General features: G+C 50.4%; 4 protein-coding genes and 1 long non-coding RNA gene across 20 annotated transcripts; 1 reads left to right on the top strand and 4 right to left on the bottom strand.

The window, feature by feature from the left end:
- Positions 1 to 1,880: 1,880 nt before the first annotated feature.
- Positions 1,881 to 10,660, bottom strand: atg16l2 (autophagy related 16 like 2). Of its 2 annotated transcripts, XM_023962014.1 has the most exons (19): positions 10,340 to 10,660; positions 9,911 to 9,968; positions 9,762 to 9,834; positions 8,833 to 8,906; positions 8,425 to 8,676; positions 8,175 to 8,321; positions 7,987 to 8,079; positions 7,806 to 7,886; positions 7,019 to 7,066; positions 6,839 to 6,941; positions 5,970 to 6,075; positions 5,833 to 5,903; positions 4,386 to 4,457; positions 4,136 to 4,256; positions 3,957 to 4,062; positions 3,279 to 3,431; positions 3,161 to 3,208; positions 2,991 to 3,092; positions 1,881 to 2,920 (listed from the first exon to the last, which is right to left on the bottom strand). In XM_023962014.1, the coding sequence occupies exons 1-19, from the start codon at positions 10,533 to 10,535 to the stop codon at positions 2,827 to 2,829; spliced, it is 1,998 nt and encodes a 665-aa protein (XP_023817782.1). In that variant the 5' UTR covers positions 10,536 to 10,660; the 3' UTR covers positions 1,881 to 2,826. The 2 variants fall into 2 exon arrangements, with proteins under 2 accessions (XP_023817782.1, XP_023817783.1); XM_023962015.1 differs by lacking the exon at positions 8,175 to 8,321 and having other exon boundaries at positions 10,340 to 10,658.
- A 4,146-nt stretch (positions 10,661 to 14,806) lies between these two features.
- LOC101162822 (WD repeat-containing protein 62) lies at positions 14,807 to 36,195 on the bottom strand. Of its 4 annotated transcripts, none has more exons than XM_011473251.3 (32): positions 35,881 to 36,191; positions 24,593 to 24,684; positions 24,403 to 24,523; positions 24,175 to 24,342; positions 23,618 to 23,755; positions 23,360 to 23,542; positions 22,754 to 22,896; positions 22,500 to 22,686; positions 21,638 to 21,760; positions 21,436 to 21,569; positions 21,275 to 21,366; positions 21,033 to 21,158; positions 20,885 to 20,955; positions 20,444 to 20,559; positions 20,307 to 20,382; positions 20,133 to 20,244; positions 20,003 to 20,066; positions 19,851 to 19,937; positions 19,678 to 19,781; positions 19,554 to 19,606; positions 19,264 to 19,464; positions 19,126 to 19,190; positions 18,935 to 19,059; positions 17,743 to 17,829; positions 17,556 to 17,667; positions 17,383 to 17,476; positions 17,208 to 17,301; positions 16,071 to 16,251; positions 15,680 to 15,870; positions 15,402 to 15,506; positions 15,173 to 15,312; positions 14,807 to 15,096 (listed from the first exon to the last, which is right to left on the bottom strand). In XM_011473251.3, exons 1-32 carry the CDS (start codon positions 36,115 to 36,117, stop codon positions 14,971 to 14,973), a joined length of 3,948 nt encoding a protein of 1,315 aa, XP_011471553.2. In that variant the 5' UTR covers positions 36,118 to 36,191; the 3' UTR covers positions 14,807 to 14,970. The 4 variants fall into 4 exon arrangements, 2 of the variants coding, with proteins under 2 accessions (XP_011471553.2, XP_011471554.2); XM_011473252.3 differs by having other exon boundaries at positions 15,707 to 15,870; positions 35,881 to 36,188; XR_002289785.2 differs by lacking the exons at positions 14,807 to 15,096; positions 15,173 to 15,312 and having other exon boundaries at positions 15,707 to 15,863; positions 35,881 to 36,195.
- Positions 29,027 to 35,474, top strand: LOC110014795. Its single transcript, XR_002289787.2, has 3 exons — positions 29,027 to 34,531; positions 34,747 to 34,840; positions 34,928 to 35,474. It is a non-coding gene; the product is annotated as an uncharacterized LOC110014795 (long non-coding RNA).
- A 1,142-nt stretch (positions 36,196 to 37,337) lies between the features above and the next one.
- On the bottom strand, positions 37,338 to 44,877 carry rffl (ring finger and FYVE like domain containing E3 ubiquitin protein ligase). 9 transcript variants are annotated; one of them, XM_020701819.2, is made up of 9 exons: positions 44,285 to 44,517; positions 44,121 to 44,186; positions 42,289 to 42,451; positions 41,353 to 41,550; positions 39,963 to 40,202; positions 39,686 to 39,890; positions 38,895 to 38,918; positions 38,642 to 38,823; positions 37,338 to 38,258 (listed from the first exon to the last, which is right to left on the bottom strand). In XM_020701819.2, exons 3-8 carry the CDS (start codon positions 42,448 to 42,450, stop codon positions 38,648 to 38,650), a joined length of 1,005 nt encoding a protein of 334 aa, XP_020557478.1. In that variant the 5' UTR covers position 42,451; positions 44,121 to 44,186; positions 44,285 to 44,517; the 3' UTR covers positions 37,338 to 38,258; positions 38,642 to 38,647. The 9 variants fall into 9 exon arrangements, with proteins under 9 accessions (XP_020557478.1, XP_020557477.1, XP_011471548.1 ...); XM_020701818.2 differs by lacking the exons at positions 44,121 to 44,186; positions 44,285 to 44,517 and adding an exon at positions 44,715 to 44,877; XM_011473246.3 differs by lacking the exons at positions 44,121 to 44,186; positions 44,285 to 44,517 and adding an exon at positions 44,532 to 44,704.
- Positions 44,878 to 49,278: 4,401 nt separating this feature from the next.
- On the bottom strand, positions 49,279 to 60,389 carry eif4h (eukaryotic translation initiation factor 4H). Of its 4 annotated transcripts, none has more exons than XM_023961677.1 (8): positions 60,257 to 60,389; positions 59,123 to 59,316; positions 53,878 to 53,942; positions 53,698 to 53,794; positions 53,148 to 53,228; positions 50,990 to 51,142; positions 50,726 to 50,841; positions 49,279 to 49,668 (listed from the first exon to the last, which is right to left on the bottom strand). In XM_023961677.1, the coding sequence occupies exons 1-8, from the start codon at positions 60,319 to 60,321 to the stop codon at positions 49,663 to 49,665; spliced, it is 777 nt and encodes a 258-aa protein (XP_023817445.1). In that variant the 5' UTR covers positions 60,322 to 60,389; the 3' UTR covers positions 49,279 to 49,662. The 4 variants fall into 4 exon arrangements, with proteins under 4 accessions (XP_023817445.1, XP_023817444.1, XP_023817447.1 ...); XM_023961676.1 differs by having other exon boundaries at positions 49,279 to 49,659; XM_023961679.1 differs by lacking the exon at positions 53,148 to 53,228.
- Positions 60,390 to 62,324: the final 1,935 nt, after the last annotated feature.

Here is a 62,324-nt window from a genome sequence, read left to right as displayed (position 1 = left end):
CCAGAACCAGAACCAGAACCAGAACCTTTGCCTCGGCCAAAGGTCTGGAGGTCACTTTGAGGCTGCAGCTGCTCCTCCTTTGTTGTTGGTGTGAAGCGCTGCAGGACAAAACTCCTCCTCATTATCACCTCCTGCTTGCAGAACCTGACAAGACGTCAGCACTCTGTCAGGGAGAGGAGGAGGAGGGTCCACATGCAGCAGCAGGAGGAGAACCCCGGGGAACGGAGAACCAAAGGGAGGAGAACCAAAGATAAAAGGAGAACCAAAAGGAGGAGAACCACAGAGAGGAGGAGAACCAAAGGTAAGAGGAGAACCAAAAGGAGGAGGAGAACCTAAAATAGGTGGAAAACCAAAGGGAGGAGAACCAAAGGGAGGAGAATCAAAGGGAGGAGAACCAAAGGTAAGAGGAGAACCAAAAGGAGGAAGAGAACCTAAAATAGGTGGAAAACCAAAAGGAGGAGAACCAAAGGGAGGAGAACTAAAGGGAGGAGGAGAACCTAAAATAGGTGGAAAACCAAAGGGAGGAGAACCAAAGGGAGGAGAATCAAAGGGAGGAGAACCAAAGATAAAAGGAGAACCAAAAGGAGGAGAACCACAGAGAGGAGGAGAACCAAAGGTAAGAGGAGAACCAAAAGGAGGAAGAGAACCTAAAATAGGTGGAAAACCAAAAGGAGGAGAACCACAGGAAAAGGAGAACTAAAGGGGGAGAAACCAAAGGTAAGAGGAGAAACAAAGGGAGGAGGAGAACCAAAGGGAGGAGGAGAACCTAAAATAGGTGGAAAACCAAAGGGAGGAGAACCAAAGGGAGGAGAACGCATGATAAAAGGAGAACCACAGTGGAGGAGCAGAGCCAGCTGGCAGCGCCTCCTCATGAGCAGCTCCTGGAACTCCTGCTTCTCACAGTTTGGTCCACTTCTGGTTCTGGTTTCTCCTGGAGTCGCATGTGAAACCAGACCTGATGGAAAGGAGGTTCCAGCGGAACCATCGGACCGGAACTCCTTCAGAGCATCAGGAGACCCGACTGGACGGGTCTGAGCCCCTTCTCCAAAGCTTTGATGAAGACCATCGTCAGGCCCCACGATGAAGATTCTCTGCATCTAACCATGTTTGCAGGGAGGGGAGGAGCCTCCACTGACCAATCACCTGAAGATGAACAAACACCCCCAGAGGAACAGCAGAAGATCCAAAACTTTATTACAAACTCTGCTGGAACAGAAACTGGAGGCGGAGCAAACTGCTGGTTCCGTTAGACCAGGGGTCGGTAACCCATGGCAACCCATCCCTCTGTTGTGGCTCCCTGTGACTTTGGAAAATAATGAGTATTTTAAAAAAAATTAATTTGATTTTAGTCTGTTCATATTTCATGGCATTTCAAAGGCGCTGCTGGCTCCATACGAAGCGCGTGGCACATAAAAAACAGCTTCCTTAATGAATGAGCTCGTCTTTATCGGTGAGAACCGCAGAGCTGACAGCAGGAGGAGACTTCAATAATCACTCCGGGTCCGGAGTGGTCTTCTGCCGGGAACTTGACGTGCCGCAGGGCAGAAAGCAACTTTCTGATGACAGACAGTTTGCGCTCAGAGTTTTTAAACACGCATGTGCAGTGACGTATGTTTCAGAGCAGGGCTGCTCATTACGTCCATCGCCATCGACGGTCGATCTTCACGGACATGAGGGTAGATTGCGGGACAGAGAAGATTACAAAAAAAGGACTTTTCAAAAATCCACCAGCCAATCAAAATCCTCACCGAAAAGGACGGGACTTGATTGACATGTAGAACGGCCAATCGGACATCCTGTGACACATACGTCACTGCAGACGCGTGTTTAAATTCACTGAGCTCAAACTCTCTGTCATCAGAAAGTTTTTTTCTGCCCCGGGGCACGTCAAGTCCCCGGCAGAAGACCAACAACCGGAGTGTTTATTGAAGACGCCCCGCGTGTCTCCTCCTGCTATCAGCTCTGCAGCTCATCAAGGAAGCTGCGAGGCACGCGCTGCGAGGCACGCGCTGCGAGGCACGCGCTGCGTGCGAGGGCACGCGCTGCGAACGGAGCCTCATAATATGCCACGATGCTCCCCCATTGCACGCTTTAACAGAGCATGACATACGATGGTCGACGCTTTCTTTGTAATGAAACGCTTCATCTGTTAATACAAAAGGATCTTTGTGTACTCTCACTGTGTAGTTTTTAATCATCAGTACATAAACAATAATGTTCAAATAAACATGTAACTAATAAACATGACGATGGAAAGAAAGAAGTCCTGTTTCTGGACCGCGATCTACACTCAAGATCAACCGGTCGATCGTGATCGACGTGATGAGCAGCCTTGATATAATATAAACGTGCATAAACGGCTTGTGGCTCCGGGTGCTTTCTTCTCATTAGGGGCGGTCCCAAACGGCTCTTTGAGTAAAAAAGGTTGCCGACCCCCGCCTTAGACTCCAGTTCTGATCCGATAAACCAGAAAAACAGAAGATGTCCGTTCTTGACCTTTATCCTCTTCATCACCATCAGGTTCCACACAGGACACCGCCTCCCTTTCACCCTCGGAACCTCTGCTTAAAGAGATCAGCCTGGGAGTCCAACCACCAACCAGCTGATTGGCGGGCGGCTCCTCAGTCCAGCTGAGGCAGTCGTGGTTAAGAGCGCCACACCCACAAGCCCCGCCTCTTTCCTCTGGAGCAAGCTGCCCCCCGCTGGAAGAAGCGCGGCGGTCCAGCAGGCATTAGTGTTCTCCTCAGAGGATTACCTGGATCAGGTCTTCAGCCAATCAGAGCATGAAGCCCCTCCCCCACAGGTAAATGTGCAGGATCCTGCAGCTCAGAAGTCGCTCCAGAGGACGGCCCTCCGGCTCTTGTCCACGCTGACCACGTACTCTCCGGACAGAGACCAGGACACGGCGTTGACGGGCGAGCTGAAGGGGACAGGAAGCAGTGACTCATGATGCACGCCACATCCTGGCAGCTGAGGACACGCCCACTCACCGGTGCTCCTCGAGGAGGCGGGTCTCCAGGTTTGCGGTGGAGACTCTCCAAACGTACACGCTGCCGTCTGCTGACCCGGCCGCCACATAGCTGCTGTCCGGGCTGCACAGAGAGAACCGCGTCACGCCAACGCCGCTCTACAGGAAGCGGGGGAGTGGGCGGAGCCTTACCTGATCACCGCTTTTGTGCTGTCGCTGCCACATTTGAAGCCCTCCGCTCTGAGGCACAAAGACAGCGTGAGCTCCGTGGGCCTGCTCGCCATGATCGCAGAGCTGGCTCCACCCCTACCTGAAGACCACGCGGTCGCGGCTCCACCTCCTCAGGTCCACCAGCTGCAGGCTGTCGTCACGGCAACAGCTGAGCACTTGTCTATGGTCGTAACTCAGGTCCAGAGAGGTGACTCTGCCCTGAGACGGCAGCTCCTGAACACAGCCCCCCAACCTGAAGGAGGGAGAACATGTGAGAGGAGGAAGCTTCTGCTCCTCCTCCTCATCTTCATCAGATCGCAGAGCGAAATGACGTCAATGTTGTGACGTTCTCAAAGTTCCTAAACATTTGTTTTCTGAATAAGGGGCGGAGTCAGACAGGATTTCGCCGCACGCACTCAGAGACGGCGTCTTTTCTGCTCTCATGACGGCTACCGCTTTGGCAGCCATTTTGGATCATGACATCACAAGCTCTGATTGGACAGAAGCCCTCTGAAGTTTTGTCGACACGCCGTCAACCAATCAGGGAAGGCAAAGACGATGATGTCATCGCTGCGTTCTGTCTCTGATCGTTTCTGTCGATATTTTCTGCAGCAGCCGCAGGAATTATGGAGGACGGAGGTGACTGGACAGCAGGCTTGTCAGTCATCTGCTGCCTAAGGATGCAGGCAGTGCTGTTGCTAGGTAACAGAGGCAGACAGGGTTGCCATAGAAACAGACGGCACAGAGTGGAGAGAGGAGTCGGCTGAGGAGGAGTGACCTGCCGTCCCAGACTCTGATCTTGGAGTCGAAGTGTCCGCTGATGATGCAGTTCCCGGAGCAGACCAGGTCGCTGCAGGAAGACGGCGTCTCCACCTGCTGCACACCTGAACACACACACACACACACTTGATCACCTGGAGCTGCTCTCCAACCAGCACTGAGCACGTGCAGACTCACAGGCCGCTCTCTGCAGGTCCCACAGTCGGATGGTCCGGTCGGCGCTTCCCGTCACCACCTGATGGGGCGCTGAGGTGAACCTGGCCGCCGTCACCTTCCTGCTGTGACCTGTCAGAGTCACCTGACACACACGCACAGACTTCTGGGTAACGGAGGTTTTATGACCCACATTCCTCCCCTTCAGATTTCTGTTACCGAGAACGGATCCTCTCTGACAGACACAAACGTTTAGTGGGTCAGACTCTGGTACCTTAGGATTGGAGTCGCCGAGGCGCCACAACAAGGCCGACCGATCGAAAGAGGCTGCCAGGACCCGGCGACCCTGCAGACACAGACGCGCACAGGCGTGAACGGCCGGCCCGCTACGGCGAGCCGAAGAGGAGGAAGAGGTCCAGCCATCAAACAGCTTCAGTGTTTAGTGTTTCTGTTCAGCTTCATCCACACAAAAGAGAAAAAACAACAAAAACATTTTGATGTGAGAAAACATCAAATGGTGACGGCTCTGACCTTTGACCTTTGACCATTTCATCCAGCCACGCAAACTGGTTGAAGGTGAGATGACACCAGGGCTCAGAGTGGTTCTGTTCTGCTGGATGATGGGATGTAAAAAGGAGGGAGCGTTCCAAGACCCCCCAACAACCACAGAGAAAGAACAACTGCGCCCCCCGGGACAGCAGGACCGCCACAGGGGCCCCCAAAGCCAGACAGCAGGGAGGTTTCAGGGGGACAGAGAGTGCAAGCCCCACCCAAACCAGAGGAGCAGCCCCCCGCTGCGCTGGAAGGGCCCTACGCGGGCCCCGCCCCCGTAGAGCCCCCCACCACCGCCCGAGAGTTCTGAGCATCCCCCGACCCCAGGCCCCCCCACGCTCCAGGGAGCCACCCAACTGGCCCACGGCTGGTCCAGGACACAGCGGGGCAGGGGCCCCCGCCCATGAGGAGGACGCCAGGGCAAGAGGGGGTCCACCATGATTGTTGTAGACATGGGGGCCCGGCTCGCCCACAGATGGAATTTGGAGAAGGCCGGCCTCGAGGTTAAAGGACCAGAACCCCCACCGCAGGGACACGGACACCCCCAGGCTCAGGTGTGATGTGATCCCCGATTCCACGTCGTATAAGAGAACTCAGAGATCCCTCCCTCCCTACGTGGAGAGAGGGGGGCCCCAGGAAGCCAGCAGCCAGGGGACACGCCGTCGCCCAGGGCCCAGCACCCCCCTCCAGGGATGGGGTAGGGGACAGACGGTCCCACCTTCCTTGTATAATGTGTGTGTGTGTTGGAGTGGATATTGTTGTGTACTAAAGGGTGCGGTTAAAATTGGTGGGCGGGGCTCTGGGACATCTCCGTCACGACATTTTTGGCGTATACTTATATAGCGCCTTTCTTCCTACAAGGACAAAGCGCTTTACAGTCACACACACATTCACTCACACATTCACACACTGATGGCGGCTCCGCTGCCAAACACAGGCGCCCGCCTACCCCCAGAGGCAAGGTGGGGTTCAGTGTCTTGCCCAAGGACACTTCGACTCATGGGCGTGCAAGGCGGGAATCGAACCTGCAATCTTACGATCATGGGTCGACCGCCCTACCGCTGCACCACGGCCACCCACATTTTTAAACCAAACTCAGATTTGTCTGCTGGATAAATTTGGTCGTGTTGGCTTGCCGTAGCGCTCAGCAACACTGACTCCTCCCTTACCGTGTGATCAAACTCCACGCAGGTGACGCCCTCTGTGCTCCCATCCAGAGTCGCTCTGTGCGTCAGCGTGCCTGGTGACATCATCAGTGAGGTCACAACCACAAACGCCCGTTAAGCAGCCCTGCGTGCAGCAGTACCTGCTCGCAGCTCCCACAGCTTGACGACCCGGTCCGTCCCGCCGGTGGCCAGCAGGTCCGAGCTGCAGCTGAACCGCACTGCATTGATGCCTTGCTCGTGGGCCTCCTGGAAGGAGAAGAACAGCCGTTACTATGGATACGAAGAGCTCGGGGCATGTCAATGCTGACACAGTGAGGGATTGTGGGAAGGAAGACCAGCACAGAGAAGCTCTTTGTGTGCACTTGTCCGTGCACGTGTGCATGCTAGTGCAGGGGGTTCTGATGAGTGAGCAGCAGTGCACGTGCACGTGCACATAAAGTCAGGAGTGTAAATGACGTGAAGACAAACGGGATTTTGGTGAAAGTGTTTGTGTAGTTTATAGCTTCACCACTAGGGGGAGACAAACTCTGATCCAGACCTTCTTACTGAGAACAGGCTGATTGGTTTGAGTCTTTGATTGGCTGATGCAGCTGCACCGGTTCAGTTCTGGTTCTGAGTTCTGGTTCAGACCCACATCCTCCTACAGAAACTAAGATTCTGCTCTGCTTCTGTCTGTGTGTGTGTGTGTGTGTGTGTTGCTGTGTGTGTGTGTGTGTGTTGCTGTGTGTGTGTGTGTTGCTGTGTGTGTGTGTGTTGCTGTGTGTGTGTGTGTGTGTTGCTGTGTGTGTGTGTGTGTGTGTTGCTGTGTGTGTGTGTGTGTGTTGCTGTGTGTGTGTGTGTGTGTTGCTGTGTGTGTGTGTGTGTGTGTTGCTGTGTGTGTGTGTGTTGCTGTGTGTGTGTGTGTGTGTGTTGCTGTGTGTGTGTGTGTGTGTTGCTGTGTGTGTGTGTGTGTGTTGCTGTGTGTGTGTGTGTGTGTTGCTGTGTGTGTGTGTGTGTGTGTGTGTGGTACCAGAACTTGCAGCGCTCGGGCAGGAACCCTGGCGTACATGCAGATCCTTACAGGACGGGGGAAGTCCTCCTCTAAACTACAGACGGAGAGGCCACGCCTCTTCCTGATGACATCACACACAGTTATTCACACATTCAAGAACACCTGAGCAATCCAAGCCAAACCTGGAGTGAGACTCACTGAAAGAAGCCTCTGAAGGAGTGGAAGATCCTGGAAGTGGAGGCCGACCTGTGACACAAGCAAACGCTGATGAAGCGGACACGGAAAGCCACGGCGACCGAGAGAACACGCGTGTTCTCAGCATGGTGAGACTGACCTGAACGTCACAACATCATTGATCAATTCTGAACGAGCTCTGAGGCCTTTAGTGGTGAACTGGATTGGTTTAGTCTAAACTATGGTCTGCATAGAGGTCAACTCTGAGGTCTGACTGCTTCAGCTTCCATCCTCCTGCTTGGTGTGACCGCGGCCTTTGACCTCAGACCCCACCCGTCTGGACAGACTTTCCAACACCAACTTACCACTCAACCGGTTCCACTCCTGTCTTTCAGGCCAAACTCAATTAATTCCATTATAATGCCCCCCCACCCCCACCCCCCCACCCCCACACACACACACACACACACAAACGCACACAGGTGTGCCCCAAGGCTCTGTCCTGGGGCCTCTGCTGGTCATCATCTACCGACCCCCCCTGGTCGTTTCTTCCATAAATCGGAATAAGGTTATTTGACCCCCCCCCCCCCCCCTCAGGTTCAGAGTCTGGGTGTCATCCTCTCTCTCCTTTCCCCCCCACATCAATAACATCACCTGGACCGCTCACTCCCACCCTCACAACACCCGCCGTCTCCGCCCCTCCCCTCCCCACAGCCGTTCCACAAGCACCTCCCTTTTATCAGGACCCCCCAGCAAATTATGCTCATCCTCATTCTTATTGTTGTCAAAAACGCGGCGAGATGCTCCAGACCTGAACAGACGAGCCTGTTTCCGCCCGCCGGACTCATCCTGACCTTCAGGTTTTGGAAAGGCCTCTAAGGAGGGGGGGTTCCTGGAAGGACAACGACAATAAAGACCAAATCCACCAAATCTACCAAAGGCCAAATCCTTCTGACACAGAGACGTTCATGAATGACATTCAGCTGCTTTACTTCTTTACTTGGTCTTCTGAAACCCTCAGGTCAGTGTTTCCACCGACGGTGACCTTTGACCTGGCAGCGGCCTGCAGCGGCGTTTCTGGAGCTCTAATGGAGAAACAACAAATAGATTTAGGGGAGAGAAGCCACGCCCCTCAGGTGAGCAAAGGAAAGGTGCAGCAGACTGAGGAGAGAGCAGAGACTCTGAGGCAGAGATGAAGACGAAGATGAAGATGCTGAGGTTCTGTTTGGGACCAGGATGGACCATCAGGTCCGTCAGAGGATCAGAACATGGATGTTCTGGAGATCCATGCAGATGGAGACGCTTGAGAGGAGGAGCAGTGATGATGCTGAGGGTGGAGACACCAGGAAAGAGGAGGTCCATGGATGGAGGACATGAGGAGGAGGAGGAGAGGGCTGGAAGGCCCAGCACCTGTGGAACAGGTGTGTTACCTGCAGCAGCGTTCTTTCAGGCTGTTCATGCGGGCAGCAGCTTGGTTCTTCTGGACCAGGATGTCCTCCAGCAGCTGCTCCTCCCTCCTTTTCTCCTCCCTGAGCCTGGACTCCGCCTCCCTCCGTCTTTCCAGCAGGGCGTCGTACTCCACCTTCAGCGCCCCGTTCTCCTGCTGGACCTGCTCCACCCGGCCCTGCAGCTCCTGCCGGGCTCCTCTGCCGGCCTGCAGCTGCAGCTGCTCGTCCTCCAGCCTGAAGACGCAGAACCGGAGGATCCGTTTGGGTTCTTTCACTTCAAAAAGCTACAGTAGTTACGTTCAAACACAGGAACCCGGGTCTGGGCAGCCCACCCCGCCCCCACCCCCAGGAAAAGCACTGCAGATCAGGTGTGTGAGGAGCACGACTCACCTGGCACGCTGTGTTTCCAGAATTCCATCCTTGATCCTAATCTGCTGCTGCAGCTCCACCACCTGATAGGCCAGCTGCAACGAGGAGGAGGCGGAGTCAGGGCTGCCTGTCATCAGCAGGCCAGCTTCCTGGATCTGAGTTCACTCCAGGACAGATGTAGAACCAGATAAAACCGCTTCCGTCCTCAGGTGAGCTTCAGACCCAAAGCTACTGCAGTAAGAGCGGGAATCAAAGCCCTTTTATTTTGAAAATCAGGTGGATTCTCTCTGGAGACTTCCTGTTGACTTGATGCAGTAACTGAACTCTCAGGTGAGAGGTCAACATGTCAGAGGTGAGCTGCTGCCTTTTCACAGAATCGGAAGCAAACCAAGGAGGTGTTGCAGTTCCTCAGAAGGCCACTGGGGGCTGGATCCAGCACAAACGGCAGATTCCATGAACCCGCTGACCGGAGATCCAAACTTCATTCCTGTTCCTGACGGCAGAGGAGGAATGACGTTTGAAATCTCTGGCTGGAATTGATTAGAGATTACCTTTGTCCAGATTTGGGGGTGTGGCCTTCTGTGAACAGGTGGGTGGAGCCATCAGAGCGTCAAACTTTACTTTGCTCCACCCATTTGCTCATGTTTACAACATTGTCGAGTGGGTGTCGTACGGCGGTGGAATCCAGGGGTCGAGGGTCATCTGGGGCGCTCTGACGCTCCAGAACCCCAGCTTTACTGGATTCTGGTTCTGGTTCCAGTCCGGCCCTCTGCAGCAGGATTCTGGTTTCCTGTACTTATTTAGCTTCAACAGAGGCCCGAAGGCCTCCATCACACCGACCACACTTCGCCTTTCAGCAGGAAAAGCCGTTGGTCGGCCCCCCCGTGGCTGCCCGTCATGATTGGGACACGCCCACCGCGGCTCCCCTGCCTCACACCTGAACTGCTCACCTCTCCAGTTATCTTCTGGAACCTGATGTTCTGCTGCTGCAGGAAGGACAGCGAGGTGTCTGCAGAGGGACGCCTGGGTGCACAAAACAAACACCTCATCATCCTCACAGTGGCAGCTGTCAGCGCTCAGGTGGGCTCAGGTGAGTTACCTGGCGGGGCCGCTCAGCATTCCTTTGGTCAGGCTGGTTTTCTCCAGAATCTGAGTGTCTGAAAGAGATCCAGAATCCGGGTCACGTCTGTCGGATCGGAACATGCAGCCCAACTTCAAGTTTAGCTGAACCAAACTCCATTCAGAACTCCAACCTGCCCAGGTCAAGTGCGCATGCGTGGGTTCAGCGTGAACCAAAGCTCAGAGGATCGCAAAACCCCAATCTTCCTACAATCTGGATCATCTGGATTCTGACACCTGGACCGGTACCAAACCAGCGGAGTGCAGCCGAACAATGAAGGAGCCGCCGCTCTTTCGGTTTGCACCCATATTACGTGTCTTTGTTCAAACCGGACCCGGTTCTGACGGGTCTCGTTAACGGAGATGATTTTTGAATGGAGTTTGTTTTAAGCTGTTTAAGGAAGCTCACACAAGCGGATCAGGTCCTGGAACATGGAGCTCTGGGTCCGGTCTCTGTGCCTCAGCTGCCGGATGACGTGCCTTCGCCACGGCTCCGCGATCCTGCGGGCGCCGCCCGGAACCGGGGGTCCTCCGCCCGGAACCGGGGGTCCGCCGCCCGGAACCGGGACTCCACCGCCCCGCAGCGGCTCCGCCACGGGATCCATGCCGTCTGAGCGGCCGCCTGTGTCCGCTCCTGCCCCGGCCCGCCGCCGCTGCTCGCTTCCTCTTTTTGTTTATTTCACTTTTAGCCGTCAGTTTCGTCATTTAGGGGGCGGAGTCTCGGGACTCTGAGCCAACCCCCCCATTTTTATCTTTTATTGAAGTTTATACAATGATTTTGGGGGGGGGGGGGGGGGTTAGAATCCGTGGAGCAGAAGAGGTCCTAAAATAGAATCATTTCTATGCAGACGACATCCAGCTCTACTGTTCTTTCCCGGAAAATGATCACCAAGAACTACAAATCTTACTGAATTGCTTAACGAGCTTTAAAACATGAACAGTGATCATTTGGTCCTAAAACCCCAGACGCTGATTTTTGCCCCAGAACATCAAACCTCTTCCATCAGACCCCTGGTCGTGTCCCTGAAGGTCACTCAAAGCAGCGAGATCATCTGTTTTTATCATCTGACCTGGAAACAATCATCCAGGCTTTTATCTGTCCTGGTTTAGATGACTGCATCTCTCTTTTACCCGTTTTCCAAAGCTCTGCAGGAGGCTTTGAACAGGAACCAGTGAACGCATCACTGCTCTGTTGTCGGCTCTACATCGCTTCCCTGTCAAATTTCAAATTGATTTTAAAATTCTACTTTTCGTTTTCAGAGCCTTGCATGGTCAAGCTCCCTGACCTTTAACCCCGTCCTCTTTGGGCCGATCCTTGAGGTCTTCCAGGCAGAATCTTGGAGGCGTTCTGTCCTTCACCGCCGTGGCTCCTCGTCTCTGGACCTCCCTCCATGGTCGCTGCGTCACATTTAAAGCTTGGAGTGGATTTTAGTTCTGGTTTGGTATTTTATCACTTTTGTGATTTTGTGCTCTTTATGTGATTGCGATTCGTTCGCAATCACATAAAGAGCATCCACAACACTTTGGACATACCGGATCGGTCGAGGCCCGGGTTAACAACGACCGCCACCGATGCTGTTAACCTACAGGGTGTCGGTGGAAATTTGACTACTGTTGGTGGAAGAAAGAGGGGAGGCAGAAGGGTCCGTGGCCAGAGAGAGAAGGGAAAAGGCAGGAACATAGGTTTGAGAATAGGGACTCTTAACGTTGGTACAATGACAGGGAAAGGCAGAGAGCTGGCAGACATGATGGAGAGAAGGAAGGTAGATGTACTGTGTGTGCAGGAGACAAGGTGGAAGGGCAGCAAGGCACGTAGTATTGGAGGAGGATACAAACTGTTCTATCATGGTGTTGATAGGAAGAGAAACGGGGTAGGAGTGATTCTGAAGGGGGAGTTTGTAAACAGTGTTCTAGAGGTGAAAAGAGTCTCAGACAGGATGATGAGCCTAAAGTTAGAAATTGAAGGGGTGATGGTGAATGTAGTCAGTGGGTATGCGCCACAGGTTGGCTGTGAGTTAGAAGTGAAGGAGAGATTCTGGAGTGAGTTGGATGAGGTCATAGAGAGTATCCCCAGAGGAGAGAGAGTTGTTATTGGAGCAGACTTTAATGGGCATGTTTGTCAGGGCAACAGAGGTGATGAGGAGGTGATGGGCAGGTTTGGTGTGAAGGAAAGGAATCTGGAGGGACAGATGGTGGTGGACTTTGCAAAGAGGATGGAAATGGCTGTAGTCAACACTTACTTCCAGAAGAGAGAGGAACATAGAGTGACATACAGAAGTGGAGGTAGGAGTACTCAGGTGGACTACATCCTATGTAGACGAGGTCATTTGAGAGAGGTTAATGGCTGCAAAGTGGTGGTAGGAGAGAGTGTAGCCAGACAGCACCGCATGGTGGTGTGTAAGATGACTCTGGAGGTCAGGAAGAAGAAGAGAGGGAAAACAGAAAAGAAGACCAAGTGGTGGAAGCTACAGAATGAAGAAACTTGTGAGGAATTTAGGCAGAAGTTGAGGCAGGTCCTGGGTGGTCAGGATGAGCTTCCAGAGGACTGGGAAACTACAGCAGAGATTATCAGGGAAACAGGTAGGAAGGTGCTAGGTGTGTCATCTGGAAAGAGGAAAGACGGTAAAGAGACTTGGTGGTGGAATGAGGAAGTACAGGAATGCGTCCAGAGGAAGAGGTTGGCTAAAAGGAAGTGGGATGTAGAAAGGACTGAGGAAGGTAGACAGGAGTACAAGGAAGCGCAGCGTAAAGTGAAGAGAGAGGTGGCAAAGGCCAAACAGAAAGCTTACGATGAGCTATATGACAGGTTAGACACAAAGGAAGGAGAGAAGGACTTGTACAGGCTAGCCAGACAGAGAGACAGAGATGGGAAGGACGTGCAACAGATAAGGGTGATTAAGGACAGAGATGGAAAGGTGCTAACAACCCAAGAGAGTGTACAGAAAAGATGGAAGGAGTATTTTGAGGAGCTGATGAACGAGGAAAATGACAGGGAAAGAAGGGAGGAAGATGTGGTTGTTGTGGAGCAGGAAGTAGCAGAGATTGGAAAGGATGAGGTTAGGAAGGCTCTGAAAAGGATGAAGAGCGGAAAGGCCGTTGGTCCTGATGACGTACCTGTGGAGGTATGGAAGTGCTTAGGAGAGACAGCAGTGGAATTTCTAACAAGGTTGTTCAATAGGATTTTAGAGAGTGAGAAGATGCCTGAGGAATGGAGGAGAAGCGTTCTGGTCCCAATCTTTAAGAACAAGGGTGACACGCAGAACTGCAGCAACTATAGAGGAATAAAGTTGATGAGCCACACAATGAAGCTGTGGGAAAGAGTAGTGGAAGCCAGGCTTAGGAAGAAGGTGGAGATTTGTGAGCAGCAGTATGGTTTCATGCCCCGTAAGAGCACCACTGATGCCATTTTTGCTTTGAGAATGTTGATGGAAAAGTACAGAGAAGGTCAGAAGGAGCTGCATTGTGTGTTCATAGATTTAGAGAAGGCGTATGACAGGGTGCCGAGGGAGGAGCTGTGGTACTGTATGAGGTCGTCTGGAGTGGCAGAAAAGTATGTCAGAGTAGTTCAGGACATGTATGAGAGAAGTATGACGGTGGTGAGATGTGCTGTAGGTCAGACAGAGGAGTTCAAGGTGGAGGTGGGACTACACCAAGGATCAGCTTTGAGTCCTTTTTTGTTTGCTATGCTGATGGACAGGCTGACAGACGAGGTAAGACAGGAATCTCCCTGGACAATGATGTTTGCGGATGACATTGTAATTTGCAGTGAGAGTAGAGAGCAGGTGGAGGAACAGCTAGAGAGGTGGAGGTTTGCTCTGGAAAGAAGAGGCATGAAGGTCAGTCGTAGTAAGACAGAATACATGTGTCTGAACGAGAGGGATCAAGGTAGAAGCGTTAGGTTACAGGGGGCTGAGGTGAAGAAGGTGCAGGAGTTTAAGTACTTGGGGTCAACAGTTCAGTGTGATGGGGAGTGTGGAAAAGAGGTGAAGAGGCGAGTGCAGGCAGGTTGGAGCGGGTGGAGGAAAGTGTCAGGAGTGTTGTGTGACAGAAGAGTGCCAGCAAGACTCAAAGGAAAGGTGTACAAGACAGTGGTGAGACCAGCTCTGCTCTATGGGTTAGAGACGGTAGCAGTGAGACAGAGACAAGAGGCTGAGATGGAGGTAGCGGAGATGAAGATGTTGAGGTTCTCCTTAGGAGTGACCAGGTTAGACAGGATAAGGAACGAGTACATCAGAGGGACGGCTCACGTTGCCTGTGTTAGCGACAAAGTCAGAGAAGCCAGACTGAGATGGTTTGGACATGTTCAGAGGAGGGATAGTGGATATATTGGTAGAAGGATGTTGGAGATGGAGCTGCCTGGCAGGAGGGCAAGAGGACGGCCAAAGAGGAGATACATGGATGTCTTAACAGAGGACATGAAGTTGGCTAACGTTAGGGTAGAAGATGTCCATGATAGAGTGAGGTGGAAAAGGATGATTCGCTGTGGCGACCCCTGATGGGAAAAGCCCAAAGAGAAAGAAGATGTGATTGCGATTCGTTCTGGGAAAAGTGCTGCATAAATAAAGATGTTCTATTCTAGTCTGAAACTGAAATTAAACCCGGGTCAGAACCAAGGACCGGTTCTAAAGTTAGTAAAGGAAACAAAACCAGAGTATTTAAGAAACTTTCTGGACTCCCAAGTCTCTTCTGATGGGGGGCAGGGGGGAACATCTCAGTCAGAAGAGGGCGGGAGGGGCACTGGGCCATAAAAGTACCTTTGAGCGATCGGACATTTATTACAACCCTGTTAGCATAAATTTGCTAACTGGACCGCAGAAGCCAGCGGCACACAGAGACTCCTTCACTTTCCCGCGTGCACAGAAGTTAGAGAACACGGTCCTAAAAACAAAAACTTTATTAGCAGCAACTACACAAACACTACAAAAGACGGCGGTCAGAACCGCTGAGGCTTGTGGGAAAGAAGGTCCACTTTATCTTCTGTTACCAGCGGTTCTGGTTCTTAATTGCTCCAGTTCCTTCCGGGTCGTCCGGCCCTGCAGCTCAGCGTTTCCCCAGAGGGCGCGACGTGCCGCTATCCTGCAGCAGAACAGAGGGGGCGCTGCTGTGCAGGTGTGCCTGAACGATGGACAGCGCCTCCTGCAGGGCGCCGTGCTGCGAGGACCCGAGCTGCAACAAGGACAAAACAAACGGGTCTGGTTTCTCAGCGCTGGTCAAGAGGTTCTGATCCAGTCGGTAGCTGTACCTGCTGGTACAGGTGCACCACCCGTTGCAGGTGGGCGGCGGCCTGCTGCAGGTGGGCGGCGGCGTGGTGACACTGCTGCCTGCAGGCCTCCCGGTTGTGGTTTGTAGGCGGAGATAGAAGCGCGCCTTGCATGGAGGCCCCTGCAGGGGGAGGGGCGGGACACACAATCAGGGGGAGGAGCTTCGGCAGATCAAAGAACATCAAACCTTTCTACTGAACAGGATGTTACCCATCTGACAGGTGTTTGCTTCATGGGGGCGGGGCATTTCTGAGAACGGTGAGGAGGTGCAGGAGGGCGGGACCAGCAGGAAATGATCTGCCGACACGTCCGAGTCTGAAACCAAAACAACCGTCAGAGAAGCTCCTCCTCCTTCAGCGGATCTGTCTCCGTGTGGAAAAGGTGAGTTAGACATGGATGCAGCCCCCTAGAGGGGCGGGGTGGAACTACACCTCAGTGATCAGTACATGTGGACGTTAGAACCGCAGACACCCATCTGTTCCCCACACCTGTGTTCCCAGGAAGAACCGGGTCACCTGGATCAGGTGGCACTCTGCTCTCAGTGCAAGTGGTGGGCGGGGCCAAAAGTGCAGGGCTCTGGATGAATGTATGGGTCAGAGTTTCTTCAAGGCTGCCGGCGCTCCCCATACGATCCCTGTCCTGGGATGGCACCTGAGGGGGCGTGGCCTCCACCTGCAGGCTGAGAGCAGCAGCGGTTAGCTAGCCTCAAGGCAACTGCACCCATGTTCAGTCCTGACCTTTGACCTCAGAAACGGTTACTGTAGATATATAAAGTTTCTTTGAATGGAAATCGGCCTCAAATGGACCCGATTCAATATTTTGGAACCCTTTTTGAGTTCAGAACCAGGACCTCCGCAGAAAGACCAAAGGGGGGGGCACCTGCTGCTCTGGACCTGGGGGGCCTCACTGTTGGGCTGGGGGGCCGTTGAGACGACGGTGAGGTTCTGCTGGTTCCCGGTCTGTGGGGGGGCATCCAGGTGGAGCCTGGGCTCCAGGTCCACAGGGGGGGCTTCACCTGCTGGATCCAGAGAGGACGTCCTGACGTTGTGTGAGGTCTTATCTGATGGGGGGTCAAGAAGAGACGTCAGATGACATGAGCACATGGGGGCTGTTCTAGCCCCCCCTCCTCAAACAGGTCAAAGGATTTCTGCACCACACCACTGTGTGTCGGCTGCCTCCATCTGGACGCCTGTCAGAACGTCTTCATAAATTGTAGGCGTGTGGGCGGAGCTAACGCTAACCTGGCCTGATGGCCACAGCGGCGTCTGCGTTCATCTCCTTCACGGATCAGAGCTCTACAGAAACATCGCTGATCCGTCTCCACGTCTGCGTTATGACATCATGCAGAGCCGTACGGCGAGCGCTGCTTGGGTCTCTGTGACCCAGCGTGACGGCTGGCTGTCCCGCATCAGACAAAAGAAAAGTAGACGATTGATTGATGGACGATCACTTTATGATCGCATCAACGGAAAAACACTCAAGTCTCCTCAAGTTCGTGACCAGAACGGTCAGATCCTCCTCGCTGTGGGGGGGGGGCACCCGCTGATCATTGAACAAGTCGCCCAAAGACCCTGATGGTCGACGCGGCGCCTCATCCTCGCCAAAGTTCAGATGTTTAACCCTGGACGGCCATGCCCCCTAAATCCCGCCGTGACGCCTGAATCGTGCTGCCGGACCGACGCATGGCGCCCGACGCTCAGAACGCACGGCGCCCGACCTCAGACTCAGCGCCACATGAGTGGCGTTCTGAGGGGACAGACCAACGGATCCGTTTCCAGGTGTGTGAACTTTGATTCCTGCAGGTCGTCCAGGGAAGCTCTAAGATCTGCTGCTGTCCAAAACGGGATCTGAAACTGGCGGCCTCTCTGCCGCCACGCCAACCACAGAAGCAGAAGTCCGTCTGGTTTCACAGCTGCAGGTGGAGGAGGCTTCAGCAGGTGGAGGTCGCCGCCGAGGGCCTCGTCCACCTGCAGGAGCTCCGCCCACAGCTTGACATTTAGAGGGGAAACCTCCCACCTGTCTGGAGCACAGCGGTTCTACCCTCAACCGGTCTGCAGCGTCCTGTCCGGGTCCAGACGGCCGACCCGGCGCCGCTCCTGTCGGACTTCACCTGGAAAGACGGACTGGGTTTCATGAAGGGTTCTCCCTCACAGGCCGGCCCCGTGCTGACGGCAGTCAGGTGTGTGCGTACCGACGTGGAGCTGCCCAGGCTTTCTTCAGCTACCCCATCTGGGATGGAGGGCGGAGCTCGGGCCGGCCACGGCCTGCAACGGGCCGGCCACGCCCTGCAAAGACACAACAGTCACCTGGATGGACCAGAGCCCTGTCCTGCAGGTGAGGGCGGCGGTCCTGAGGACATCTGACCTGACTCTGTCCTGGAAGCGGGACAGGAAGCGCGTGGAGATGCTGAGGCGGGGATTCAGGAAGGGCTTTTCTCCTGGGGGCTGCAAGCTCCTCAGGTCCGTGTCGAACCTCTCTGCAGTCACAGAGCGGCGGCGGCGTCACAGAGCGGCGGCGGCGGCTCGATTCCTCACGATGGGGAGCGTCCTACCTTCACTCAGGCTGGACGGGTTCCTGTCCTCTTCATCCTCAGCACTCAGGCTGCCTGCAGAGCTGCTCTGACTCATCGAGTCCGTGTCTGAGGAGGAGCCAGACTGAGAGTCAGCGTCTCAATAAAGTTTCATTCATTCATGACCCTTTTAATAAAATACATAAATAACATTTATGAAACAATACAATGACCAAAGAACTATGATTTTTTAAGACAAAAATTCAGGAAAAATATACTGTGGATCTAGTGGATCTCTAGTGGATCCTCTGCTGTCATAATCCTAATGCAGACTTTGAGGCTGCAGCTCCTCACGTCTCAGTTTGCTCTAAAACTGAGCAGCTGTGTTCTGCACGTCTGTTTCTCATCCAGTGATCATGAAAAGCACATTTCTGTCTTCTGCTGCAGCTAATCATATTTCTGTTACCTTTTCACCAGAACAGAGTTCCTCGTTTATTGCAGGAGTTATGTTCTAACAATAACCGTGATCTATGAAACCCACAGAGTCTGATTCCAGACGTTTATGGCAGTAAAACTCCTCACTGACTAAAAACACTTTTCTCACACAGACATGAACATTTTCACACTTTCTCTGGTTTAAATTCTCAAACCTTCACAGAAATTAGTTCAGGATCTTAGAATGAAAACAAAGATCTGATGGATCACAGATTTCTGATCTGAAGAGCTCCGCCTTTCTCTACAGGAGACATGGAGGAGATTGATTGACAGGGTCTCCAGCCAATCAGGACACAGAACATGATCGCTCTAAAAGAAAGATGAACTGTGACGTAGAAAGGAAAGACTGTCTCCTGCTCTGTTTGACAGATTTTAGAGGCTTTCAGATCGGGACACGGCTGCAGAAGGGGGAAGAAAATGTCAAGTTGATCGTGTGGGCAGATGAAAAAAAAAACATGGGTCAGTGGGACAGACCAAACATGGAGGCAGATCCAGCCCACGGGCCCTAGTTTGCCCCCCCCCCCTGAACCAGCCCTCCTCCAACCATCACAGACAATCTTCCCGGGTGTCCCTGAGAACCTGTGCGTCGCCGAAAACCCCACTCCAATGGTGGACGCCTCACCAGCATCACACAGAAACATGAGGAGTTTGGACCCAACAGGGTCTTTGAGGACAGGAACCTGTGGAACCCTGCAGGCCGAGTACCAGAACCAGAACCTGGGTTGAGGGGTGGACTGACCTGAGTCCTGCTGCTGATCCAGACTTCCTACGGAGCCTTCGGAGCACGCCGAGTCCGGGCTCAGCTGGGTGCTCCATACAGGCTCCGCCCCCTGTCCAATAGCGGCGTCGTCTATGCTGAAGCGTCTGCAGGAAAACACACCAATCAGGGGGAGGAGCAGAGCACGGCGAGCGGCGGTAAAGAGCACTCACCCATCCACGCCTGTACAGGTGCCGTCGCCGAGAACCGTGAAGGTGCTGCTGAGCTCCACCACCGTCTGCAGGGCGCACACGCAGTCAGCCCACAGGTCATGTGACACACAACCCACCTGAGCAGGTGGTCATACCCACCTCTGGCTCCTCCTCTTCCTCGTGTCCCAGCAGATGCTCCAGGCTCTGATGGCGAAGGTCTTCCTCCTCTTCCTCCTGGTTGTTTCTGATGGTGTTTGGGGAAAACGTGTAGCAGGTGACGAGGGAGTTCGCCCATCGGCCCTGAGGCCGGTAAGGCTCCGCCTCTGATTGGTTGACAGAGGGGGTCCTGCCCTGAGCTTGCTGAAGATATTAAAACAGTTGGAAAGTGGGCGTATAAAGAACCAAGAACCACAGACACAGAGGAACCACAGACAGAACCGTTCTCTCACCAGCTTCCTGAACCACAGCGGCATCTTCCCGTTGCTCTGCAGCAGAAAAGGTTCTGGAACCAAACAAATCCTTTAGAACCCATCCCCCCATGACAGTGTGTGCGGTTCGTGGGGGGGGCCTCACCGTCAGGCGTGTCCAGTCTAATCGGGGTCTGGGGCTCAGCTTCATCCTCCTCCTCTTCCTCCGTTTGGGGCAGCAAACAGGGGGCCATGATGAAGGTCTCCCTCCTGCAGACAGAGAGCCGCTGATGCACAGCCGCTTTGCAGAGCTCGCCGCACGGCGTTCCCGCCACTCACCTGATGCCGGGCTGTTGGTGGGCGGGCCTGAGAATCTTCCTCATGTTGCCGGTCATGTGACCGTCCAGCTTCCACACGAAGATGCAGCTGCAGGAGGAGAAGACAGCTGAGCAACGCTCCGACGCAGCCGCTGGCATGCAGGCGCAGCTCACCTGTCGGCCGACGCAGACACCAGGCGTGTGCAGTCCCAGCTGAACCTCAGGCATGTGACCGCCTCTGCGGAGACACCGACAGCTGAGCGTCTCGCTCTGATGACATCATCTCGCCGTGAGGGGGGCTTACCTGAGTGACCAAACAGCGAGGCCACGCATTCTCCCGTCTCGTAGTCGAAAACCTCAATGTTTTTGTTGGAGCAGCTGGTGGCAAAGAACGACCCGGACGGATCCATTCGGACCTGCAGACACGCTCAGATCAGCGGAGGGTTTGAGCACGATCCCGCTGAGGCGAGGGCCGTACCTTCAGCAGGGCGCCTCTGTCGCTGGTCGAGCCCTTCAGGCACCTCTGCAACTTCCCGCTGTCCACGCCGTAGACCCTGAGGACAGACGCGGTGTCAGCCCCGCCTTCCCGCAGCAGCCCCCCCCCGGTACACCCACCTGATGTTCCGGTCCTGGCAGGCCACCACCGCCTGGGTTCTGCTGCAGTCCATGTCGTACAGCGAGGTCTTCTCCACAACACAGTGGCGCCTGGAAAACCCCGGACCGTCTGCCGTCTGTAGACAGGTGCGCTTTCACTAGACGGGCGCGCCTTCCCTAGACGGGCGCGCCTTCCCTAGACGGGCGCGCCTTCCCTAGACGGGCGCGCCTTCCCTAGACAGGCGCGCCTTCCCTAGACGGGCGCGCCTTCCCTAGACGGGCGCGCCTTCCCTAGACGGGCGCGCCTTCCCTAGACGGGCGCGCCTTCCCTAGACGGGCGCGCCTTCCCTAGACGGGCGCGCCTTCAAGTGTTCTTTCAGCAGTTACACAGATGCTATTCTGGAGTGGGTCTGGACTGCAGCACCCCCCGGAGGACTGCAGCGCCCCATGACTTCGGCTCACCTGCTCGGCTGTCTGGAAGTTGATGCTCTTGTCGACGCTGCAGGTCACCAGGTGGACCTCCGGACTCTCACCTTAAACACAGGTGAGAGGTTCAGGTTTCATGGTGACGGAGCGCCGTCATGCAGGGCGGGTGGGTGTGGGGGGGCACCTGTGAACCTAACGGCGGAGATGGAGGCGGAGTGGTCGTTCAGAGTCTGCAGCAGGCTGTAGTTCCGGTCCGGGTCAAAGACGTGGATGAGGCGGTCCCGGCCGGCCGACGCCAGCAGCCTCACACCTGCGACGGCAGCACGGGTCAAAATCCGGGAAGCAGGGTGTTTTATAAACCCACCCACCCGCGTCTGTGGCAGAAAACGGGCCTAGGGGGCTCTGTGGTCCTGTCCTGGACCTTACCTGTGGAAGCAGGTGAGTATTCCAGACACAGAACCTCCAAGTCGTGGGCTTCAATCTTAACCAGCTGATCCAGAAACTGCAGCCCAAAGACCCTGAGACACGAGCAGAGGAGCATCAGGCGCCGCCCCACCCCCCACAGATGGGCCGAGCCGGGGCCTCACCGCAGGTCTCCAGAGCGGTCCCCTACGGCCAGGTGCTGCCCGTCTGGACTGACGGCCAGAACTCTGACTCCCGGCTTCCCGTCCACCGCCTCCCCCTGCTGCGCAGCTCCCAGGTTCAGGATCCTCAGCAGGTCCTGGAAGCAGAACCCGTAAGAACCAGATGCCTGAAGCACAACCCACCCCCACCCCCACAAGCTCTTACATCGCCACAGAGGTTCCTGTGGGACGCGGCGTTCCAGAACCGGACCGTGTTATCTGAGGAACAGCTGAGGAAGGAGGACGCCGGCAGAGGAGCGTGGGACGGATACGGCCGCTCCGGATACACCTACACCCCCCCAACCCGGAGGACATGCAACGCTCAGGTCAGCTGGAAACGGCGGGATGTACAGCCTTTGTCAGAGTAATCCGATTACTACAGCATGTGAGGAACGGAAACAAGAGGACTGATCAAATGTCCAAATAACCCAATTACTCGCAGTGATACGATTACTCACTGTTACTGGCAGTAATTAGATTACCCACAATTATCCAATTACTCACAATAACCGATTACTGTCCAATTACTCACCATAATCTTGTTACTTGCAGTAATTAAATTACCAGCAAATATCAGATTACTCACAATCATAAGTTTACCCACAGTTATGTTATTCACAATAACCTGATTACTCGAGTAATATGATTAGTCGCCATACTCATGTAATTTCCATTAATTAGATAACCCACAATTAGATTACTTGCAGTAAACCTATTACACGAAGTTATCTGATTACTCCCAGTTATTAGATTACCCACAATTATCTGATTACTTGCAGTAACCCGATTACGGTCAGATTATCTGATTACTCACCAACTATCAGATTGCTCACAATCATTAATTTACGTAGTTATATTATTCTAAATAATCAGATTACTTGTAGAAATTTGATTAGTCGTCCCAATCCTGTTTCTTGCAATAATTAGATTATTCAAAATTATAAATTACTCAACCAATAGGGTACTTGAAGAAATCAGATTGCTCGCGGTAATCAGATTACTGACAGTTCTCAGTTCCTGGGACTGACCTCCAGGCTCCACACGCTGCTGCTGTGGTACCGCGCCCAGTAGATCTTCTCCACGCTGTGCACGTCGTGCACGTCCCACACGTAGATGCTGTGGTCGCCGTACACGCAGGTCAGCAACTGGTTGCAGGGGTCGAGGGTCAGGGCCAGCGTGGGTGGGTACAGAGCGTCCGACACGGATGCTTGCAGGCTGAGCACAAACCGCGGTGAGTTTGGGTTCTGGAGGCACCACAGAGATGAGCGCGTGTGATTGTTACCCTTGCTCCGCCCCCAGGAGATGTGGCCGCTGCAGCGTGGTCAAGTACTGCAGACGGTCAGGACTGAACACTCGAATCACACCGTCTGCGCAGCCGCAAAAGATAAAGTCCTCACTGACCGTCAGGCAGCTAGCAGAAGATGTCTGCGGACAGAAGAGGCCTAAGGCTCTCAGAAGCTCCTCCCACTAAGTGACATCACCGGCAGCCAGTCAGGCTGCTGAGGTTTGGTCCAAAGGGATCGGAGCAAAGAACATTTGCTAATGCTGTGTCACATGATCACAGCAGCCAATCAGGTCAGACCTCACTGCAGCGTGCCCTACTGAGAGCAGGCGGAGCCAGTCAACCTCATGAAGAGGCCGAACTTCACGGAGAAAAGCGCCCCCTGCTGTCCGTCAGAGGACACTGCAGGTTTTACCACACCTCCAAAAAGACGATCAGACCTGCAAAGGTCATGATGGGTTCATGCAGCCCAGCATGAAACCACAGTATTTACATCCTGGTTCTCCATCTGAACCATCAGGAACCTGCTGGTTCTGGAAGGTTCTGCCAGTCACAGCTGGATCCGCCCACTCTGCAGATCTGCCAATGCAGCCAGCTGCTCCTCACCTTCAGATCCACCCACGCTTCCAGGTACCGCACGCGGTTGAACAGGCACAGAAGGCCGCTGCTGGTGACACAGTAGGTGTTGGACGCCATGAGGCCCCGCCCACATGCGACCCCACAGAACACCCTGGTCTTGTGGTCGTTCAGCAGCCCCGATCGTCCAATCAGGGGCACCGTGCCGTAGACCTGAAAGCCAGAGCACAGAGCGGGTCAGAGCGCGACCGAAGAGCTGCGATTGGCCGCAGAGCGTCAGGTGATTACCCGCTGTTCCCTGGAGGCGTCCAGGTACCAGAACTTCACGTGGCGGTTTCCCGCCGTGACGAAGTAGCTGCTGTCCTGAGAAAAAGAGACGGACAGAACCCCGCTGGAGACCTTGTTGGAGGCCACGATGGAGCCTTTCTGGAGGGTGGGGTGGAGGGGGGGTTAGTGGTTCTCTGTGGTTTTCCAGTCGGCTCCTTAAAGCCTAAATTCCACAAATTCTCCCATGATTCCACAGTTCTTGTCTAAACCCCATTATGAGAACGTTCCAGGTCGCTCATGTTTTATATGAAGAACCGGGTCCTTCAGCAAACCAATCCTCACTGGGACAACATGCCACTCCCCTTCTGCGTGCATGTGTGTGTGCGTGCATGTGTGTCCGTGTTTGCATGAGTGTGTGTCCGTGTTTGCATGCGTGTGTGTGTGTCCGTGTTTGCATGCGTGTGTGTCCGCGTTTGCATGCGTGTGTGTCCGCGTATGCATGCGTGTGTGTCCGTTTTTGCATACGTGTGTGTGTCCGTGTTTCCATACATGTGTGTTTGCATGCGTTCTGGGCTCACCCTCCAGTCCCACACGCTGACCGTCATGTCGTGCTGGTAACCCACGGAGACGATGTAGCCGCTGTTGGAGGAGAACGCCACGCAGGAAACTCTGTGTTTGTGGGACTGGACCTCAGCCACCTGAGAGCCCCCCACCTCCCACACCCGCACACAGGGCCTGTGCCCGCTCTGAAACACACACACGCAATGAGCGACTGTGAGGCAACAGCAGGCCCCGCCCACACTTACCTCTCCAGTGGCGAGGTGCTTTCCGTCATGAGAGAAGGCCACAGCGGTGAACAGCTTCTTGGACCAGTTCAGGATGTGGTTCTGCTGGTTCCTTAAGGGGTGCAGCAGGACCACCACACTCCTGCAGGCAGAGCGGTTACCTGAGACCACACGAACTCTGAGCACAGGTGGGCAAAAAGGCGGGGCTTACCCTGCTGGGTATGCGATGAGGCCGGTGTTGGGGTCAGAGGTCAGTCCACTGCTGCTGACTGTGGTGATGCCCAGAACCTTCTCTAGAATCACCTGGAACACAGGTGCAGACATGTCACCTTCACACAGGGGATGCAGTCGCCACAGCAACGGTCAGGCCTGAAGTTCTGATTGGACTCCAGGTCTGCGTCCATCCTCAGGAAGAACAGGTAGCCTCAGGCAGTACGACGTCGCCGCAACAACGATGTCATGGTAACGAGGTCTGAAGCTCTGAATCCATCAGATGACGGAGAACATAAAACATCATCACAACCTCATTGACTTCATCCAGGTGATCCAAGCTGCTGGACTCATCGGTTCTGTTCAGGAGCTACAGACAGACGGGCTTTGAGTGTGACTTTGGTTCTTCGGGGTGGAACATAAACTGGTTCCACTTCTAACAGGTCACTCTAAATCAGGGGTCTCAAACTCGCGGCCCATTTGCAGCCCCCATGAACGACTCTTTTTCATTGTCGTGCGCAGAGCTGACGAACCAACCAATCACACTGTAGTATATGACTCTTGGGGGCGTGACATTTATCAGGCTTGAAAGCAGGGGAACATTTAAGGCAGGACACCTGACAGCCCCCTCCCCGCACCACATGAAGGAGTTCCTTACTTTCCTTTTTAGAACGTATTGATTCGCTCGTAATTTTCTAAATACATGCAGTCAGAGCTGAACTTTTCTCTGGGTCGCACAGACCCGGAGGAGGGTTACGGTTATGTCCCACACCTACATGTGTGACATCCAACGGCCTGCGTGACATCACATCTGCGAGCGACAACATGTAGTCTTAGACACACTGAAAATACGTGTGAAAAATACAACGATAGACGTGTTTGAGATGAACCAGCGCCGCGCGTGGAGCGTTAGGGAGACTGGGCCGGGGGGGTGAAGGCGAAGCTGCAGCGAGACTGAAGGAGAACAGGAAGTTGGAGTTGTCCTTAACATTCAGTTTTAATCTGCCTCTCCCCTCAGTACGATCTGTGTTATTATATATTTTATATTTATTTGAATGTTTTGTAATGCATGTAGCCTTTTTTTAATCAATAGGTATTTAAAATGATTTTAATTGATCACTCAACTACAAAACCCATCAGGACACGTCCCACAATGCATTGTTTTGTAGTCTTTTGGGGTTTGCAGTTAGTGCGGTAATACATTTCCAGCTGCGTTTGCTCAGGTCGGCGCCTTGCTCCACCCCTTTCTGGTGATATTTTTGTGATGATTGACAGGTGATGTTGGAGCAAAAGCAAAAACATCCGTCACACACCAGGTGATGTGTGCAGCGTTCAGTCCACCTGGGTGATCTCAAACACGCTTATTGTGCATCTTGGCTGCACCTATTTGGTGTCACCAACATGAATTTCCATCCGTTTTTTATAAAAATATAGGAGTGGCTGACCGGCTGCTCTACAATAACTTATGACCAGAGTTTAAATGTGCAAAAAGTCATAAGATAGAAAATCTAAAAATGGTTACTGAATTTTGTTTCTCCTTTACTGATTTGTGGTTTAAAAAGTAAACTTAAAAAAAATTTCAACACAGACTCAGAATTGGGAGCACATCCTCTCTGACTTCTCCACCTTCAATAAGTCCAGACTAAATGAAAATCCTCTTCATCCACACTGAGGGTCTCGGCTGTTTGGGAAGAAGAGCTGCCAAGTGTCCATCAGTGAAAAGACAAGAGAAGAACCACTGATAGATTTACAGAACTGTAGAATTGGAGTCTTCTTTTGGGTTTAATAGTTATAATTCAACAGTGTTAACTAGTGATGGTGTTGCGGCTAAACAGCGTTGAGGGCCGCCGTGAGCTAAGCTGCGGCTTCTTTGTCCGACGCGCGTTCCAATGAAAAGTCCCAAACGTCTGCCTGGCTGCGAAGTATTTATTTTATTCTGCAGGTTTCCAATCCATACAGTCCAAACGATTGATAAATTAAATATTCCAGCAGTGACAGGCTTCCAAAACCACTCAAGTGACGCGGTCAAGTAACGCGGTCAACAAATTATGTGAACACCGCGGCTCACCCCACTTCCTCATCCATTCACATCCCTCACCGCGAGTAAGTGAGCACCTTTCAAACTTCGTGCCACGCACGCCCCCAGTGACACACCCACAACCTGGCTGATGACGCAGCGCTTCACCTGTGCCACCTTCAGTTGGCTCATACATTCCGGCCCCTAATTATTACACATAATAATTACCTACTCAATGTGTAGGAGACAAAACTATGAAGGCATTAAAACACCAACCCACCATGTGAGCTTTACCCAACCCAAGTGATCATTCAAACCATTCCAACAGTAAGAGTCAATGTTAACTAGAAAGTCTTCTTCAGATCTTCATGGCTCCTCAGCTTCCTGTAGAAGGCACACTTTGGTAATAGGTCTATTCAGACAACTAGTCTTTGTCTTAATGCGAACTTGTCGCACAAGTCCTCTCCTGTCAGGAACAGTCTCCACAACTCGACCAGTCAGCCATGAATTTCGAGGTGCAGAATCATCCAAGATGATGACGATATCCCCAGGAACAAGATTTCTCCGGATGCTCTGCCATTTTTGCCGTTCTTGAAGCTGAGGTAGGTACTCCTTCAACCAGCGTTTCCAAAAAAGATCTGCCATGTACTGGACTTGTCTCCATCGTCGACGAGCGTAAACTTCCTCCTGAGAAAACACTCCTGGTGGCAATAGGGGTTTAGATTTTAGGAGAAGTAGATGGTTTGGAGTTAAGGCTTCTAAGTCGTTAACATCAGTGGAGGCTTTGGTTATGGGGCGACTGTTAATGATGGCTTCGGCTTCGCATAAGAAGGTATGAAGACCTTCCTCATCCAAACTCTGGGTCTTTAAGACAGAGTTCATAACCTTCCGCACTGATTTGATCAGACGCTCCCATACTCCACCATGATGTGATCCAGTGGGGGGATTAAAAATCCACTTGATTCCCTTCTGAAGTAGGGTGTTGCTGATTTGTGAATGATTCCATCTTCTTACTCCTTCCTTTAACTCACGTTCAGCCCCAACGAAATTGGTTCCGTTATCTGAATGCAGCTCCAACACTTGCCCACGCCTGGCATTAAACCTTCGGAAGCCATTGATGAAGGAATCCGTTTCCAATGATGACAATACTTCCAGATGTACAGCTCTTATTGCAAGACAAGTGAAGATGACTCCATATCGTTTCACCATGCTCCTTCCTCGCTTGACCTCGAAGGGGCCAAAACAATCAACTCCAACACGAGTAAAGGGAGGTTCATCTGGACATACCCTCTCAGGGGGAAGATCTGCCATCCTCTGACAGCCTGGTGCAGCATGGAGTCTGCGGCAAGTAATACACTTGGATAAAATCTTCCTGATGGCGGTGCTAGCTCCTGGCATCCAGAACCTTTGGCGTAGTTCGGCAAGCATGTGATTGCGTCCACCATGTCCTGTCTGATGATGCACATATTGTAAAATAAGCCCAGAAATGTGAAGGTCTTTGGCCAAAATAGCTGGATGCTTTGCTTCAGCTGGCATAGCTGCTCTACTAAGTCTGCCTCCGACTCTTAAGACGCCATCCTCTCCCAGAGTAGGATTAAGATTGTAGAGGTGACTAGTCTTCTTTATGTGCCCTCCTTTCTGTAAACTTGTGATCTCTTGTGAATATCTTTTCCATTGGCAATAAAGAATTATAGCAGTTTCTGCCTCTGTAAACTCTTCCAGCGTTAAAGAACCAAATGCATTCTGGCCACTATTGATTGAACTTACTTCCTTCTTTTGTTCTTCACTTCTCACCCCATCAAAGCTGGAACTTGTTGGATTGGCTTTCATTTGTTTTCTTTCTTGAACAAACATTTGCAACAGGCGCTTGAACCTGAGTAGCCAACCAACCATTCTTTTCAGTTTGACCCAAGAAGAAAAGTAATTAATGAAGCTCATAACTGGATCAACCTTCTCACTGGCGTCTACAGCATTCACAAATGCAAAGGTCTTAACCTCTGGATCATCTGAAGAGATTCTATGGAGTTCATCTGGATTTAGTGGCCAGTTTCTTTCAGATTCCTGCAGAAAGTTTGGTCCTGACACCCATGTGTTACTCTTCAAGAGAGATTCAACAGTGGCTCCTCTTGATGCAATGTCTGCCGGGTTCCTATGGGTATCAACATATCTCCATTGAGATGATTTGGTCAAGGTAAGTATTTCTGTGACTCTATTCACCACAAAAGTCTTGAATCTTGACGTTTCATTTTTGATATACTTCAATACAGAAGTACTATCAGTCCATAATACAGACTCTTGCAGTTCCATTCTCAACTCATTTCTCCATAATTTATCCATTCGACTTGCAACCACTGCTGCTGTCAGTTCCATGCGAGGTACTGTAACGGGCTTAAGTGGAGCAACACGTGTTTTCCCCATTATGAATGCACAGTGCACTTGCCCTTTACAGTCATGCTGCAACAAATAGGTCACTGTTCCAAAACCTTCTTCACTTGCATCACTGAAGTGGTGAAGCTGAGCGCTCAAAGTATTGTCAAAATTTGGAGGTTTAAGGCACCGGGTGACTTCAAAACTTTGAAGTTGATGAAGTCCATCCAACCATTTTTTCCACTCCTGCACGATATCCTGTGGCAAAGGATCGTCCCAACCAACTCGTCTTCTGCTCATGATCTGAAGGAGTTGCTTTGCGGTCAGCACAAATGGCGCAAGAAAACCCAGGGGATCATAGATAGAGCTTACGACCGATAAAACTCCTCTTCTTGTCAGAGGTTTGTCTTTCAACATGATGTTGAATCTGAACAGATCTGACTCAACACTCCACAGCACACCCAATGCACGCTCTACTGGTAAATTGTCTCTGTTCAGGTCTATGTTCTTCACCTCTTTGGATCTTTCATGCTGTGGTATAGCATTTATGACATTACGGCGATTGCTTATCCACTTCAGAAGCTGAAAGCCTCCCTTTTTGCACAGTGCACGTAAACCATGATATAACATAACAGCTTCCTCTTCACAACTCACAGACACCAAACAGTCATCCACGTAAAAGTTATGAAGCACAGTGTTGGTCACATTTGAGGTGAACAAATGCTGATTATCTTCTGTACATTTCCTCAGCGCAAAACTGGAACAGTTTGGAGAAGATGTTGCGCCAAATAGGTGTACAACCATTCTGTACTCCACCAGCTCTTGTGTATGGTCTCCGTTTGTCCACCAGAGAAATCTCAACAGATCAGAATCAGAATGGGGTACTCTAACTTGATGAAACATAGCTTCTATGTCTGCCATAAGGACAACAGGCTCCTTTCTGAATCGAGTGATGACACCCACCAATGAATTTGAGAGATTAGGGCCCTGTAAAAGCTGAGCATTCAGAGAAACTCCTCGGAACGTAGCACCACAGTCAAACACCACTCTAATCTTCTTCTTCTGAGGGTGGTAAACTCCATGATGTGGTAAATACCAAACCTTTCCATCACCACGATTAAGCTCTTCAACAGGAACTCTCTCTGCGTAGCCTTTAGAGATTATGTCATTCATGTAACCTGTGTAGTCAGAATGGTATTGTTGGTCTTTAGTAAATCTCCTTTGTAACATCAAAACACGCTGTTCTGCTACCGCCCTATTGTTTGGCATCTTCACATCAATCTGTCTCAGAGGTAGTCCAATGACATAGTGGTTGTCTTTCAGCTTGATGGATTTTGAAACCATCTCCATGAAACGATGATCTTCCCTTGACCATCCAAGCTCCTCATCTTGAGAACATTCAGGGAAATCCATTTTCATCTGCTGTTGCCACAGATCATCAAGTCTAGACACAGATATTCTGTTCACAGTGACACTTAACTGTTTATTTCTTCTTTCTCCACCAACTACAACTCTTAGAGGTCCATTTACTGTCCAGCCAAGGATTGTTTTAACTGCATATGGACCACCATCTTCGCTTCGTATGACATGCCATGGTTCTAGTGCTTTAGGGACATTTGCACCAATAAGCAAATCAATTCCTGAATTGATTTCTGTGATTCTTAAGTCTGCCAGATGTGGCCATTTTAGCAGATCGTCTTGATGGGGAATATTATCACGATGTACAGGCATACAACTCTGTGTGTACAATTCGGGTAATTCACAAAACATATCTTCATCCAATCCAGCTATCTCCAAGTCTGAAACGATGCAACTCCCAACCATCTTCTCCTGACCCATTGTTCTTAAGAGGATGTTGGTTCTTCTCCCACTTAGCTTTAGTTTCCTCATGAGTTCATCAGTGCAAAACGATGCAGAGCTACCAGGGTCGAAGAAGGCGTATGTTATTATCATTTGTTGGCTCTTTTTGGATTTAACTCGAACTGGTACAATCGGTAGAGTACAATCATGTTCACCGGCCCCAGTTAAACCACTAGATTGGACAGAAAGTGAAGCCATCGCACATGCACTGTCAGTGTTCTCCTTCCTCTGAATTGGACCAGTTTCCTTTTCTTTAGGAAAGATGTGCAGCATTGTGGGATGCTTCAAACCACACACTTTACATTCCAGCCTTCTCCTGCAGTCTTTACTCATGTGCCCAATGCACAGACAACCAAAACACAGACCCTTTTCTTTTAAAAAGGTCATTTTCTCCACATGTGTTCTCTTTTCCAATAGAGGGCACAAATCCAAATAATGTCCTGATCCACAGAAAAGACAGCTTTTAGCAACAGGTAAATTTTTCTCTCTCTCCATTCTAGGTTCTACCTTCCTTTTTGTAGCACCAACTGTGGTAGCAAAACTGCTTCCTTTGAACTTTGAACATGGCTGTGGCTTGGAAGCTCTAACAACCTTCCTTGGAGTAGATAAGTCTTGAATATCACCAAACAGTGGGTCACTTTCAATCTTCACCTGCTTCTCAATAAACTGAACAATATCAAGAAGGTTGACTCTTCTGTGAAACCTTTCCTGTATGTCACAAACAACGTGTCTCCATTTATCCTTCAACTTATATGGTAATTTCCTGATAATAGCTTGCATATTGCCAGGAACATCCAACTCGTGCATGAATTCAGTGTCTTCCATAACATTACAGCATTCTCGGAGTAGAAAACTGTATGCTTGTAAAGCTTTTACATCTTCAGATTTTATAGCAGGCCATGAAAAAACTTTATCCATATATGCAGAAATTATCTTGATTGAGCAGCCAAAATGTTCTTGAAGTAGTAACTTTGCTTTAACATATCCAGAATCACTGGGCATTTGGATACAACTTCTTACTAGCTCTCGAGGTTGACCTCTAGTGTACTGTTCTAAAAAATACAAACAATCCTTTGCACTGTTTGTTTTAGCTTCAATGCTGTCTTCAAATGCGCTAATGAAAGACTTGTAATGAAGAGGATCACCATCAAATACTGGAATTTCTCTTTTTGGGAGTGAAAATACAGACTGTTGATGAACCAACAAAGACGTGATTTCATTTTGTCTTTCCAATACTGATATTAATTGGTTACTTTCACCAGCTGATGATGGGTTCGTTTCATGTGCTGTTTGAGGGTGAGACTGATTCATAGTATAAGCTTCATTTTGTTGAGTCACTGAGTTCATCTGATCTACGCCTGTAATTTGAGTCTGAGTATCCACTCGATTTACTTTAGTATTGACGACTGGCTGTGAATGAGGCTGACACACTGTAACACTATTGTGAGATTGTTGTCCAATAACTGTAGGCTCAAATGATTCAGAATAAGGATTTAAGGTTTGCGTTTTCTTTTGTTCTCTTTCAAAATAAGAGTTCATTCCATCAGATCCGTTACGTGAAGCAGCTGTTGCTTGAGAACAAGCTGAGCTCTGCTGGTACACCTTTACTTTAGCCACTGATGCTGCAATTTCAGTCTCCAAACTCAGTTCTTCTTTCCTTTTCCTGAGCTGTTCCTCTTGCTCTTCTAAAGCATGCTTTTGTTTTAACATTTTCTGTCTTGCCATTAATGCAGCAATGTCTGCTTCAGCTTTAATGCGTGCTGAAGATGTTGAGGATAGAGATGATCTACTCCTACTTGAGTGGCTTTTGTTTGATCTTCTGCTACCAATGTTGGAAACACTGTCATTTGGCTTCACATCATCAATTGCATCATTGCTGTTCTTTGACCCATGAGAAATGTATGACTCTGCTGCTTTTTTGACTGAAGATTCAACAAATAACTCAGACTGTTGTGGATGAGAGGTTTCTTCTGTGGTGGAAGCCTTTAGGTCACATGACTGATCATACACATTTGAAAGCCAACTTCCAACTTCAGCTATAAATGCAGAATTAAATCTATAAATGCTTGAAAACCAGTTATTTTGCAGTTCTTGTTCCTCTAATGGAAGTAGTGGAATGACAGATTCATGAAGCTGATTAACATCTTCCATTAATGTCTTTAAGTTATCAGAGTGAGACTGAACAATCTTAACATTTTCTTGAGTTTGCATAAATTCCTTGAGGTTTCTGATTACAGTTTTAATTTCATTAATCTTTCTTTGACGGTCTTTCTGTAGCTTTTCAATCTTGTTTTCCAAAGCTTTAACAGTAAGCTTTGGTTGTCTTTTTTCATCTTTATCTTTAACATCAGAGTGTGATATAGATTCGCTTGGCTCCATTTTGTTATTTAAACGTGAAGATGAGTTGTCATCACTGTCCGTCTTCAGGCGCATGCATCTGTTGTGTGTGCTTCCATACCTCAGGTCCAACGGTTTTATGAATGAACGCCGTACCAAACCATCGATGAATGAACGTAGTGGGCTGCGGCGCTCCAATCACGTCGCACATCCAGTAGTTTCCAGTTCCAAAAGCGATCGAATGATCTCCAAAACTCCAGGGTGATAATTCCACCAATCAAAGTCTCTGAGAGTCACAATTTGTTGACTTTATTGTTGCGGCTAAACAGCGTTGAGGGCCGCCGTGAGCTAAGCTGCGGCTTCTTTGTCCGACGCGCGTTCCAATGAAAAGTCCCAAACGTCTGCCTGGCTGCGAAGTATTTATTTTATTCTGCAGGTTTCCAATCCATACAGTCCAAACGATTGATAAGTTAAATATTCCAGCAGTGACAGGCTTCCAAAACCACTCAAGTGACGCGGTCAAGTAACGCGGTCAACAAATTATGTGAACACCGCGGCTCACCCCACTTCCTCATCCATTCACATCCCTCACCGCGAGTAAGTGAGCACCTTTCAAACTTCGTGCCACGCACGCCCCCAGTGACACACCCACAACCTGGCTGATGACGCAGCGCTTCACCTGTGCCACCTTCAGTTGGCTCATACAGATGGGACGAGTGACACTGGTGCATCAGCACTGTGCCGAGAGCTCAAGAGGGAAACCTCGCATCGGTGTGTTTATCGCTTTAAGGAAGAATCACGTGACCAAACAGGAACTGTATCGTTTGGATGTGCCGCGCCAAAGTGTGTTTATCAGGAAACAAACTGCATCAACATGTCGAGGGTTTGTCGGATGGAGTTCTGCTTGATCCTGGATCGTCCTAGGAAGTTTTCCCCGTGTGGAATAATTTTGATCTTGTGACGCCAAACAAGGTAAATCTTTTTCTCCTTTATATACTATTTTTTACAGTGGCGCATTGCACTCACTTTATCAGTCTATCAAGTGAATGACCTGTGATACATATGATAGTCAGTTAAAGAGCCTTACAGTTGCTTTATTCATGTTATCATGTAATCATGAGATCCTTATCCGTAATCATGAGATAGGGTGTCTATTTTCTATAACATGTGAATGTAATGTTCTGGTAAGAGGTTTGAATTGTTTTCAGATAAATGAACTTTTTGTGTTATTGTAGGTGAAGTGTCGGCTCTGCTCCACAGAGCTATCTTATATCAATAAGAGCACTTCATCAATGCTGAGGCATTATAGAGCTACGCATGGCAATGAAGAATTGGCAGATACTCGTGAGAGTACCCCAGGTATGTTGAAATTCATTCTAAAAATTGTGCTAAAAAAAAACATGCATGCAAACAGACAGGCTCCAGGCCTGGTATCGAACCTCCAACCCTCTAGCTGCGAGGCTACAGTGCTAACCACTACCCCACCATGTCGTCTTATGTCTATTTGACATTGTTTGTAAGAATGACAGTCCTTTTATTAAGCTTTTGACAAAATAGTTCCTCTTGGCTTGCAGTGGATGAGGCAGTGGTCAATATAATCAAAGACAGTCAGGATTCAGGGAGCTCCTGAAGCTTCTTGTACCCTCGTATGCTCTACCAAGCAGAAAGGTATGTTTAAGGATTTTTATTATATGTTTGTACTAACTACATAACTATATTTTATTGGTGTAACCGTATTTGTATGGTTATTTTCAGACCATCAAGGACTTGGTGAGCCAGAGATATGAGGAGGAAAAGGAGAAAACCAAAAAGGACCTCCAGAGTGCCGTTGCTGTTACTTTAACAGCTGATATGTGGACGTCGATGAATATGGAGGCATATCTAGCCGTTACTGGCCACTATGTGGACACAGAAAGCCATGAACTCCAATCATCAGTCTTGGCAGTGCAGCATTTTCCTCAGAAACACACTGCAGGAAACATTGCCAGGGTTAAAGGAGCCTCATGGAGGAGTGGGGCATAGCAGGAAAGGTCAGGTGTCTTGTCACTGATGCAGCAGCAAACATGACTGCATGTGCTCGAATGCTGCAAATACGGCAAACCATTTGTATAGCCCGTTCCCTGAATTTAACTGTGAGAAAATCATGTGATCAAATCCCAACAATAAACTGAAATGCGCAACAAAACACGACACATACTTTCGATGGAGCGTGACTGCTAAAGAGAAGCTCACTCAAATACAGCAACAGCTGGGAACACGGGGCCATAAATGAATAAACGAGGTGCCAACACGATGGAACAGAACCTACCAAATGTTTGAAGGAATCAATGACTGAGCAGAAGGAGGCAGTCTGGGTGTCACTGGCCTCATCAAAACCTGACGTCACTCCACTGACTCCAGAAGAATGTCAGATCATTGAAGAATGAGGCGGTTCGGACCCACTACGGTCAATCCCGGGATTCGAACCCTTGACCGCTAAGACTGTAGAAGCGCAGCGGCGCCCTCTGCCGCTCGAAGCTGGGGGTTACGTGCATCCCCGTTACAGTTACACCGGTGCCCGATGTGAGCTTGTCATCGTTAGTCGGCAGTTCTTCCTGAACGTTAAGTCTGAGGGGCGAAGCCGCGTGACAATCATGTTTCCCGCTCGGTGAGCTAGCATACATCCTGAGTTCTCACGCGCAACGGTCTAGCGGTTAGCTTCTCCTCACCTGGCTCCCAGAGGTCTTCTTCTGCGTGCTCTGCCGGTTCTGCCGCTTCTCGGTGGTGACAGAATAGTTGAGCTCCGCCATGGCGCCGGTACCGCCGCGGGGGGGGTCAGCCTGCGCCTCGCGGCTCTCAAATTGAAGCGGAGCGGCTCGTTGAAGGTGCTCCTCCGGAGGAACTTCGTTCGAAATTTGACGCCAGGGTTCAGGGCGGGAGCGCAGTTTAAACCAGGCCCCGCCCATCCAGCGAGCTACCCACCAATCATCTGCCGAGGGCGTGGCTCCGTCTGGAAACTGCCAATGAAACGCTTCCCACAGCTCCCCCCTTCTTCATCCAGGGGACCAATCAGCGTCCGAGAGCTTGGAGCAGCTGTAGCGGCCTGTGGCCTTCTGAGACGCCGGAGAAAGTTGGAAAAAAACGCGCATGCGCACGTTTGATGACCGTAACTTAAACCAAACCTTCAGCTGTTCTTGAAATTACAAAATGAGCTGAATCTGTTACAAACTCTGAGAATTTAAAGGTTTTAAAGACCTGGAACAAATTTACCATCTGAATTATAATCTTTATCTTTTTATTGATTAATAGAAAAATGCAGCATCATTTAGTTCTTTGTCCGGTTCTGACCGTTTTGTATCAATAATTTAAATATTCTGCATAAAGTAGAGACGTTTGGAGGGAACTGGGACTAATGTTCTCTTTCAGGTCTAGAACCATCATCTGTATCAGAACTGGACTGAGCCAGCGTGACGTCATCCATAGAACTGTTTACTTCCGGGTCCAACTGAATGAAGTCAATTCAGTCACTATGGAGCCGCCATGTTGGAGCCAGACGTCTTGGTGACCAGTGATTGGTCGCTGTCAGTTGAAGTCATCGTTTCCGTAGCAACCACTCTCACTAATCATAAGTGAGCTTGCTGGAAGGCCACACCCACTACCATTTCAAAGCAGGCTACATGGAATCTGTCAATCATTTTAAAAGTTGGACATGGGGACCAAAAGGCTCCGCCTACTTTATTGAAGCATCTGATTGGTCAGTTTATAACTTGAACCACAGAAAAAGTGTCCTGAAAAGAATGAGGATTATCAAGAAAATGTTGAGGGTTTCAGGTAAAGAACGGTTCTCCTGACCAACAGAACGAGCAACAGCTGCTTATTTCTCTATAGACTTCACTTCCTGTTTGGAACGCCAGGGGGAGGAGTCACTCAGTCCAGTTCTCAGATACAGTCAATGGGCCTGCTAGGATTCTGACCTTCAAATGAGCAGGACTTCAGAACAGAACCTTTGAAGAGCAGAACCCAAACGGTTTATAACTTTAAACGTGAAAAGCGGCACAAGAACGTCTAACAAGGAACCGCTGCTAGAGCTCATCGTGGAATTTCAGTGTTATTTCACGAGAAAAGGTTCTGCAGACACATCCGTGGGCCCGGTCCGCTGAGTCCGGATGAGGAGACAGAGCCAGGATGAAGAGGACGCGCATCCCAGAGTTATTTATTGCAAACCTTTTCAGAAATCTAACAGAAATCAAACAGTTTAGAAAAGTCTCACAGTGATGAGGAGGCAGCTCTGGACCTTCACAACACAGAACCGGTCCCTTTACAGTCCTGTGGAGCACGAGTCTACAAAAATACAAGCGTTGATTGATCGGTCCGACCCGGACCACAAACAGAATGTCAGCACCTGTGCACGTTTGTGCACGGAATCAAAGTGCAGCGAGTCACCGCAGCAGAGAAACAGTCCGACACCCAGAAGATGCAGACGCCACCTCCAGTCTCTATAGTGCAAACAGGAGCCGGGCTTCACGCCACAGCAGCAGCCGAAGGTCACGCCTCCTCATCTTCAGTCTGAGGAGCGCCTGAGGTCCCAGCAGAGGAGCTGGAGCAGCTCGGTCCAGTCAGGAGGAACACTTCATGATTCTTGAGGCGGAAACTTTAAAGTAAGAACGTTCTCAGGAAGGAGACAAAACACATGGAACAACCAGAGGAACCTCACACGGAGGAGTCTGTGTGTGGGGAGAACACGAGGAGAACCTCCCAGGGAAGGAGGAGCAGGAGGACGGAGGCGCCACGGTCCAGCAGCAGGTCCTCACACCTGAACCAGAGGAGCAGCGCCGCCAGCCCCGGAGCAGCAGGCGTCTGCTGCAGGCGTCTGCTGCAGGCGTCTGCTGCAGGCGTCTGCTGCAGGCGTCTGCTGCTGGCGTATCCAGCAGGCGTCTCCTGCTGGCGTCTGCTGCAGGCCTCTCCTGCAGGCGTCTGCTGCAGGCGTCTCCTGCAGGCGTCTGCTGCAGGCGTCTGCTGCTGGCGTATCCAGCAGGCGTCTCCTGCTGGCGTCTGCTGCAGGCCTCTCCTGCAGGCGTCTCCTGCAGGCGTCTGCTGCAGGCGTCTCCTGCAGGCGTCTGCTGCAGGCGTCTGCTGCTGGCGTCTGCTGCTGGCGTCTGCTGCAGGCGTCTGCTGCTGGCGTCTGCTGCAGGCGTCTCCAGCAGGCGTCTCCTGCAGGCGTCTCCAGCAGGCGTCTCCAGCAGGCGTCTCCAGCAGGCCTCTCCTGCTGGCGTCTGCTGCAGGCGTCTCCAGCAGGCGTCTGCTGCAGGCGTCTCCAGCAGGCGTCTCCTGCAGGCCTCTCCTGCTGGTGTCTGCTGCAGGCGTCTCCAGCAGGCGTCTCCAGCAGGCCTCTCCTGCTGGCGTCTGCTGCAGGCGTCTCCTGCCCCACGGAGGAGGAGAAGGGAGGTGAGCACTCCTTCCGACAGCACCTCAGAGCGTCCGCTTTCTTACCTGGTCTCAGGACCGGAAGACGTGGACGGCTCGGACGACGAACTGGCGGCAGATGGGACACTCGCTCATCCGTTTGCCGCACTTGGCGCAGGTGATCATGTGACCGCACTCCAGCAGCACGCAGTCTATGGGGGAGTCCATGCAGATCCTGCACAGCCCGTCCTCCAGAGCGGTGATGGCGTCTGTGAGGGCGAACCGCACCGTCATCATCCAATCATCATCACCTGCACCCACAACGCCAGGAGAAACTCACCTGCAGTGCCGACCGAGGTCGCCTCTGAAACACAAACAGAAGTCAGTCAGAACCAGAACCAGAACTCCAGTCAGACGAGTGCCAAACCCCCAGAGGGCCTCACGTGGCTCCGCCCACATGCCATCTTCATCATTAATGCACTTCCGACTGCTCTTAAGCTCCGGGTCGAGACCAAAGCAGAAGAACATCAGCGACGACCCGGTTCAGTCCAACCATCCAGAGAGCAACAGCCAGAACCCGCCGCATTGGATGGAGGGTTCTGGTGGACAGGGACTTAGACTGAACCCTAAACCTGGATCCAGCATGTCTGTGTCCCACTATCAGCTCCTCGTCCTTCAGTTCTGGTTCACAAGCTCCGCCCCCAAACCCACGTCCTGTTTGGATTTTCTCTCTGACCCAGAACAGCTTCCAGCGTTCAGCTCAGAGGCCGGTTCTGATCACGACCAGCATATCGCTGAGCCAGGTGAGCGAAGCCTCCCACCTGCATGACCCAGAACCAGAGGGGGGAGTGGCCTGACACGGCGGGCCGAGGGACCGCGGCGTGCGGGGTGTGGCCTCAGCAGTTCTATCTACGTCCATTTTTTCCAGCTCAGATCTCCAAACCGTTTTGGCTTCTGAGACGGACCGGCCCGCCAAAGCTCCCAGAACACCAGAACTCCACCTCATGGGCTGGGGATCGGGTCCACAACAGTTCTGCTAATGTTCCTCATTGCAGAACCTTAACTAGACAGAACCCGGTTCCGTGACTCAACAGGATTTCTAGAGGGGTTCTGCCGCAGCAGTGCACTCACCCAGCAGGTTCTGCTGGTCCTGGTACAGCCGGGTCACCCTCTCCATCAGCTCCCACTTCTCACAGCAGCCTTTGTAGTCCACAAAGTTCCTGGCCAGGATCTCCTTCAGCTGCCGCACGCTCAGCGCCTCGATGTCTTCCGGGCCGCTCAGGTCCGACAGGGAGGCCCGGCGACCCCACACGGGCGCCTCATCGCCATCCCAGACCTGAATCGGGGGGGAGGCAGAGACGGACTGAGTGGCTGCAGGACGCGCTCCCGCAGAGCTGCGCGGGCTTACCTGGTCGTCCTCCTGTGGGTCGGGCTCGGGCGGCGCCGTCTCTACGAGAGGAGGCGGGACTTCGGACTCAGCAGACTGCCCTTCTGGGGGGGAGGGTGGCGCGGCTGCAAAGGCAGCGGAGGTGTGGGGTATCAAAGGGGGGTCAAAGGTCATCGAGGGGGCTTCTGTGATGGGGGTCTCTGGGGTGGAGCTGCTGGAAGGCGAGGACTGCTGACCCAGAACCAGATCCACCAGCTCCTCCTGAGGGAGGAGATCAGTCCTGAACATCACATCTAAAACCCGCAGGAGACCTCGGCAGAACCAGGTTCTCCAGACGGAACCAGAAAACCCGTTTGGACCGCAGAACTCATCCAGACACGTGTCTGAATTCCTTCCCTACTCACTCTAGAGCGCGTCTGTCATTTCTAGTGCTGTAGAATCTACAATTCCAACATCCAGAGCCAGTGAGCATCCGTGCTCTCTAGTAGAGAATATAGACCACAATGCATTGCATCGGAACACTTTCTGCCAAAAAATGTATTTTTTTTAATAAACAGCGTTTTATCATCAGAAGACAGTGGATCATAAATAATCGTCCCTGCATTTCCAGAAGAAACTGCAGGTTGATGCTTTATTTCTGAATGAAAGTTAAATAAATAGATAAAGAAACGATCAAAGTTGACCTTAAATAAAGTGAAAACAGCACAATAACAAAAAGACATGTTTGTGAAAAATGCCAGAGCAGGGTATCGAACCAGCGGCTTTCTGCACCAAGGATTCCCCAATTTATTTCAATGCAGGCGGAGGATATCAGTTCCGCCGAGCGGCTATATACATTAACATGTCAGCTCGGTAATATACGAGACGATCTTCTAAACGTGCTTTTAATATCGTTACGATTATTATGAAGCGCCTGTCCGCTCATCGTTTTAATTTTACTCCGTGCGGTCAGCGCTTTTTCTGTTGAGAATTAGCAGTATGCTAACGCGGGCTAACAGCATTAGCTTTGGATGATCCTGGCTGCACGTAAACATGTGGGAATAACATCAGCCTTTATTTAGTCGGGACACGACTGGAAACACAAATCCACGTGATTGAACGATTTCTAAGGACTGAGCCACATTTCTGCTTTGAAGCTCAAACCGCCCCAAACCGCTGTGTACTGGCGGTCCAGGCTCTGCTCCGAGACCCCCCCCCCGGACAATACCATCGTCCATCCCGATGGTTGACAGCAAACATCGTCAACGGCCAATTTAGGGACATCGCCCAACCCTAGTCTGAACTGCTTTTAAAATCCAGGCCACTACATCGTCTTTAGTAGTTAGGGTGGGAATGTGTGTCCGTGTTTCCCGGTAAAGCCCCCCCAGGATGACGCTCGCATCCGATTGGCTGACTGTCAAAAAGAACCCACCTTTTCTCTGCACAGGTGCGTGGGGACCTCGTGAAGGTGCAGGTAATGCCGGAGCTCCTTCACCTTGAGCTTCATAAGCTCCGCCCGCTCCAGCAGCTTCCCGTAGAAATGCTGGCAGGTGTGACAGAGGCGGGGCCGGGGCCCCATCTGGGCGGAGCAGCGGTTGCAGTAGTTCTTCTTGCAGTCGACACAGGTGTGCTGCAGACAGGTGAGAGGAGGTTCTGTCAGAGTCCAGCAGAGCGCTGATCTGTTTTCAGGCGCCGTCTGTTCACGACCCTCACGCCGATTTGAGCTCAAATCTGAAAACCCGCCCCCTTTAGGACCTAGATTCTGCAGAGCGGCAGGACTTCATCAGAAATTCACCTCTGAGTTGTAGACACGCCGGACCGCTAGCTTACAGCCCCTCACACCCCCAACATAACATTAGCATTAGCGGAGTTATAAACCCGTCCGGTTCTGATCCGGATTCCAGCTCAGACTGGGAAAACAAAGACGGTTGTGGATCTGTTTGACAGTGGAGGATCAGGAAGGGGCGGAGCGGGGAGACCTTGGCCCCGCCCATTTCCGCTGCTGCGTCACAAACCTGAGCTCTGTCAAACGGGCGGGTTTTCATCTGGTTCTGATCCGATAAATACTCAGAAAATAAGTTTTGACCCTAAATATCTTCTAAGTCTCCATTAAAACAGTTTTGTTTTTGTTTTTTTGTTTTTTTTTTTGGGGGGGGGGGGGGGTCTTTCAATGTTCATGAGGGAAACTCCAGCAGGCGTGAGGGGGCGGTTCCTCTGCGTCCTGCAGGAGGATGCAGAGGAACCGCCCCCAGGAGTGGAGGACATGGAGGACAAGCCCCCTAGCGGCTACGTGGTGAACTGACCCGGCTCCAGTTTGGCTGTTAGAGCAGCTTCAGCCTGGAAGTGGAGCCGTGGGTGCCGTCCTTACCTTCTTGGTGTGCGTGTCAAAGCGGCCCTTGCAGGCCTCGCAGCTGTGCTCCGGCGAGGGCGGCTGGCTGCTGTTGAAGGCGGAGTTAGTGTAGGCCTGGTCTTCTGTGGCGCCGCCATCCGCCGCGTCCACGCACATCCAGTTACAGCAGGACGCAAACATGCTGCAACAACATCCCACAAGCCTCTCAGACAGTCATCATTCTGACCCACAAGAAAGTCCCGGTCCTGGTTCTTGGACTCAACCAGCTAAACCGCCTGCTTTAGAGTTTTGGGTCCTGATGAAATCCTGAGATCGGTTTAAACGCTCCAGACGCGGATTATTCAAGTTTAGTGACGACCGTTTCTGTCCGGATCAGAACTTGCCAAGAGGTTCTGCAGTTCATGGATGCTGAACCGACTGACCGTCATGGGACCAGTCCGCGTCCAACCAGAAGACTGCTAAGGACTGTGCATTACACCCCCCTCCCGCGGTGGAGTGGTACGTCCCACCACCAGAACCACCTCCAGGTTCCTCACGGTAAGACCCCGAATGCATCGACAGACCCTAGAAGGTCAATCAGGACCTTTCTGAACCTCATGAAGAACTTCACCAGAACCCACAGATCCGGTTCCTTCTTCCGTTGGGTCAGAAAAGAGCTTTTTGGATGCTTCTCGTCTGAATTTTGTTTTTATGAAGTTACAGCTTCATGAACTTGAAACTAAAGGTGACGCAGATCCGACCCCATTGTACAAAAGACTCAGATAATTATGGTTAAAATACGTTCCTGTCCCTTTAAGTTCTGTTTAGAGTTAGACGCATGCTCATTAAAAGAGTGATGACGTCATCGTGTTGCTGCACGGCACCTGCCTGTCTGCTTTCCTCCGTGCGTGTGAGAGTGCCGCTGCGTGGCAGGTTGAAATGAAGAAGTTTTTCTTGGAAGTTTAGTGTGCGTTGATGACAAAGTAAGTTCATGTTAATATATGTTACTTGGAGTAACTTGGTTCAAATATTCAGCATGTTTACGTAGTGCACAGCTAAATACGCGTTAATTAGTCAATAATGAGCATAAAGCGCACGTGGGCGCTCCTGACTTCTTTGTTCTTTTCATTTGATTTAAACTGCATATTGAGTTTATATTTGTGTTTACTAGAGACCACACACCTACCTGTGTTCATCCACCTATGGAAATGTACCTGCCTCTGTATGTCAAACCAAAGGATGTAAAGCCTGAAGTGTGGATTACAGTTATTGAAGCCAACCTCCTGCCTGCTGTCATTTGTTCCACGCACCAACTAACAGAAACAGCCTCATCCAGGCCTTGAAGTAGTGTTCTGGCCGGCACTCCGGTTCGAGAGTGGTGTCACCCACGAACAGTTTTTGAACCCAGATCCTCCTTTACACCCATAGACCCGAGTTCACCTCAAATCAGCCTGTTGATGATCCAAACCGGGTTCTGGGATCCAGACCCGAGATGGCTCCGCCCACCCACGTCCTGAGGACCTCCTCCTGAAGGAGACCACGTTCTGATGCTTTCACTTCAAATCCACAAGTTTCCAAAAACAGAAGCTGGACTTTTTGCCCACAATTCAAAGTTCAGCACTTTCTGTTTGATGCACCAGAACCAGAACCTCCTGACAACATCTGTTTCTCTTTCAGGTTCGGGACTTGGGTTTTCTGGGGCTTAAACCAGAACAGTCTGTGAGACTGGATCGGTTCTGATGATGTAAACATTAACATCCGGGTTCCTCAAAGAAAGTATTTCACTAGAACCCTTTAGATCTTTCTTTCCCCTCCCAAATTGATCATCTGACCCAGAACCTCAACGCTACACCCAGTGACCTGTTACTCACCGGACTTTCCGGAACCTTCGGGAAAAGTTCGGCTGAATTCGGCCTCCCGTTTCCCGCGGCAGAACTCTTCAGGGACAACAACAAAGTTCACTTTTCGCGTCAAACAAGTTCAAAGAGAGCGGACAAAAACTCCCGCGCGTTTGTATAAAGGTTCCGGAACCGACCCCGTTCTGTTAGCGGGGCTCCGTTACTGGGACCCAGGAAACCGTGACCCGTCCGTCGATGGTCGGAGTTCGGACAGACGAGTCTGGAAAGTACCGCAGATGCTAAGAGCTACCGGCTAAGCTAACAGCGGTTGGTCCCGAAGTTCCAAAACCCCACAAGAACAGACTAACTATGTCCCAACAGAACCGGAAGTGACGCCAGGCCAATTCCCCCCGACCCGGACCAGCGCGACACGAACCGACTTACCTGCCGGTGACAGACCGGTCCCGCTGATAAACGGCTAGCCGGGGATCGAACAGCTCCGAGCTGCGGGTTCACGAGTCCTCGCGCGGTTGGTGAACGAGCAAGGGAGTAAAACCAGGAAGAGCTCTGACGCGCGCGCGCCTCAACATAGCGCGTGAACATGAAAGTGGGGAAAACAAACTTTACCGGTACACGCGCTGACGTCACTGACAGGTGTTGATCGAGCAGTCACCAACTACATTTTTCTGGGGTGGGGGGAGGGCAGGTGAGGGTCAGGGGCTGAAGGTAAGACCCCCCCCACACACACACACACTTCCCGGTCCAGTCGTCGGTCATCTGGGGGGTATTCCAGGAAGCAGGTTATGCTAGCTCCCACGATAAGTTTGAGGCTAAGGAAGTGGATAACCTCAGCTTTCGGTTCCAGAAACAGACGTATGTTTCAGGGTAGGTCAAGTTACCATGGCAACTCATGCTCTGAACATAACCTGGTCTGGAGCAGGTTTAGTTGAAGGTTAGTTTGTTTTCAGAGAGGTGAAGCAGCATGGCGTGTCCATTTGAAGATGATTTAGTGGATGAAGAAGCTCAGATAATACTTTTTCCACCATGAGAGGGTGATAAGACCACATATGGATGTTGGAAAGAAACTTTTTTACTTTGATCTAACTTAATTATTTGCTTCAGTTAAGATAAATCATTTTTTTGTTAGGTCACCTTAAAAATAACACATAGTTTTCAGACAGTTATTTTCCTTTCATTCAAATTAATTCAATTAAGTAGGTGTAACTTTGGTGCTGCTGTTAGATCGGCACCGCAAGGGATTCTGGGATATCATTCCCTTTACCTGTCTGGACGGATTTGGGTTTAAGTGTGGTTTGTTTTTACAAAATGTGTTTAGTTGTATAGCTGTTTTACCGTGTTTCACCGTGTTTGGCCGAGCTATTTTGTCCTACTATGCTTAAGTCTCTGCACCATGAGTGAGAGTAAAGGAGAGGATGATGAGTTTATATAGCACCTCTACCACCCAAACCTGTTATGACATTGATGGAATATTCTGTGATGAATTTTTGCACTCTGTGCATTTTTTTCCGTTCTTTTTATTGTTATAAAAATGAGCATATCTGCCGGCTCAAACTTAGACATATGAAAGTTCAAGAAATATAAGTAATTAAGATGGAAAAAAGATTAATGAAGTAATGTGACATTTAGTTAGATAAATACGTAAATTTGAGTTGTATAAACAATTATTGAGTTTGAATAAATTTAACTAAATTATCTTTCAGCCGTGTTACTTTTTTGATGGACTTATAATTTCTATCCGCCGTTGTGGGTACCGGATGTTCTCGGGTTGCCGGATGTTCGGTACCCACACCGTCTCAAGTGTCGCGTTTTCTTTTTTTTTTTGCTCCACGCGTTTCCATGGTGACTCCAGAAATCGGCGATCTATTGAGAATCTCTTTATGTACCGTGCGTTAACCCAGGGTTACCAAGTCGAGCGTAATTACACTGACTCATCCGGTCTGTTGGAACGGACATACCCAGAGTAAGCAAGTTCAGGCGGATTTCAGCCAGAGTTCAGGCTTAAAGTCAGGCTAGTTTAAACATGCTTCCTGGAATACCCCCCTGTTGCCAGGCAGGAAGTGACCTCATACCACAAAAAAAACGTGACAGGGAAAAGTTTGGAGCGCGCGCCCGGGGAGTGGGGGTAGTTCCTACTGCCCACCTCCACCCCCAAAATTAAAAGAAAGAAACTTACCTGTCAGAGTCTGGATGTGGTACCCAGACACGCACATGTACACAAACACACACACGTTCACACACACACACACACACATGTACACAGACACATATGTACACAAACACATGTTCAAAAACACACGTACACAAACACACACGTACAGATAAACACACATGTACACATTTGTACACAAAGACACACGTACACAAACACACATATGTGCACAAACACATGCACAGAAACACACACACGTTCAAAAACACATGTACACAAACACACACATATGTACACAAACACACACGTACAGATAAACACACATGTACACATGTGTACACAAAGACACACGTACACAAACACATGTACACAAACACATGCACATGTACAGAAACACACACACGTTCAAAAACACATGTACACAAACACACACAAGTACACAAACACACACATATGTACACAAACACACACGTAAAGATAAAAAAACATGTACACACGTGTACACAAAGACACACGTCCACACACACGTACACAAACACATACATATGTACAGATAAACACACATGTACACAAAGACACACGTTCAAAAACATGTACACAAACACACACATGTACACAAACACACACACGTACAGATAAACACACATGTACAAACGCACGTACACAAACACACGTACACAAACACATACATATGTACAGATAAACACACATGTACACAAAGACACACGTTCAAAAACATGTACACAAACACACACACGTACAGATAAACACACATGTACAAACGCACGTACACAAACACACGTACACAAACACGTTCAAAAACACACATGCAAACACACATACACACACACGTACAGATAAACACACACATGTACACGCACGTACACAAACACACACACACATGTACACAAAGACTCACACATGTACACAAACACATTTACAAATAAACACACACATGAACAGACAAACACATATGTACACAAACATACACACACGTAATCTTGGTTTCTGGAATACCCTCCAACTCTTTGTCTTGACCTTCTGACCTTTCAGACCAGGGGGGTATTCCAGAAGGCCCGTTTAAACTCCCCTGACTTTAAGCCTGAACTCTGGCTGAAATCCGCCTGAACTTGCTTACTCTGGGTATGTCGGTTCCTAAAGACCGGATATGAGTTAGTGTAATTACGCTCCACTTGGTAACCCTGGGTTAATGCACGTGCACAGCAGGTACATAAAGACATTCTCAATGGATCACCGATTTCCAGAGTCACCATGGAAACGGGTGAATAAAAAAGAGAGCGCTATACTTCAGTGAGGCGGAGTCTGAGATTAATAACGGCATATGAAGGTTATACGTCCATCAAAAGAGTAACACGGCTGCATCATCAGCAAAAGAAAGAGTTTCTGCTTGGAGAAAAAGAACAAAGTAAATGCACGAGTTTCTGATCTTATTTCTATTTTCATTGTGACGCATATATATATATATATATATATATATATATATATATATTTTACCAATGTAAATGAATTACTTATTGGTAACAAATAATTGAGTTAAATTTATTCAACCTAATTTCTTACGTCTCTAAAACTCAGTAATTGTTAATACAACTCAAAGTTACGTATTTATCTAACTAAATGTCATATTACTCCAATTAAATTCATCTTTTTTCCATCTTAATTAATTATAATTCTTGAACTCTCATATGTTTAAGTTTGAGCCAGCAGATATTCTCATTTATATAATAATAAAAAGAACAACTGAACATGTGAGTAGTGCAATTATTCATTAAGGAATTTTCCAAGGTAATCATTATTCTGTTGCATTGTAGTGGTGCTATATAAACTCATCATCCTCTCCCTCCCTCTCACTCATGGTGCAGAGACATAAGCATAACAGGGTAAAATAACTCACCAAAACACAGTAAAACAGCTAAACAACTAAACACATTTGGTCACAAAGCCACACTTAAACCCAAATCCATCCAGACAGGTAAAGGGAATGATATCCCACAATTCCTTGCGGTGCCGATCTAACAGCAGCACCAAAGTCACACCTACTTAATTGTATTAATTTGAATGAAAGTAAAATAACTGTCTGATAACTACGTGTTATGTTTAAACTGACTTAACTAAAAAAAGATTTATCTTAACTGAAGCAAATAATTAAGTTAGACCAAAGTATAAAGTTCATCTTTCCAACATCCATATGTGGTCTTATCACCCTCTCACGGTGGAAAAAGTATTATCTGAGCTTCTTCATCCACTAAATCATCTTCAAATGGACACACCATGCTGCTTCACCTCTCTGAAAACAAACTAACCTTCAACTAAACCTGCTCCAGACCAGGTTATGTTCAGAGCATGAGTTGCTATGGCAACTTGACATATCCTGAAACATACCTCCATTTCTGGAACCGAAAGCTGAGGTTATCCACTATCATTTCTGTCTGTGATGGTTTCTGTTTAAGAGTTCAAACTCTCCAAAGCGGCTGTGGATAAGCGTCTCGCTTGCGCTCATTCAGGGTTTTGGAGAGCGCTAATGTTTGCATCAAGTTTTCAGTTCCAGAACATTTAAGATCATCGCTGAAAACTCCAGAAGAGTTCTTGAGCTGGAGACGGGTCAGACCCAAAAAGGTTCTGATCCGTTTAAATCACCTCAGGAACAGATTTTACAATTCCGAAACATCAGAACATTTTAAGTTTCTGCTTCCTGTCAGCTGCAGGATCGGACCAGCATGTCCCTTCTCCAACCCAAAAGCCCCCCCCCATGACCCGGTCCGGTTTATGCTTGTGTGGGGAGTTTGGTCCACCCACATTACTGTTTTGATGCTGTGGTGGGCGGAGCTAATGCAGATCAGCAGGAGGCCCCGCCTTCTCCCTTCAGGTGTCACTGGTCTGTTCTTCACGTCTGAATAAAAAACAAGCAGAACCTAGGAAGGTTAAGGAGGGGTCACAGAACCCCCCACCCCCTTAGAGGCGTCACAGAAGCCCCGCCCCCCCTGAAAGGAGACAGGGTGCTGGTTTGAAGATGATCAGTTTTATTGCAATGAGTAAAGTGGGGAACAAACAAAAAGAGGTAAAAACATCGTTTTCATCCGTTTAAGACACAATTCCACCGTTAACATCTGGAACCAACGTGACCCGCTCAGACCCGAGCCCGGACCGGCCCGGTTCCCGCAGAACCAGCAGGCATATCAAAGAAGCGTGGGCTACAGGTGGAGCTACAAACCAAAGGTCCAGCTTGATGGGACAGGAAGAATGAGAACTCTGCAGGCCTCTCAGTAATGTTCTGGTGGGGGGGTCGGTGTCTGATCCACACTGAAACAACCAAAAACCTTCCAAAAATCTTCTGAGCCGGCAGCGCCACGTGCTCGCGCCGCCGTCACGCCCGCTTTAGGCCTGTCAGTGCTGCATGTAAGGACAGAGGGAGGGGGGCCAGGGGGATGGGGGTGTGTGGAGAAACAGCACAGGGGAAGAAGAGGAGGGGGGGGGGACACAGCAGCAATGTAAGTTCAGCGACACATTAGGGTCTTCCCTTACTCTTGTCCTTATATGGGAACAGGAAGCACTCCCCCTTCCATCCTGCCCCTTCAACCCCCACCATGAAAAAGACCCCAGTGTTTTATCTGGCTGAGAGGCGGAGCTCCAAATGATCAAGAGGAACCCCCCCACCTGAGTTCTGAACGGTTTCATGATCTCGCCTCAAACAATCATCAAATTCTGAACTTCAAATTTCCCACCCTTCTTCAAGACCTCAAAGGCACCACCAGACCACGCCCACATGAACCTGCAATGCCGAGGGTCTGATTCCCAGTTTTAATGAAAGGAAGGAAAGGACAGACCCTTATTCAATCCCAGAATCCTTTGCAGGCGTTACTTGGCGATTGGTGACTAAACCCGGAAAAGAGCGAAAACACGCAAACATGCTAACAAACATCTTTTCTGAATCTGTGAACTGCAGATGTAGAAAAACGTACAAATGAGACGGCACGTTTAAAACCTTCACGGACGCCAACATGCTAGCATGACGCAGCAGGAAGCGTGTGACGTCATAGCCTTGGTTTATGGCGCTGCTGGAAGGGCGGAGTCTCATTTCCGTCTCAATCTCTGTTGGCGGACAGAGATGAGGTCACCACGGAAACAGCAGACGCTGCACCTATGAGGACGAAGGGGCGGGGCTGCGGATGAGCGACAACAAACAGAAAAAGGTTCTTTCCCGTGGGCGGGGCCGCTGAAGGACCTGAAAAGGGGGCGGGGCTACCAGGTCGTCCTCGGGTTTACCAGAGGACGACCTGGACCTTCCCATGAAATACATCTGTCTGGGGGAGAGGGGGGTAAGTCTGCTCGCCGTCTGTCCAATACACAGAAAAGGTCAATGTGGCGCCTGCATCACGGCGCTCAAAGCCCCCCCCCCCCCCCCCCCCCCACGCAGCCTTTGGGCTCAGGGTTCGTCTCTGAGGTTCACCTCTTCTCGCGGCTTGGCTCCGCCAAAGATGGCAGAGTTGGGATTGGCGACCTGGTTGAGCGGCTCCGAGACGGTTCGAGGCTTCAGCTGCAGCCGGGGCCGCTGTGCTCGCTCCTCTGCAAACAGACAGACGTCACCACGTCAGTGCAGGCGGGAATCGAACAGGCGGCACGAACCCGCGTGAGAACGGAAATGTCTTTAGCGCCACCTCAGGTAGAAAAGGAAACGTAAAGACTGGATTCATTCAACAGGAAGTGATGTCACCTTCAGAGGGTTCCCTAAAGTCTGTTGTCCCCCCACGGGGAGGGGGTCCTTCTCTGAACCGTCCCATTCCTACGCCTCCCCCCCGTCTGTCGCTGGGACGACTGCTGCCGCCGCCTCGACTCCGCCCACCCATGTAGTCGTCATCCCTGAAACCTGCAGACACACAGGTGAGAGAGGTCAATGGGCTGACTGGCACCCCCTGCTGCAGAGGAAGGGGCGACCGAGACTAACGAGGCCGCGGTAGCCGGGAGCGCCGCCCCACCTGTGGGACACAAAGGGGAGGAGCTAATGGCAGCAGGTGACAAATCCACCTTGTTGACGATAGATTCACACACACACGCACACCCACCCCCCACCCACATACGCACACACCCCACCCCCATCCCCACACCCCACACCCCACCCACATACGCACACACCCCACCCCCATCCCCACACCCCACCCACATACGCACACACCCCACCCCACCCCCATCCCCACACCCCACACCCCACCCACATACGCACACACCCCACCCCCATACGCACACACCCCACCCCCATCCCCACAGCCCACCCACATACGCACACCCCCCACCCACATACGCACACACCCCACCCCTATCCCCACACCCCACCCACATACGCACACACCCCACCCCCATACGCACACACCCCACCCACATCCCCACACCCCACCCACATACGCACACCCCCCACCCACATACGCACACACCCCACCCCCATCCCCACACCCCACCCACATACGCACACACCCCACCCCACCCCCATCCCCACACCCCACACCCCACCCACATACGCACACACCCCACCCACACCCCACACCCCACCCCCATACGCACACACCCCACCCCCATACGCACGCACCCCACCCACATACGCACACACCCCACCCCCATACGCACGCACCCCACCCCCATCCCCACACCCCACCCACATACGCACACACCCCACCCCACCCCCATCCCCACACCCCACCCACATACGCACACACCCCACCCCCATACGCACACACCCCACCCACATCCCCACACACCCCACCCCCATCCCCACACCCCACCCCCATACGCCCACACCCCACCCCCATACGCCCACACCCCACCCACACACACCCCACCCCCACCGGCACACACCCCACCCCCCCACCCCCATACGCCCACACCCCACCCCCATACGCCCACACCCCACCCACCCCACCGGCACACACCCCACCCCCATCCCCACACCCCACCCCCATACGCACACACCCCACCCCCATACGCACACACCCCACCCCCATCCCCACACCCCACCCCCATACGCACACACCCCACCCCCATACGCACACACCCCACCCCCACCGGCACACACCCCACCCACATACGCACACCCCCCACCCACATACGCACACACCCCACCCCCATCCCCACACCCCACACCCCACCCACATACGCACACACCCCATCCCCACACCCCACCCCCATACGCACACACCCCACCCCACACCCCACCCACATACGCACACACCCCACCCACACACACCCCACCCCCACCGGCACACACCCCACCCACATAAGCACACACCCCACCCACAACTTGCCCCACCCATCCCCACCCCTATCAAATTTAAAATTGTTTAGGCGGGATCTGAAATCAATGCCAATGTTGCCAAGAATAAATAACAATATTTCACAGATTTCACTTTCTTCCTACACCCCACATTTTAAACACACACACCACCCCCATACACACACACACACCCCACATTTTAAACACACACACAAACACATCCACAGACGACACAGTGACAGTCTAATCCCATAAACTAATCATACAGGAAGAAGAATTGTCATACGTTTTCTAGAAGCTGATTAAAAAACTCGTTAACAGACACCTGTTGGAATCTGATGACCTTCTATGATCTGTGATGGGGTGTGTATGATCACATGACAACAGTTCATATCGACAACTGAGTTTATTGGTTTAACCCTTTAACCCCGGAGCTTTAAGACTATCTTTGAACAATCAAAACTCTTCAACCTTTGTCTCCATTCTGTCAGAGCAGCTTTGAGGATGTTCTAGAGCCAGAACAGCTGGTGTTCCTGGTAATCCTGCTCTCTGATTGGCCGGCCACTATACACCGCCGTCCAACCTGAACACCTGAAACCTTTGAGCCCACCTCCACCCGGCTGGTCGTAGAAGTCCTCTCGAGAGTCCCGCCCTCCTCCTCCTCTGGGAGCTCCTCGAGAGCCTCCTCGTCCTGCAGACGACACCGGGAGTTTAACACCAACAGGAGAGGAGGAGGAGGAGGAGGAGAGGAAGGACAGACAGCGCAGGGAAGCAGGAGAGGAGGACTAAGGAGCAAACAGCACCCCCTACTGGAATAAAAGTGGAGGAGGAGCCTGTTAGTCAGCTATCAGCCAATCAGAAGAGGCGTTAGGAAAGCAGCTTTGCACACCTGTGACAGGTTAGACAAGGGGTTAGAGTGGGAGTGAAGGAGGAGCTCTGTTCCAGCAGCTGTGAAGGCAGACAACTTCATGTGTCGCACAACAGCAAAACACAAAGTGTTTAGAAAGAGACAAGTGCAAGAAAGCAGCCAGCGCCGCCACCGCAAGAGCCACACAAAGAGCTACACAACCTACCCCTGGACTGAAGACAGACACACACACACAGAGACACACACACACACACAGAGACAACCACACAAACATACACAGCGCTGCGTGTACCTCTGGCATCGTCTTTCCTGAAGCCGAATCCTCCAGCCCCCCGCTCTTGTCTCCGCCCCTCTGCGATGTCCACCCTCAGCGAGCGATCGCCCAACAGCTGCAAAGAGCAGGTGAGCTGCAGGTGAGCTGCAGGTGAGCTGCAGGTGAGCCGAGCTGCAGGTCATGGATGCAGATACTCACAGCTCCATCATACGTCAAAGCTTCTTTTAGAGACTCCAGGTCTTCAAACTCCACGTAACAGAACCCTGAAGAAGACAAGAATGCACACGTTCATCAACACAACTGGACAGAACCGCAACACAAACTTAACACAACTGGACAGAACCACAACACAAACTTAACACAAACTCAACACACGAAGGTGGCTGGTAAATACAAGAATCTACTTGCCAGGCACAGTTTTTACTTTCCAAATGATTATTATCCTGACAGATGTGTTCTGTGGTTCTGTTGGGTTCTGGGTTCAGATGGCTGTTCTGTATGACAGATGACTGGGGGTGGGTGGGTGGGTGGGTGGTGTTAAAGCTGCAATGAAATGTTTGGTGGTCAGAAAAGGCGTCTCCGACTTTTACTCCGTCTGGTCGGGAAAACATGGTCCGACATCAAAGCGGTCTGTGGGTCGTCAGAACATTATCACAGCATCAGGATCTGCCCCCTTAAACTTTTCAACCTTTCAATCTACAAAGACCCGAACTTCCGTCTGAACGTTCAGCTCGAACAAGGAGAAAACGATCAGAGATGCTGCCCAGAGAACCATGATCTACAGCTGAGGTGGAGTGTCTGACCACAGGACATGCCGCACAAATCTGCCTTTATGGAGGAATGGCAGGAAGAAAACCATTTCTTAAAGATATCCATAAAAGTGTTGTTTAAAGTTACCCACAAGCCACCTGGGAGACACACCAAAAATGTGGAAGAAGGAGCTCTGCTCAGATCAAACCAAGATCCAACTTTTGGCAACAATGCAAAACGTTCTGTTTAGCATAAACCTGAACACACCGTCCCCACTGTCAAGCATGGTGGTGGCAGCATCATGGTTTGGGCCTGCTTTTGGGACAGGGAGGATGGTTAGAATCGATGTGAAGATGGATGGAACCAAATCCAGGAGCATTCTGGAAGAAAACCTGATGGAGTCTGCAGAAGACCTGAGACGGGGACGGAGATTTGTCTCCCAACAAGACGAAGATCAAAAACATAAAGAAAATAGTTCACAGAGAAACATGTCCAGGTGTTAGAACAGCCAGAGTCCAGAACTGAATCCATACAGAATCTGGACAGAACTGAAACTGCTGTTGACAAACGCTCTCCCATCCAACCTCACTGAGCTTCAGCTGTTCTAAGGAGGAACCTTCAAAACAAAAAGCAGTGCCATTGGGTCATTAGACTCTAACCAGTCTTTTATTAGGAATCTTGGGGTCACTTTAGATTTTCGTTTTAAATTTGACAAACAAGTTAGTGCAGTGGTCCAGTCCAGCTTTTATCATCTGAGATTAATCAGTAAAGTGAAGCCATATCTCCCCCATGACACCCTGGAAAGGGTTGTTCATGCATTCATCTTTGCCAGACTGGACTATTGTAACTCCCTTTATTCCGGGATCGACCAGTCTCTCCTCCACCGTCTTCAGCTGGTCCAGAACTCCGCTGCCCGACTTCTGACGGGGACCAGACGGCGTGATCATATCACACCAATACTGCGCTCTCTGCACTGGCTGCCTGTTTCTTTTAGAATTGATTTTAAAATCTTACTCTTGGTTTTTAAATGTTTAAATGGTCTGGCACCTCCTTATCTTTCTGAGCTCCTGCAGAGCCATCGTCCTCGTAGAGCTCTGCGATCTGTAGACCAGATGCTCTTAGAGGTTCCAAGGACTCGACTGGTGACCAAGGGGGACAGAGCGTTTTCAGTGGTTGCTCCCAAACTCTGGAATCGTCTCCCCCTGTCTATGAGATCTGCCAGATCCTTAAGCGATTTTAAATCTCTGCTAAAAACTCATCTTTTTACATTGGCTTTTAACACCAGAGAGAATGATAATTAGACAGTTTTTTTTTTTTGTTTTTTTTGTGTGTTTTCTTTTATTGATGATTTTATTATCATTTTACTGTGTTTCTTTGAATTTTACCTATGGTTTTAGTGTAGTTATACGTGTGCAGCACTTTGGATGTCTGGAAGATGTGAAAGTGCTATACAAATAAAGATTTGATTGATTTGATTGATTGAAAACTGATGGAGACAAACTCCAGGAGACGCACAGCCGGAACCACAGCAACAGCCGGATACAACAGCAACAGCCGGAACCACAGCGGCAACCGGAACCACAGCGGCAGCCGGAACCACAGCGGCAGTCGGATACAACAGCTACAGCCGGATACAACAGCAACAGCCGGAACCACAGCGGCAGCCGGAACCACAGCGGCAACCGGAACCACAGCGGCAGCCGGAACCACAGCGGCAGCCGGATACAACAGCTACAGCCGGATACAACAGCTACAGCCGGATACAACAGCTACAGCCGGATACAACAGCAACAGCCGGAACCACAGCGGCAACCGGAACCACAGCGGCAACCGGAACCACAGCGGCAGCCGGAACCACAGCGGCAGCCGGATACAACAGCTACAGCCGGATACAACAGCAACAGCCGGAACCACAGCGGCAGCCGGAACCACAGCGGCAACCGGAACCACAGCGGCAGCCGGAACCACAGCGGCAACCGGAACCACAGCGGCAGCCGGAACCACAGCGGCAGCCGGATACAACAGCTACAGCCGGATACAACAGCAACAGCCGGAACCACAGCGGCAGCCGGAACCACAGCGGCAACCGGAACCACAGCGGCAGCCGGATACAACAGCAACAGCCGGATACAACAGCAACAGCCGGAACCACAGCGGCAACCGGAACCACAGCGGCAGCCGGAACCACAGCGGCAGCCGGATACAACAGCAACAGCCGGAACCACAGCGGCAACCGGAACCACAGCGGCAGCCGGAACCACAGCGGCAGCCGGAACCACAGCGGCAGCCGGAACCACAGCGGCAGCCGGAACCACAGCGGCAGCCGGAACCACAGCGGCAGCCGGAACCACAGCGGCAGCCGGATACAACAGCAACAGCCTGTGGTTCCACTTCTTGATTGTGTCCCACTTGTTGATTCTTCACAGAAAACAGTTTTGGATCTTCATGTTTTTAGCCTGAAATGTGATAAAAGTTCCAGGGGGCAGAATAAAAGGCACTGTAGTTTAGTCCAGGGGTGGGCAAACTACAGCAGCTAAACAATATCACAGGTGCGATTGGTTAGTCTTTCAATCTGGCCACGCGATGGAGACCCGCGTAGAACGCCACCCCCCCCCCCCCCCCCCCCCCGCAGTCGTGCCCTGATCTGAACCCTGTAAGGATCCTGTCAAAACAGTTCTTCCTTTGCCGTCTGCTGCTTTTTCAAACCATCTGTTCTGATTGGCTGGAGACCTCGTCAGTCAATCTCCTCTGGACTTATTTTCTGAACTTTGACAATGTTTCTGGGTTTGAACTGTCTTGGTGTTTGGACCTTCTTCTCTGGCAGATCCTCAGGTTCTGGTTCTTTTACTTCCACACCTTCGTTTATCTGTTAGCATCCCTGCAGATGGGACAGCGTCTGCCTCCCTGGACGTTTTGGAAGCTAAATGGATGACCCGTCTTTGGAAACTCGTTTTCATTTAGAGATCGTAAACAATCTTCATTCCAATGAGACGGCAGTGAAAGTGTGAGGGGTAACGCCAGATGAGGCTTAAGTTAACGCACGCCGTGGAAGCCTTTGCGTCGGACGGTTGCTTCCGCGAAGTGTGTTAAAAAGTGATAATGCACAATTCGAAGGCCGTTAACCCGTTTATACCATGGTCACTTACAAAATAAATAAACAGTAACTAGTTTTTAGTCCTTAATTCTGTTTTTCCCCCCAATTTGGATCACTTTTTTCAAAAAAGCTGACTATTTGTTACGTGGTGTACGTGGTTACGTGGCCACACCACCACTGCAGTCAAGATTCAGCAAAATAAAGCAATATATATATATATATATATATATGCTGATCGTCCCGATGGGTTGAATAAAGCATAATTTAAGAGAGAAAGTTCTCCTTTTACCGCTTGTTTTTTTCCAGACGATGAAGATAAAGGTTGTTTTAAAGAAGCTGGCGCAGTGATACAGAACATTTAATCTAGGTGACCGGAACTACTTCTTGGGGCGTGCGTTTATCACTTTTAACGCACACCCAGCAGCCAATCAGAATCGAGTATTCACCCGGACCGTGGTATAATTTCTGATAACGGACACTGGGTCGACCATTAACCCTTTCTTCAACCATGAATACTCAATTCTGATTGGCTGCTGGGTGTGCGTTAAAAAGAGATAATGCACACCTGGAGAAGTAGTTCCGGTCACATAGTCTGCAAGTTCTGTATCACTGCGCTGACCTATTGGTAACCAGAACAACATAAACTAAATTCTTAATATTAGTATCTATACGTTTGTATCATGTAGACAGAGTTCAACATGTTTATCTGCTCTATTTGGGTGGAATTTTTCAGATTAATCCTCCCATACCGTACTTTTTGGGTCGTTCATTTTCTCAAAAAGTGCTTCCTATAATCCGGCGCTCCACACGTCTGAATTCTGGTTCTGTTTACTGACCTGGATCCGGTTTTCTGTGGGTGATTTCTAATGTGCGGATGGTACGGATGTGGAGGAGGTAAGAGCGGCGCCAACGCCACCAACCCATCTCGTGTTGACCAATCCCCTGCTGCCTCTAGGTATTCTGGATAGTGTAGTCATCCCACATTATCGGTTTAGTCATCCCTGTGTCGGTAAAATCAGGTGATACGGCGCTGAAGTGGGACTGAAGTTGATGCGGTTCTTCGGCGGATTCGGTTCTGGTTTGGTTCTGCAAACACCTCCAGGGTGATTTCCACGCAGCTATTCCTAAATCTGGATCTTCCCTTTTGCTCCACAGAACCCTAAAACCCTTCAGCTGTTCACCATCGTTCTCCAAAACCGAAGCTGACGGATTAAATTAGGCCAAACTGGACCTTGTTAAAGTCTGGGTTCTGTCCGTTTGGACTGATGGAGTTTCTGTCTCGGTTCTGCAGCCTCACATTTAGACCCGTTCCAGTCCACGTTCCTCATACAGATCTTGCCTGCTTCAGTCTGGAAGAAGGCGAAGGTGCGATTCCCGTTACAGAGCGTCAGCGACACGTTTGATGTGCCGCTCATCGGGATGACCACGACGTTTGTGGGAGATCATCCAAATATGGGCCTGCTGGGCGGGTCAGGGGGCGGGGCCACAAGAACCAACTTCAGACTCGTAGCAGCTTTAGGACGGACTAAACCCGGCACACTTATCAGAACATCTGAGCGCTGCAGCCCCACAAGGAACCACACACCGAACCAGTCTGACCTTTGAACTTGTCTGTTTCTTTGTCTCTGACCAATCGGACGCTGCGGATGTTGAGCTCTTTGAAGATGATGTCGATGTCTCCCTGCACCGTGTTGAAGGGCAGGTTACCCACAAAGGCCGTGAACGGGGGATCCGACGGCAGCTCCTTCTGCTGCTTCCGGGGGCCTCCGGCGCCGCCGCCGCCGCCACGGGGCCTGTGGGAGGGGGGGGCACAGACAGGTGAACGGGTGAGACGCATGAAAGCAGAAGATGACAGTAAGAAACATGAAGGCGTTTGGAGGAGAAGAACAGGCCTGCAGAGGAGGAGACAGCAGAACCAAACCAGAACCAGGACCAGCTATCGGTGCCAGGAGCTGCTGTTTCTCCAGAGAACATGCAGGAGAACCGAACAGAACCGGGATGTTTGTCCCAAAGCAGAACCTTCCTGAACAGAACGGAACCATCTGCAAACCTCCTTCTATCACCTGATCCTGGATCTAACTACTCCAAAGATCCGGACAGATCTACCAGGATCTACCAGAACACCAGAGGCCGGTCACTTAGAACTGGTGTGGACCAGCAGGGGAATCCGACTGTTTGATTAAAACAAGGCTGAAGGACCCGCAGACCTTCATGAGGACCACCTGTCCACCGTGTGACACCGGAACAAGACTCAGACCGCAGGAGCCAGACCAGACTCAGACCGACCACGCAGACTCAGACGGACCCAACAGACTCAACAAACCCCGCAGACTCAGACCGACCCCGCAGACTCAGAGTCAGACGAACCCCGCAGACCACATCTCCTCAAAGGATCGATTCGTGATCCCCTACGATGCGCAGCGTGAGCGTCCCGCAGACTCGTGAAGCGGCCTTGCGGGCTGCCTGTCTGTTTCCGGCCCGAACCGCGCAAACAGCCACCGCGGGAAACGCTGAAATTCCGGTATATCTGCCGGCGAGACCGCGAGCGCTTCGGGTTGTTAGCCTGCTAGCTCCGGGACCTCAGGCTTGCCAGTAAGCATGACCGCCCACCCTCACGCGCGCGGCTTCCCTCGGAGGTCGCGAGGGCCGGTTTAGGCCCGACGGCAGCCGCGCGAACGCTCCGCTGTCCGGTCTCGTGATTTATCTGAGCAGCCGCGCGCGGCCGCCGCTTACCCTCTGCCGCCGCCGAAGCTGCCATAGGCCCGGTCCCGGTCGTCGTAGTTGTCGTAGTCCGCCATTCCTGATGCTGTATCGGAGGAGGAGGTCCTAGACGTCACTCACAAGGGCTTTAGTTGCCCAGTGTGCGCCTGATCGGAAAACCGGGGGTCCATGAAAATGTGAAGCTCTAGACTAGACATACCGACAGACCGGACGGACCGGTGTGGAAGTTTGGTTCATATTTACTAAAAACAACCGGAGCTTTTATAACAACCATGATGACTACACAACTTTAATGTGACTCTATTTTTGAACCGGCAATAAGGAATCTAATGTTTAAGAGTCACACATAAACAGTAAACACACACACAGGAAAACACAAACAAGAACACACTAACAGACACCAAAGCAAACAAAAACGCACAAAAACGCAAAACACATGAATTCACACAAATGGTAAATTTACATACATGGCAAATTCACACACAGTAAATTCACACAAACGGTAAAATCACGCACATGGGACATTCCCAAACATAGTAAATTCAAACACACAGGAAATTCACACTGTAAATATCTTGAAAAATAGATAACAGGTGGATCCAGGGGATCAAGGTGAGAAACATGTTGAGGTGGAACTTTTTTTTTTTTTTTTTTAATTTATTTATAGAACACAATACAAAACAATACCAGAACATTTACATAAAAATTACAAAATATGGCGAATACAAAAGAGAATACTATAATTGGAAAGGAAGCAAAAAGAAGAAAAATTCTTATCAGTATGCAAACATACACCTATTTATATTCATAATCATAGAGAAATCAGGGAAAAGTATAACATAAGAGAACAACAATTTCAGAGTTGGATAGTGTTGCAAAAAGCAGGGGGATACAAAATATAAATAAACTGTCTTAGACATCAGGAATATCACTCAGGGTGTCATAAATTGTTATGGCTTTAGGTGAGTCGATTAACTTTATGGATTTTAAGTATAAATTGACCTCATTATTAAAGAAGTTAAAGCTGGGGTGGCATTTCTGTAACCTATTTTTGTGTATAAAAAACTTGGCTAAACATAACACAGTATTGATACATACATTATTTACATTGTTGTGTATTGACAGGCCAAAGATTATGACTTCTTTGGAAAAGAAGTCCATGATGAATGGAAATTTATGTCTTAACCATTTGTAAACATCCAACCAAAACACTTTTACAACATCACACAGGAAGAATCTGTGGTCGATGTCTTCAACAGCAGTTTGGCAGAAGGAACAGCTGTTGTCATCAATGTTGAAACGTAATCTAAGTCATTCTTTTGTAGGATAAATATCATTCATAATCTTGAAGTGTGTTTCTTTAACTTTTGGGGGAATAGGAAGTTTCATGAAATCGGTTCTTAATTTAGTAACAACATTTTGTTCAAATTTCTGCAGTATATTATTTTTGTTCTGTCGACCCGGAAAAAACCTTTCAATGAACCAATTTCTGATAAATGAATTATTACATTTTCTGTCCATTAGAGGGCATCCTTCAATTGACAATGTGGCTAACTGTGGTTTTATCCTTAAATGTGTCATTGTGTTCCTTGTTAGAAATACAATACCATCTTTGTCAGATAGATCCGACCCAGCAGCGATATATCTCTTTGGAGCCACATATTCAACCTCGTCCGACATTCATCAAGTTTTTCTCCCACATTCCTTGATTGGCTAATTTTTTGGTCTTTGTTGATATAGATGCCCAAGTATTTAATTTCTGATTTAATGGGGATATGATTGATTTCTTTTAAATGTGTGTCATGAATAGCCAACAGTTCACATTTCTTTAAGTTTAAGTTTAACCCTGATGCTTTGGAAAAATGTTTGACTTTTTCAATAGCTGCTTTAATTTGATGCTCATCTTTTAAAAACAGTGTTGTGTCGTCTGCTAACTGGCTAATAATGATCTCTGTGCCCAAGACATTAAACTTTTTGATTTCACTACAATTCTTAATATAAATGGCCAACATTTCAGTAGCTAACAAGAACAGATACGGAGAGATGGGACAACCTCGAGGGATTCCTACAGCAACTTTGA

The sequence above is a fragment of the Oryzias latipes genome, chromosome 13 (genome assembly GCF_002234675.1).
Source record: "Oryzias latipes chromosome 13, ASM223467v1".
Taxonomy (NCBI): domain Eukaryota; kingdom Metazoa; phylum Chordata; class Actinopteri; order Beloniformes; family Adrianichthyidae; genus Oryzias; species Oryzias latipes.
Note: the sequence above shows the minus strand (reverse complement) of the source record. Positions and strands in the feature narration are given on the sequence as shown.

What these genes read in the sequence shown, in the direction of transcription:
- atg16l2 (XM_023962014.1), bottom strand. Translation starts at nt 10,535, where the DNA reads ATGGATCCCGTGGCGGAGCCGCTGCGGGGCGGTGGAGTCCCGGTTCCG. An exon ending in CTGGAAACACAGCGTGCCAG is followed by an intron (nt 8,677 to 8,832) that starts GTGAGTCGTGCT and finishes CTGCGTCTTCAG; the next exon opens with GCTGGAGGACGAGCAGCTGC. An exon ending in CGCCTCCTCGAGGAGCACCG is followed by an intron (nt 2,921 to 2,990) that starts GTGAGTGGGCGT and finishes TGTCCCCTTCAG; the next exon opens with CTCGCCCGTCAACGCCGTGT.
- LOC101162822 (XM_011473251.3), bottom strand. Translation starts at nt 36,117, where the DNA reads ATGGGCGGGGCCTGGTTTAAACTGCGCTCCCGCCCTGAACCCTGGCGT. An exon ending in CTCCTGGGGGCGGAGCAAGG is followed by an intron (nt 22,687 to 22,753) that starts GTAACAATCACA and finishes GTTTGTGCTCAG; the next exon opens with CCTGCAAGCATCCGTGTCGG. An exon ending in CGCTGTGGTTCAGGAAGCTG is followed by an intron (nt 19,465 to 19,553) that starts GTGAGAGAACGG and finishes TAATATCTTCAG; the next exon opens with CAAGCTCAGGGCAGGACCCC.
- rffl (XM_020701818.2), bottom strand. Translation starts at nt 42,450, where the DNA reads ATGTTTGCGTCCTGCTGTAACTGGATGTGCGTGGACGCGGCGGATGGC. An exon ending in ACCCACAGGAGGACGACCAG is followed by an intron (nt 39,891 to 39,962) that starts GTAAGCCCGCGC and finishes CCCCCGATTCAG; the next exon opens with GTCTGGGATGGCGATGAGGC. An exon ending in GGACCAGCAGAACCTGCTGG is followed by an intron (nt 38,919 to 39,685) that starts GTGAGTGCACTG and finishes TTTGTGTTTCAG; the next exon opens with AGGCGACCTCGGTCGGCACT.
- eif4h (XM_023961677.1), bottom strand. Translation starts at nt 60,321, where the DNA reads ATGGCGGACTACGACAACTACGACGACCGGGACCGGGCCTATGGCAGC. An exon ending in AGCTTCGGCGGCGGCAGAGG is followed by an intron (nt 59,317 to 60,256) that starts GTAAGCGGCGGC and finishes CCCCTCCCACAG; the next exon opens with GCCCCGTGGCGGCGGCGGCG. An exon ending in AGAAACAGACAAGTTCAAAG is followed by an intron (nt 53,943 to 59,122) that starts GTCAGACTGGTT and finishes TGTCTTCTTCAG; the next exon opens with GGTTCTGTTACGTGGAGTTT.